Here is a 70,929-nt window from a genome sequence, read left to right as displayed (position 1 = left end):
CAGGCAGCATTAACAGTAAAATCCATTTTCTTACACAGCAGGTCTCAGGGAGCGAACATTGGTTGTGACATCATTTCTCCTTTAGGTGGTGTGATAAAAGACAATGCTGGTGGCATGATGTCACCACACACCAGCTTTTATGTCACTGCAACATTTCCCTTATTGAAACTACAATGGCTGTCAAGAATCAAAAGGGTACTTTATCTGACAAACTGTCACTGTTAGGTGACCTGAGGTTTGAATGTTACTATCACCCACTGTCTACAGTGTCAGTGATAGCCTCTTGTTAAAGTGCAATGAGGTATACTAAAGCCCCATAGTGTGCTGAAGCAAACATCCTGTTACCCATGTGTTTTGAAAGAGGATGAGAAGGGGGGGGGGGGGGGGGACTTTTGCAGTCATGTCTGAAAGTCACCTAAAGAAACAACAAAATAGTCAGAGTGGTCTTTTTACCAGCCAACAAGATTTTGCACAAAAGAATATCTAAATGTGACTGGTTATCTCCCACAACAGTTTGGTCCATATCAGGCATAACCTGAATTTACCATCTGACTCGAGCAAATGTCTGGTCCATTGTTATCAGCCACTTTCCAGTGGGATATTGCTCCGTCATTGTGCAAAACCATTTTAGCGTAAGTGGATGTTTCTGTTTGATTCATTTTTTAATGCCAGTTATTCCTGATAAATCAGCTTTCACACTTATAATGGCAAGCTAATCTGTCTGATTGTACTTACATCATCGTGAAACAGGCCCTCCCTTCCACTTGCTATTTGTCTGGCATTTTTGGAATATGTTACAAATAAATTCTTATTCCTTCCATTTCAAATTCTGTCAAGCCCTTTCGACCAATTTTTCATCATTGGAGAAAGTGTTTCATTTGAGAGCAAAAAATATTTGGTTATACTATCTCCTTCCAAAAACTTTAACCAACAGATTAGCCTCAAACACAGCAGCTACAGAAGAAAAGGCTGAGTGGAAAAATGTTAGGTAAATGGACAACCTCTCCTGGTAGCAAACTTTGCTGTGAAATCTCTGCTAGAGTTGATACACTTTTGTGTACTAGACACACACTGCAGCTGCAGTCGAACCACTCAACAGTCGCACAAAAAATAGGGTATTATCACTGCAATTTACTTTAAGTCAAAGAATCTTGTCACCATTAGTGATGAACTACTGGGGCACAAGTGTAAATTTGGGGTCTACTCCAGGATTTTTTTTTTGTTCCATTTATTCAGTATTTTCCTCAAATCAAGATCCTTTATCATTTTATTTACTCTGCTCCACAATTTGTGAAGGAATTTATCCTAATTGAGAAGATTTTAGAAGATTAACTACTCTCAATGGAGAAAACCCAACCCGTACACATGATTAATCTTCATCCATCTTTTTATATATACATATCAATTATTTGTGCCAAAATCCTTCAGTCCTTTAAAATGAAGATGTCTAACATGATGGACAAGTACTCAGACCAACCTGTGCCCTTGTATTTGTCAACAAAGCAGTACTTCAAGTCATAGTTGCCCAACAGCTCATGGACCTCCTGTAAATAAGAAAAGACAACGATTACATCCGGATATTTAAAATGATCAGACCTTATGTCCATTTAATCAAGAACCCATACATAAAATACCAGATATAAGTTGCAGATTTTTCTTATAAATTTGTGGATTGCTTAATTGCAGGTTTTGGTCATCACATAATTAACTCATTCATGTCCACTGGGAAACTAGTAACAAGTGCACCTGTCGGGGTGAGGGAGGTGAATAACTGACTCATTGTTGTGGGAGAAATTGTTCTGCGCTGTTTTTGCCCATTCACAAACGAATGGTGATGCTGTCTAGCATTTTCTGAAACGTTTTGTCTCCACGCCTTCCACCTTTTGTTATATTGCAACTCACATCTCGAACTCCCACCACCCCCACCCTCCACCCCCATGTGAACAATGGTACCGCCCGCAGGCCCACCGCTCCCCACGAGTCAGGCACGTTCCAAAAAAAATGTGGCATCATGACTAAAATCTGTGGCTGGTTGATGGAGCCAAACGCCAGCTTTAATAACAACAGATGGGCCGATGAAAAAGCTCCAGTGCACCTGTAAAACCCATGAAGAGAGTGAAATTACCAAAAGTTTGGCTTGGCAACTTGAATAGTGAAATTAAACCAAGGAAATTTAAGTTACCCAGTTGTTACCTACGAGGCCGGACTGGCAGGTCATGCAGGCCACAGATGACCATTATTGACAGTTATCTGACCACCTGGCACTTAACCTAAGCCGTTAGTTGACCTAACCCAAACAAATTAATCACGACCCTAACGGTGTTTCGCGGCTGCAAGTGACGGTGGGTTGGCTTTTTCAACTGTTGTAGAGTCAAAGCAAAACCCCGCATAACAAAAGTTAAAAGGTAGCTAACTAGTTAAATGGCTAGTAGGCTAACTTAGGTAGCATGGCAGGCATATTGAAGCTAGGCTAACGTTAGCCAAACGACCCCGTCAATCAATCAATCATCCAACAGTTTAAATCTCCATTTGGCTCGTAGTTTTTACTCATACCTGATTGCTAACGTCGGATGGCAGGTTTTTTATGATAATTTTTCTACGGTTGTAAAACTCCCGACGAGTTCTCTCCAAGCGGCTCTCAATCTCTTCGGGGCTCAGTGATGTCAGGTCCTCGTCGACCCTCCGCTGACATTCGCGACCCGGTGTCGATTCCTCTTCCCCGGGTTCCAGTTCGGGATGCAGGCAGTCTCCGGCCATCCAGTTTTCGTGATCCGCAGCGAGGTCGTAATGTTCACGAAGCGGACGAGAGGCGAAACCGAGTCCAGTGTCTGTGCTTTCATCCTTGGCAGCTGAGCTAACAGACACGGCGGCCGCCATCACTCAGTTTGGTGGAAGTTTTGTCGGTCTGGAAACTCTGTCTGATTTGAGCAGTTTAAACAATACACACATGGCACCAGCGACGCTTCTCATTGGACGAGAGGGGGACGCATTTCCATGACTACGACGTAACGGAGGCTGGGGGCGGAGCTACGGGGGTCCCCTGTAATAAATGCTGCAGATTTCTCAGTGGGGCCCTAGAGTGTCATAAAACTAATCTTAACGATTGCTCAGGCATTTCAATTAGACAGACTTCCCGGGTTTTCCTTTCTATCTCGACCCAATATTATGAGATCAGCTCAGATATTAAAATTTGGATTACAAAGGTGTTTAAAACATTCTTTAACAGAGTAATTAGAGTAATATGATTCATTGTATAACACATATGACTCATATGACACATTTATAAAGAACATATGATACATGCTATATTGCAACTCTGAATATAAAAAAATCACTATATTAATTATTCATCCAGCCAAATGTATACTTTTATTAGTCCTGTTTACATGCAGCTAACTGTTTTGATTTATAAGCTTAAGATATTGGTTTCTTTATTTAAATATGATATGAATATTTAATATGTGCTACTTTTGTGTTTCAGTTATATTATTAGTTTCATTATAATCTTCATAAAGGAGGATTTATTACAGGGCTGTTGTATTAGCTTTAGCTAGGTGTACCTAATAAAAAAGTGTATTTATTTATATATTTATTCTGTGTATCCAGAGCCTTGGATGTAGAAGAGATGATGTTGTGGTAGCTTGTGTCAGTTGATAGTACACTGTAGTCTGCACTGATATTGAAGGATAAAGAGACATTTGCGTTTGGCTACAGAAAATCTATGCTCCTCATGGGTTCACAGTTCAGATAGGGACTTCAGGGGCCAATATCATGTCCAGAAATCGGCTCTTGGTGGAGTGTAAGTTTCACTCCAAGATTATGAGTCAGATCTGAAGTGAGTTTGGGGGTTCAGAGGTGGATCTGTGTGACTGGCAAAACACCTTCCGGAAAAATACGTCCACAAATATTGCTCTCATCCTTATCCTCCAGACAGGAGACAGTTTTATGTTTCTAAAATGCACAACTGTAACATAGTATGCATTCAGTGACTCAACTGAAGGTGGCACCACCTTGTACTAGTCCTCATATTGTATTAGTCTTTGGCCCTTGCAGTATTTTCTTTCAAACACAGAGAGAGATCTTGCAGCCGCTCAGCTATGTGGTTGGAAAGCCTGTATCTAAACAGAGACCCTTCAGTGGTTGTTAATTTGCATTGCACAAGGTCCATTTTTATTTTATTGGCTCTTTCTCAAGGTGTATGCAGAACACCGATTCAAACACCTGTTGTTCAAACACCTACCAGAGCAGCAGTGTTGTTATTTTTATTTGTCCCTCTGCAGCAAGAATTGTAGGTGCATTGTTTCCAGCAACTGAAGTGGTGTGCTGCAGTCAGTGGTACAGCATGTTTTCATTTTCATGTGTGACACACTTTCTGTCCTACCTAAAGTAGTGCCATGTGCACAGGCACCTAAATGGTCAAGGCAACATAGGGTATTAGGAGATAGCGTTCCCTGAATGACCCGTTTGTTAAAACTGTTACTGTAGAAGTTGCTTTTATTGCAGTATATCCCTAAGCTAGTGATAAATATAGCTGTGCTTTGGTGCATATAGGACATCCTGTAATGCACAAAAGAATGGCACATTACGTAACACATTTTTATACACTTTTTGACACATGCATCAGTTTTGAAAGAAAAGGACATGTGAAAAAATGTTTTATTAGATTTTGAATTTGTTCTTTTGGTTTATACAAAATTAAATGCAAAGTGAACATTCACTCAAAAAATGTACAGAAACATATGAAAGCTAGTAATATCCCCACCTTACAGAAACTCTTAATACTTACTGTGATATATGCAAACCCATAATTTTTTAAAGATAAAAGCTGACACTGGGTAGCTGACTGCCCAAGCCATCAACTTCCCCCATGAAGTTCAACTTATCAGCCAGGAAATAAAGACACACCAATTGAGTTTAATATTTTGGCAATATCACATATGAGAGGATGCAGTGTGCCGTTATCAAAAAGAAGGCTATAAATACATAATATGTAAATGGAGGCAGTAGGCATTGCACAGCAGGAAACACATTACTGGCTACCCTGTAATATGATGGAGACACGTAGATCTTTGATGAACTGATCAGCAAATCTGAGCCAGGGAAAAGTTTATACCTTGCTGCCAGTCATATGTTCGGCGAATTGCCTCCAACTTTTCAATGATGGATTTGAATGATGGCCGTTGTGCGGGCTCTGCAGCCCAACACTGTTCCATCAACATTTTCACCTGTTGGTAAAAAATTATGTAATAATTATGAAAATATCAGGTTACTCATCATGCCAACAAATTGTCAATTTTGTTTAATGAGCACATAATGTTACCTCATGCGGGCATTCTTTCGGACAAGGCAATCGCAGCTGTTTCTCCAACAGTTTTATGAGTACCATCACAGTCATCTGTCCTTGGGTTGCTTCCATCATCTCAGAGAACTTCTACAAAAAACACAGAAGTGTGCACTGTGCATTTAATACAGGGAATCTGAAATGACTTGATTAGTCACAGGTAAAATAGATGCTGGTGTAAACTTGTTTGAAGAGATGACGTACTGTTGGCGGGCTTTGGCGGTGGTCGCAGCGGGTAAGGATCTCATACAATGTAACGCCGAAGGACCAAATGTCAGAGGAAAAGGAAAATTTGCTCTCCTTCAGGCACTCAATGGCATACCTACATAATGCAGAAATACAGCTCAGTGGCCGAAGTCATAGAACCAGTCACTGAAAAACACATTTAAGTGCTGCATGAACTCACCAGAACACTGGGCTGTCCCCATCCTCACGGACACGATAGTAGATTTCGCCTTCAGGGATGTATTTTGTCAGGCCAAAGTCTCCAATCTTCACCAAGCGGTCATTTTCCACTAAGACATTACGGGCAGCTAGGTCTCGATGGATGTATCGCTTCGAGTGCAAGTAATCCATCCCCTGTAAAACAGAAAGAAAAGACAGGCTAAAAAAGATGCTCATGTCTCAAACATGCGACAGACAGCATGCTGAGTGGTGGACATTTCTCTGGATAACCAACTTAAACAGAATGAATCAAAGACAATACAGAGAAACCTAGAGTGCTATAAATTAATTATATGACAGATTATCTACTTTGGGCAAATGTAGGCAGTGTATGGAAAATTCTTGTACAAAAATTAATGGAAAAACACAACTTCTTCTGAAGGAAGCAGAACACAACCTGACATCTGTGACGTCTGTTCAGTTTGCACACAGATTACAAGATTCTTATAATGCGCATAGCATTATAAGATTCAGAGGAAATGCATAAACTTACCTGACAGATCTGCTGAGCAAACATCAGGCACTGGGGAACACCCAGATTACGTTTGGGAAGGTAGTCTCGCAGACTCCCCAGAGGAAGGTACTCCATTATTAGCTGCACCACTTGTCCTCCTGTGAATGGACAATGCAACAGTGCTTTTATCCTCCTATTTCGTATTATTTTTCAAAGGCAAGAATGACCTGCTGACTATCCAGTTTTTGAAGGAGCTGTGGTGCACAGCTTGCTGTGTGTTGAAAGCTCATTTTATTGACATATATTGGAAAAAGTGGTGCACTTTGACAAGATTTTCAATATTTACAGATGAACAGAAGGAACCAAAAATCAATTCCCTGAATCATCCACTGAGCAGGGCAAGTTAAAAGAGAGCTACTGAGCAAGCACTCCTTTGCACATGCAGACACTATGTGTTGACATGTATTTCAATTATTAAGATATCTGAAGCAGACAGAAGACAGGCTGAGCACTCACCCAGTTCCGTACAACAGCCCTTGTACTTGACAATGTTGCTGTGATCAAGGGATTTCAGGATCTCAATCTCCTTCATCCAGCCATCAGGCGAATAACCATTCTCCTGTTTCAAAGCCTTCACTGCCACACGCTCTCCCGTCCCATCGTTGGCTGGGTCATACAGGTAGAGAGTCACCTTTCCAAAGTGACCCTGGGGACAGAACAAAAAAATGTGGGTTTTTCTCTTACACACACACAAACTAAAATTACTGGTTAGGTTACATCCCCGTATATCCAGAATCATATAAAATATTAACCATTTATGTTCTTGAGTTGTGGCTAAAAACGTGTTTTGTGTGGTCCCGGTGACTTTGACCTTTGACCACCAGAATCTAATCAGTTGATTCCGAGTGAATGTTTGTGCCAAATTTAAAGACATTCTCTCACGGTGTTACTGAGCTATCGCGCTCACAAAAATGGGACGGATGGACGGACAACACAAAAAACTCTGGTGCAGAAGCATAAAAGAGGAAACTACTGGTGTTGTGGTGCTAGGACCCACCTCTCCTAACTCCCGAATCTCTTTCAGATAGCGTTTATGAAACACGCTAGGGTCCATGTCAGGAAGAGTTTCACTGGGAGATATATCAGGATCTGTTAGCATGAAAAAAAAAACACTTGTTCATTACATGCACTGAGACAGGATGAAAGACACACAAAAAGTAGTGTGATGTGTTAAGAAAACCCCACCTTTGATCATGAGTTCTGTGAGATTTCTGAGCACAGTGCGGAACGAAGGCCTCTGCACAGGCTCGTAGGTCAAACACATGCTGATGAAGCTGGCCAGTTCCTGGGAGGATGGTTCAGCTAAGCGTCCCTTTTGCTGATAAAATCGCTCTTTCTGTTGGGGGGGGGGGGGTTACAATTAGAGGTCAGAGGTATAAAACAGGCAGGTGAAGCTTGTGGCTTTTGGAAGGGGAAAAAAGAGTATGGGTCAACCTTAGACAATGCACTGCCACTCATAGGAACATCGCCGTTGTTGCAGATTTCGAGCAGTGTGACACCAAAGCTCCACTGGTCAGCAGCACCGCCAATGGGTGCCCCGCTGTCCACACACTCAGGGGCGATCCACGGGATACGGTCCAGGCGCTCTGCAGTGCAGAAAAGCAAGAATAATAAATGACAGAAGTTATACGTATCATGAAAAGATGATCTCCACGTGACAAATGAACAAATGCTTACAAGAGCTACAGAAGAATTTTATGTTGGTCTAATTTTATATTAAAATGATCTTAAATCAATAAAACCGCTAAAAACATTTTATCTTAGAAAAGGACCTGCAGACTCTACAAAGTTGGTTTTCTATGTGCATTCAATGTCAGCAGCGGCAAAAAACTGGTACTTGACAATATTGCTCTACTTTGCTTCATTCTTCATACTTCTTCATGTTATATGGAATTATATACACTAACCAAGGGTGAGCTTGTTTGACAGTGATTATTTTATCTCGGACAGCATGAAATGACACATTGTGAGGTAAAGCTGCAAGACAACAGGAAATAGGTCACAGGAAATGGTCTGGTTGAAGGTTCCTGTTTACTGAATCTGATTAAAATAAGGCAGAACATTCAACAAGATACATAAAAAACCTGAAGTCGATCGAGTTGGGGGACTTTCCTGTAAAGTGAAGGCCATTTGTGTAAAGTGAGTTGCTGGTACTGACCTTCCCGTGAAAGTACACTCAGGGCAATTCCTGGGTCACTCAGCTTGATGAAAGGAGTAGTACCATGCTCCAGACCTCGCCTTGCCACCAGAATGTTCTTGGCACAGACATTTCCATGGACCAGCCGTTTGGTCTCCTACAATAATGAAAATGGTATTCACTATTTGGGATGCAGAGTGTCATTAAATTAGGTTTAACACAAAATATTATAGCTATCAGTCATTTGGGGAAAAAAATGGACTTCACTTGCAGCTCTTATCTTCAAGCTTGGTCTGATAGTAAAATGTTCATTTCCTGATCGCAGAACTCAAACTCAAAACGCAAAACTTGGTGTCCAGTTGACACTACCAGAAAAAACACAAAGTCGTGTTTGAACTCACAAGATAGCTGAGAGCACTGGCAAGTTGTTTTGCAACGATAAATTTCCAACGAGGAGTCACTGATGCCTTTTCTTTGCGAAGGAAAACATCCAAAGGCCCAAACTCCACAAATTCTTCCACCATGATGTCTGCAATGGTAGAAACATGTCATAGAGGTCAAGTCTTTGCTACAGCCACAAGCAAAATGTAAACAGGTGGCGTGTCTCTTTAAAACAGAGAAGGCTGAAAGTTGTTATGCATTTGCTTCATGGTTCACTTGGTGCCACAATATAAATTTGACTATAAACACTGGTCACAGTATGCAAGAAGAGGCAAACAAGGAAGTCACATATCTAAAAAGTGGAAGTGAGTTTGTGGAGGTGAGGAGTGTTATTGCACTTACTTTCAGATCCTTTCACAGACACACCATGCACAAACACCAGATGACTGTGGGACACCTGGCTCATGAGACTTGCGGTTTCAAAAAATGCCTAAGAAAGATAGAGGAAGGGATACTGAAATCAAATATGTGAGGATACTAGATTACACGAGTTAATATCTGTTTGGATTTGATAAACTATCACTGTTCATTCGTTCATCATCATTAGTGCAAAGATCACAAGACTCACCAGTGCAATATCTTTATGGCTTTGGTCTAGTATCTTGAGAACCACTCGGATCCCTTTGCGGTCCGAGTTGTTGTTGAACTTGTCGTCATCATCATCGCTGTTCCCCCGTCCCTGCACCAGAAGACGTCCTGAGTAGATGTTAGTTCTGGTCCCACGGCCGAGATGCTGTTCCTGTTTGTAAACACAACCCCCCCGACCCGGTCAGTACCTAAGCTTGTCAGGTGAAGCAGACTCTCACATTGAGGGTGGCGAGTGGATCTCATCACCTGAGTGATCTCTTTGTCCTTGATCTGGTGGAAGCGTAGCTGGCTCATGTTCAGGGACCAGGGGTCGTTGTGATCAGGGTGATCGGCACCTTGCCTCATCACCAGAAGGTTGGATGACTCTACATCACAAAAACAGACAAAGCGATGTCAAACATATCTAAATATCCCAGAACACAGCCACTGAGCCACGGGAAAACTTCAAGATACACGTGATGCCCAATAAATACAAACCTGCTTGTCTTGGAAAGCAGCATTTTTTGATAGTGAAGTTCTCTGATCCAGACTTGAGCACAAAGGTCTTGAGGCTGTCCGTGAGCTCCTTCACACTGGAGAATTCTCGGTCCCAGCCCTCCAGACAGAACACTGAACCCTTGTACTGAATCCGAAACTGCTTGTGGCTTTGCGTCGATTCGTTCTGTGAGCCGGTAAGTTCACATAAACACAGGTGTGCATGACAGTAACAGAAAATTTTCACCATGACTACACTGCTATCATTCCCAGAGAAGAGAGTGGGTTTTGACTTACCTTATTTGTGTTTAGCACAGCTAGGATGATGCGGTGATAGTCAAGAGCACTCCAACGTACAAGGAAAGCTCCCTCCTCTGCGGCCTCCTTTTTCAGCTTCAGCAGCACAAAATCATCACTGGAAACAAACCAGAGTTGTGATATAACGCCCTGCGTCTCTTTATAGCCTGTTTGTGTCTATATGTGCATGTGTAAGAGGGGAAAACTCACTGCATAGGCCCATGCAGTCCATTTGCTTCACCCAGCACTACCCTTGGGGGAGCCACTTCATGACAAAGATAGTGGTGGGCGTCTGCAGTCAGCCGATAGTATCCATCCAGGAGGGAGATGAAGGAACGGGCCTGCTGGCTGGAGTTCATCTGAACCTCCTACATACACATACAGAAACACCACTAGCTTACAATCAGAGCTCCCACCTACAGACGCATACAAATTCAAAACATAATATCATGCCTGAAGTGTACCAAAAGCCAAAGCACTTTTAGTCACACACATATAGAACTGGAGAATATAAGAGAATCTAGGCATCCATGCTTAATGTACAGTATATACAGATACTTTAAAGACTGAGCAAGCTCACAGACAGAATGACTAATATACAGTATATCAATTGGACTAGTACATCACAAGCACATTTACCAATCAAATTAATGTATCAAAGCTTTTACACAAAGGGGTAAACAAGTGCTCTCACCATGCAGCGGTTGTCCTGAGTGCTAATGCACACATTAGCTCCAGTGATGGCTATGTGAGTTATTTCAGGGAAATCACAGAAGGGGGTCAATTTGTTGGGAGTGTTCGCATTTGGCTGGCTGGACTGCAGTTTCGCTTTGCTCATGTAGTCATTCCTGAGGTAAGTGTTTGCCTGTGCCTAGGCAAAGAGATGGAATTCATTTTATAAAAAGTCGACACTAGCAGAATACAAAACAATTCACAGCGTCAGGAGCTTGACTGAAAATGCATTTTGACAAACCTTCTGACCGGACACCTTCCTCCACTGAATGCCGTTGATCCCAGACACCAGTATTTCATGTGTGGCGGGAGCCGTGTAGTTGTCTTTTGAGACACCCTGCGCATGGGTGGTGTTGGAGTAAGAGCTACTTCCATCCCCTTCCTCCCTCTGCTCCAGGTAGGGTACAGGGAAGGTCTCTGTACCAAAACGTGGTGCCAAGTGCTCGAGAGTAGAGATGTACTTGTACATGATCTCGTGGGCGCCCAGCCGCCCCTTGTCCACAGTGTGCTGCTGGAAGGTCCGCACAAAGTCTGCAAACACCCGGTGGATCCTGAACTTCGTCAGTAAGTTGTTTTTGGAAATGTGCTTGGAGAAAGACTTTGGGATGCAGCGGAGGAAGCTGAAATGAAAAAAGAGAAATGTTATTGTTACCTAGATCCAGTCATTCGATTAGATTAGAAGATGTACATGTATATATATCATCAAAACACAATAGACCATTTAACATCTTTGTTGACAAATTTACAGATTTTAGTGCAATTAGTCATTGTTACTATTTCACAACTTTAGTTATACAGGTGATTAAAAAGTACCACTTATAACAGCATATGACTTGGCTCTACTACAGCCCCTCCATCCAAGTAATTACCTGACTTTCTCTGCAACGTCTTGTAAGGTACAGCCTGTTTGCACTGCTTGGTGTGAGAGGTGAAGCACAGCCATTCCCAAGCTCTCATTTTTGAAGCGATTTAGCTCCTCCTCTGACTGAACGTCTTCCATCTGAACTACTTCGTTCACAAACTCATATTTAGCCTTTTGGAGACACAAGAGGCAAAGTGGTTAGGTAGTGCTAATATTTCGTGCGCCACAAATGCAGTCATGTGCGTTCAATAAATAAGCAGTAGACCAAAAACATTATGTTCAATACAGACCTGAGAGAATAAATACTCTAAGGCTGTGATTTCAAGCAGAGGGGAACTGCCCTGATCAGTCCCAGGTCTGAGACGATACCGGGATACAGCCGGCTCCCTCTCATTTAGACCGTGCCAATTCCGAAAGTAGAACCTATGGGACATAGAAAACAGAAAGCCTTTGTGAATATGCCCACTCTGTTCTATCTGCCCTCTTAACACAGTGTTATACAAACACAGGCTAACCTCATACAGTAGTGAAGTACCAGGCTGGAGTTCTCATCTGCACTGAAAATGTGGTTTGGACTGTACCAGCAGCGTGACAGTGGATTGTACAGAGCAAACAACACATGGCACACAGGTGTTATCCCTGTGGAATAAACATAGAGGATAAACACACACACAGTCCAAAAATACTACATGACAAAGAAAAAAAAGGAAACTCCTTTCACTTTGATCAGTGCGGTGCTGTGTATCTGGTCAAGGCTGTCCCACTCACCTACAGCCTCGGCAGCTGAGATGCACAGCTCCTCTGCTGTGACCTCTCCACTCGTGTGGGACAAATATCTCTCCCCATCCTTTGTCCAGAAGAGGAAAACATGAATGCCTCGACCCTGGAGAGGCTCACTCTTGCCTGGAATTGCCCCTGGCCTTGAACGCCTCGACCACCAATTTCCAGACATGGCAGTGAAAAAGCAATTCACTGAGAGACAAACACACACACACACACACACACACACACACACACACACACACACACACACACAAACACACACAAACACACAAACACACACAAACACACATCAATGTAAATCACAGTGTATCACTTTCAGGGTAATCAGCTGTTGTACTGGCTGGAATCACGTACGTATTAAGGCCTACGTAAACACAAGCCCAATTTTAAAGTGACACCTTCCGATTTTCCGAAATAACATATTCGGTATTTCGCATATGTACACGATGATTATTTAAAAAAAACAGAATTGCTAGATTAACAAATAAGAAATCTAGAATTAACTTTAAAAAATATGACGTTAGACAATCGGATCAATTTGCCAAAAGGCCTTCCGGGGATTACTGTCTAAATTATTGTTTACATTACATGCTGATATACCAACAACTCTATGATTTACAAATATAAAAACGCGAGGTAAATAACACAGACTGCGTCACCGAGTGGTTTAAAAACTTGAGTCCGCACATATTTTACAACGTATCGAATAATACTGACATTTGAAACATATAACTAAACATTATCATGGGCATATCCGTAAACTCAGAAACGTGTATGAAAAGCAAGTATCTTACCATTTAACGGCGAGCTTTTGAAGGTGTTATATTAAAGCCTGTGTCCGTAAGATAGACCGACGGCCAGTCTTCATAATCTTGTGAGCGTGTTTCCCCGCGTCGCCTACTCTCTCTGGTTCTCATGAATTGTGTGACAGTCGGCTTCTTCCCGAAACCAAACGAGGCCACGCCCTCCCGTCCGGCGAGCAGAGTGCTTACACGCCCGGCACGTACGACTGTATTGACTTTTCAAAATAAATGTCAAAATAAAAGGGACGAAATTTATAAATGTTATATATTTTTATATTTGTTACTTATTTGTTGTAAAGTTGTGTTTTTTATCAAATTAGTTCAATCATTCTGTAATTAACACACAGAAAACCTTGGGTAAGGTCATATTATTCCATCATAAGAGGTTACAACCATATTTTCATTATCAATATTTCTGACACCTTTTTTCTTTAATATTTGGATTGTTCAGAGTATAAAATATCAGAAAATAGTGACAACTACTCAGTTATTCCCTGAAGCCAAAGTCAACATCATCAAGTTGACATTCAAGTGTCTTTTGTTGTCTGCCCGACAGTCAAAAACTCAAAAATACAGAGTTTTCATGAAATACTGGCTTCATGCTTATGTTAAAGGTTGTGTTCCTTGGCTGTCCTTCTCAGTGTGAGAATGCAAGTCGAGTAGGGACACTTTGTGATCATTGGCATCATGACAGGGACAAAGTGGTGCCTTGTCTTTGCCCCTTTTGGATAAATGCATTGAATTTTCTGATGTGGAAACTGAATCAGGAACATTTACTATCAACAAATACCTCTGTAGATTGCATTATCTATACTTAACTGTCTCTAATGTATAAACAGCCACCGTTTCCAAACATGCATGGGACAGAATATTAGAAATACCTCTCCATATAAAACAATTCAATTGAACACTGTCAAAAAAAAAAAAGAAATATATTACCAAGTTTCTGCAAGGCTGCAGTTCTGGACTGAACTAGATTGTACTGTTGCACAACATGTGATGAAAAGAGTCCATTTCAGTGCAGATGATATAAGCAGGCCTGATGGGTCATGTGAAAGCTTGGAAAACACTGTGCCACCATAACTATATATTATCACATCCAATTATATAATTTTTAGTTTCCAAATCACAATTGAACACAATAATTAAAGCTTTGATCATAAGGTAACAGAACCCATCACCAACGTAAGATGAGAAGTCAGTCATTTAACCAGTCACATAGAAACACCTCCATTGAAATGCCTATAATAGACAGTTTCATCCAGTTTTCATGCTGTGCTGTTCATCACTAGATGTCATTATTTTAATTATTTCAACTGGTCATTTTTCTTCACAAGTGTTTGGTGTTTTGTGTCAGCTGTTATCTGCTATACCACTATTCAAATGCAATTCAGAGGCCCCATGTCCACCAAACTACAGTGGCTTTTTCAGGACATCTTCAGTGTCTTGACAAATTTCAATGGGATTTTGTTTGTTCTCCCCTTTTTCTGACTAAATGGAGGTCCAACCATGCTACATCATTTAGTTTATTTGCAGTGAAAGTTAGCTCACACTAACATCACACTTTCTTAACACGCAGTAATCTCTCACAGAAGCTACACTGTACACTGAGCAGTTCTATTTTGTGATTTACAAGATAGTCAAGTAATGCATTTGTAAAAACTGTTTTGCTTCATTTATTTTTAATCTCATCAGCTCTGATCAAATTTCAAACACTCTAACTTTCAAAATAAAAGCATTAGCAGTATTGAATCCAACCACACCTACTCAGCACTTTTATGTGTCACATAAGCAAACAGAGGGCCATGTGAACAATCATTCTGAGGACCTGCATGGTCCCTTTTATTTAATTCTAATTTGGCCAAGATGGGAACGAGTGGGGTCTATGTAAACCATCGGTCAACCCCAAGCCCTCCAAGGACGCACTTAGGTCTCTTGCCCATTTTGCGCCAATGGTTAGGCCATATTAAGCTACAGTTTGGGTGGAGCCAGCGTAAGCAATCACCCTCAGGCCTAAAACTGACTGTTTTTTGTACTTATATTGATTGTTGCCTTGCAATGTATAATGTCATGGCATATCCATCTCTTTACCCTCTGTAGCACTGTATCTCTATGTAGGGCAAACGTAATTTGTAAATGCCAAATGCTTCATTAGAAAACACATGCACACATGCATTCACTCCTTATTAAAAAGTAGTCGTTACCAACACTACAGGTCTCACAGATGGATCATTTTCTTGTGATTCTCATATGACTCACATTTATGATCTCCAACTTTATGCTTTGAAAAGCATGTCACACAAATCTGGAGTCTTCAGACATAACCACGACACCTCAGCCTTATGTAGCTGGATATAATTCAACCTTTACTTCAGCAAGTTTGTAAAAAAAAATGTCAAATAACTGTCTCAATTAATTGTTTACTCAAGCCCTGAAAGTCAGACACATCTTAAATTTGTAAATGAAATGAAAAACAAAACAATTATATGCAGGCATGTGTACACCTACATACCCACACAAATAAACAGGTGAATACAAAGAAATGTAAGAATACAACTTTTGTGATGTCCAAACAAATAAAAGACCTAAACACAACCAGCCGTTTATTTTCCAAGCAGGAGATACTGATGCAATCTAGTTGTGTAGTTCAGTGAACAGTAATCCCTTAAGTCTCAGCTAAAAATTTTCATCAAGTTATTTCATTGTTCCTTGATTGGCAAACTAGTCATACACATAGTGGAGTTGCAATACAGTGGGTAAGTACATTTGCACAAGCAACAACTGATAGGATCAACATTGGTCATTCCTTCTTAGTTTCTTCCTGCTCCTGTTTCACCTCCTCATAGGTAGCATCTTCCTCTTTTGTATCCCCATCGTCTGTCTTGGAGTTGGGGACCCAGAGCCCTGAGTCTATGCACCTCTTCATGTGAGCCTTCGCCTCCTAAATCATGTAAAATAATCACATTTATTGACTGACCAAAACTGGACATGTGTGAATCAGATAACTGTAGATTCATATGACTGAAATATGATTCCCGACAGACTTCATTGGTCAACAAAACAGTCTGCTGCTTATTAGAAAAAATAAAAATAAATAAACTGTAGTAATTAACAAAGGAACCTACTGTTGGGTCCATTTTGCTAATAACTTCTTGTAACATTTGGATGTCCTTCTCATCAAAGCATTTCTGCATCTCCTGTAATTATGAACATTATGCGTGAGGCATTTGAAGCTTACAAAAGAAAATGAAGACAGAGTCCTGAGGCCTATGGAAAACAGAAGAACTTACCAATGGCAGGGACTCGTACACTTCAACAGGATCTAGCCCTCCTGGTCCCATACGCTTTTGTCGTTCCTCTTCCTCATACTCCTTCATGGCCTTTTCTATGCGGATCTTCGCCCTGCTGCGAACCCGCTCCTTAAATGACTCCAGCTCATCATTGAAAGCTTCCTGGTATTGCTGATCTGCTGTCTATGAGGGGACACATGCACACAATCAGTATTTGCATTTATTAGGGTGTTTCTACCACTGGAACTCAGGAATTTCTAACATGCTTTTCAACCAGGGGAAGAACAAAATTTAACTCCTGTTAAAATGTTCCCATGTGTAAAGAAAAAGTCCCTGCTCCTCTGGTAGTACTTTCTGACAATTCAGAAACTTGTACTGGTGGCACAAGAAAGAGGGAGAGAGAGGGGAAGGAGAAGGGAAAGGCGGCCGAGAGAGCTCTTGAGTTAATGACAGAGAAAAAAAAGTGAAAGAAAAGAAGTAAATATCCATGGAGACGGGTGCTCTAGGGCTTCACTCTCACTCTCTCATTTTCTTTCATTCATTACATCCAACTAAAAACATTACAGTCACACAACAATAAACACAAAGAACAAGATGACTCTCTTGTTATTTCCTCATGTGTGAAAATTGAAAATTGCATTTCAAACACTGTTGTTGTTTTTAATCATTCGTTGAATTAATCTGCCTCATCTTCACCGGTCTTCAGATGTGGTACAAATGAAAAGAGTATTGTGGAACAGGAACTCAGTTCCTCTGGTTCCATTGCTCCCGGAACGTTTTGATTTATAAGGAGGCTGTAAATTATTTCGTTAGATTTTTCATTAGATTTTGTAGCATCCAAACAAAGTTAATCACCTTAATCTTGGCGAAAAATTGACGAAAGCACCCGCGTGGATCCACCTTGAGGCTTTTAGCCAACTCTAGAATAAACTGCATGACGATGGTCTGATGAGCCACTTGCTCCATCAATGCATGTTTCTAAAAAAGAAGGAAACATTTTTAGAATAGGGCTCATATTCTGACATACACAATGGCTGTATAAAAACACACAGGCTGTGCCAAATAAACAGGATCCCTGAGTTACAGTCCATAAAACTAACTTCTGTATATCTTAAAATACATACAATGTATGTGATGTAAGTGCTCTTAAAAGACAATTCTTTTTAGCATTTACCTCCTCGACTTCAAGGTCAATGCACATGATGACCAGGTAGTTGGCAGTCTCTTCACATACAAGATGAGGGTTGTCAGACAGGTACTTCTGGCTGTCATCCCAACGTCGCAGCATGCCTGCAGTAAAGAAAGCAGACAGACCATCATTACTTTCAAACACCAATTCCCCATTACACACAGTAAAGAACAATGGTTAACGAATGTCAATATTTCTTACCGAAATGTTTGATCTGCGTCTCATATTTCTCCACGAAGGTTTTATGCTTTTGTTCTTTCTCTTCTTCAGTCTCTTCATTAGATTCAGGTTTGACATTAACAACGCTCTATGGATGACGGACAGTGACAGAGAACAATCATTACAGACTGTTTCTGATAACTTTTAGAGAGAATGTCACAAGAGAAAACATGAAAATAGTCAGCGATATGTACTTTATGAAGCCACAGACTTGAACCAAATTCAGAGAAAAATGAATATGGCTGTCAGCAACTGATTTAACGTAGTCTGACTTAGACTTGATTGGTTCTTGTGTGTGTTAATATGTGATCCACTGTTAATTCCTCCAATCACATACCAATTTCAAATTAATCTACTTTTGAATAATAGAGAAAAGCCAGTTGGAAGACAAAACATGCAGTGGTACCGTAAAAACCACCAACCTCACTGCATAAGTAGCTTGATAGCAACTACAGGTACTTCCAAAGCAAACTGGTATGATCAGGCAGTAACTGAAGCTATAAAATGTTTAATGACAGGTGCCCATATAGTGTTGATCAAAGGTAAAAGATTTGTTGATACAGAGCCTGGTACCAGGATAAAAGAAAATTACTGCATATACATTGTCTTTGTATCATGGACTATGAATATAAATATTGATTTACTAATAATAATTTAATCATCTGAGATGTATTGTTTTGCTGCTATTGAGTACCTTGCAAGGCTTCACTTATGAAACTTCTTATGAAACTCATCAAGGTTCCCACCGAAGAAAACTTATGCCCACATTTCAACTTTAAAACACAAGGCTGGCCTCATATTTTAGTAACAATCAACAAATTCCATGACAAGACCCAAACCAACAGTCAATGCATCCAAAAAAAATACTGAATACTACAGTCTTCTATATCACATTGTCATTTTGTTGAAATAGGCAGATACAGGATATAGGGTGGTGTAAGTGTAAAATCTCATCATACAGTAGTATGTTATGTTTTCATTGGTATGTGTACCAATCGGACTTCTCTTTTTCTCCTGAACTAAAAACACACCAAGAGTGGCTCTGAGCTTGGGTCCAGAAACTAGTTTGCTGGCAGGCAGCCCCCTTTATCTGCCTCACCTTGCTGAAACCATCCTTGCTGAGCGTGTCCACGTTCCATGGCATCTTCTTCTCTTCTCGGTTGTGGTCATCCATCTTCTTCGCCCACTCACGTTCCTCTTTTTTCAGTTTCTTCTCCTCAGTCTGGGCTTTGCTGAGCTCTGCTTTGGCATCATCTGTTTCTGAAATGGTCAGCTCTTGTACTTTCTTTTGTGTCTCTGCTAGCTTACGCCGGCAGTCAGTGAGTGCCTTGTTAAATTCTTCACCTTTTTTCTCAAATTCTTCCATCCGCTCCACACGTGCCTGAAGTACAAATGTTATAAGATCAGTCACAACCACAGGGACAAAACTTTTATGTCCACCAGTCTTTTAACTATGGTGGACCTCCACCCTCTACCAGTTTGCTTTCTCAGATCTAAGGCCAATTACAAAAAGTATTTGTAATTTGTAGACTATTACCTCCTGCAATATAATAATTTTGCAATTACAAGTCATGCAGGGACCACCTAACAACAGCGCCAATTTTACTAAAAAGAAACCGCTTAAAAATCATGTTTCATAAAGCTGTACCTGGTGTCTCCATCTGAAGAGGCTGGGTGTGTCGATGTTTGGATGGGTGTCATCTTCATCGTCTGACACCTCAATGTGGTCCCACACGCTGTAGTCTATTCTGGACATAATGCCAGCAAGAACCTAACGTAAACAGCGTTAGCTTGGAATATGACTCGGCTAAGTTCGTGGGCTAAACGAAGCTCACCCGAATTTTGAATCCAAAAAGCATACAACAAAAGAAGGCTGCTCTTTTCGGAAATATGTAGTTCTGTTCAGTGCAGCGGCTGGCTGTGTATGGCCAACACTAACTCAGATAAAGCTAGCTAGCGTGGGCTAGCGACAGACTGCTACAGACTTCTAGAAAGATTGCTGCTGCATATTTCCGTCGACGTCAGCGCGTCACTCCGTCACACGGACGTACGTCACTCCGTATATTGCAGTACAGCACCACAAACTAGAGCCTCAAAAATGATCTTAGTCATACATCAACACCTCTTGAACACAGTTAAAACAAAAACTGAACACTATAACCTTTCAGGATTGTTGTAATGGACTTCATTAGTTCTAGCTAGGTGTAGATATTAAATTGCAACCTCCAGAGATTAAAAACATGAAATATCAATAAACAGTGTCCTGTGATTAATGCTCAGCTTACTTTTATTCTGCAACTACACACAGTAATTTTGGTTTTGTATTAACATGTTTATTTTATCTTACATATTTGATTTCAAACATGTATTTTTTTCATTTTCACAATTTCCAATATTTTTTTAATGATAAATCTTATTTTTGTTTGTGCCAAATACCACATCCATAAATGTAAATGAACAAAAAATAAAATCTGTGCTTATTGTTTGAACAACATACGCTTCTACATTCTTTGAATGTTGAATATTCCCTGGCTTTTCATTTATTTCTTTAATTTTTCTCTTTTAATGTAACTATTTGATACAGATATATTGTTTCGTATTTCTCTTGCTGTTTTGCCCTGGCTCTATATCATCTGACTTTGCCAAATGGAGTTGCTTTAAGAAAGGAAAAAAAAAATTTAATCAAAATAATTTAACAGCAGTAGACCTTAATTTTCTATCTTTGTAAATTATATCAAAATATACATATATAGACTACTTTTTAATATTATTTATTTATTTTTCTTTTCAAATTTTCCAAAACCTTCCTGACATATTTTCACGTTTTGCTTATGTAACAATGCAGTATTATGAATTTAATTGTGAATTGTGAATTATGAAAGTTCATAAATCATTGCTGTTTTTCCTTCATCTGGTAAGCTACTGTTTAAATTAATATTTTCAGTTTTTGGACTACTTTGTTGTTCACTAGATAGAGAAGAGGATAACATGAGAGTAACACCTGAGGGATGCACTTAAACCCTGTGGATACCCTGTCTGGACCATTGTGAAATCAGCCACAAGATTCAGGAAGAACACAGACACTGCGGGTGGTGAAGAAAAGAATAACATCATCAAAAACATCGTCATTCAATATGGGTTTGGAAAGTTTGATGGAGTGGATGAGTTGTGTACCAAATAATAGCAAATAAATAATTGAATGTGCAACACTTATCCACTCTACCAGACTTATTTTCAAAGTTAAATGAATAAACCCTTTTTAAAGTCACTACTCATATATCATACGGCTTTTTGGAGCACATACAATACAGGAAATCACCTCAAAATATATATATAAAAATGCCTTACTCCTCATCAAACCGGAGGGAAGAGACACTTTTATTTTGAAATATGGATACTGAAAAAAATTCTTCAATTAGAACGGACTGACAAACTAATTAAATGGACGATAAATATCTGGTTTAGACATCATCCCAGGGAACCAGTATTTCAATGATGACAAACTCAGTAGACAATGATACAAACCGCACCCAAAGGCAATTAAACTTAGAGAAACCATTGTACCAGAACATGATGATCCATGGTGCATTTCCTGCCCTGATAGATCAATTGTCTTATGAACATTAATATGTATATGTTTGCACTCTGCAAAGAAAAGCTGATATTGCTTGGTTATCTAATGACAAATTCAATGTATTATTAAAGTAATTTCTCAAGTTTAGCATAGCTTACTAGGGATTTTCTTGTACATTAGACAAGCTGATTGATGCCAAAATAGCCTTGGGCAAGACAAACAGCAATAACAATGAACAGATCAACTGGGATATCAAAAATCTTTTCCGACAACACACTATATTTCTTTTATTGAGAATTAAGTTATCATGTAATGCAAATAAACACTTGTATTAACATTTAATATTTAAATCTCACCTGTGTTTTCAGTTACTCTAGATTACTGGAGCTACAATGGGAGTTATGGGAGGTCTCGAGACTCAATGCAGTAAAAAGAATGATAACAGTGTAATTTGTCTGGCTTTAACTGGTGCAACAAAGCTGACAGGGGGATGAAGTACATCCGCACATGCCCCGACAGTCGTGAGAAGGGAATAATTACTTCATATCCAGTCTATGGGTCTAATCAGGCGAAAATAATTTAGATCTACTGTGTGGGTTTACAAATGGTGTGTAGGGCCTTAAGCTACATCTGCAATAGAACTGTGTAGCTCATCGCCCACATGCACAAACAAGTGTAACTCGTACTTGATGACAGGGTGTGACAAAATAACAGGGTACACTGTAGAAAGTAATTCAGTCGAACTTCCCTTTAATAAATACTACATTGAGCATCTTATAATACAATGTTCAGCTTTATGCTGAGACTGGGCCACATGGGTGTATGGCTTGTCAAACACAGATGTAATTATTAACATTAATAAAAGTTATACTCCATATACTGTGTGTTTACCGGCTCCAGTATACGTATGTGCCAAAATGTGGAAATTCATATTCTTCCACATGATGTAAGAAACATCTGTCTGTCTGCACTGTTGCAACAAACACAGCAGTTATTCGGTCAATACAACAATGACACAGTGTCACTTTCTGACATAATTACCATCAAAAGCATCCCACAGGGAGCTATGTTTTACTTTTCTTCTCCGCAGGTTTTGAGTCTTTGAACCCGGAGCAGCAGATGGAGTTTCCAGCCTGCATCTCACAGCACCGCCGCATCTCCCTGATCACATCCTCGCACATGCTCTCCACGTATTTATTAGCTGCGGGAGGAGGATAATGTCAGGTTTGCTCTGACAACATGTCATGGCATTCAAGTGTGCCCTTTTGTGTACCTTGTAAACACTTTTGAATTGCGCATGCTTGCTTTTGACACGGATCTTTCTGTGGCATGCCTGGAAGAGAGCACACAACGACAGTTTTCAGAAGTTGTCCACTAGTAGTAAGCAAATACACATCAGGCTCAAGACTCACTCCCACCTTTGTCGGTTCAGGGAAGTCGGCATAAGTTAGTAGTATTCAGATCTCGGATGAAAGGTCGTTAAGCTAATGTTAGCCGCTAATGCCACTTCCTCCTTCCGCTTCTTTTTTTTTCAGTTTTATTGGCTATTGGCTAACCAGCTTATAGGTGCATTAATGTCACTTCCTGCTGCGAGGCGATGTTTTAATCACGTGACATGTCGATAGCCAATAAAAAAGCATCTCTGACAAGGTGCAACAGCGACACCTGGTGGCTTTACACAGACAGTCACCTGACAAATTCCCCTATGAACAAAAAGAGTACATGGCATACATTTAAAAAGTGCTTTTAGCAGAAGGTACCTAGGTAGGTAGTTTTTAATCCAAAAGTATTAATGTGCATTTTTTAGCATTGCTGTGTTAATTAATATATCATTAAAAAAGTCTCTCTCAGCTGTAAGACACTACTTCTACAACTACTAGTAGAACAATTTCTAAAATAATTATATTATAATAAAAAATATATAAATAGCAATGTGAACAACAACGTTTTTAATTTAAATTTTATTCATAAAGATAAGCAAATTAAGAAACAGTTCATATTTACAGTAACGGCCTGCTTTTCTTTAACATTCAGCATTAAAGTTGCAGTACTAAATTTCCAGCATTAACAGTAACATTAACAATAATGCAGTCATCATTGCTATATTAAGTGTAGCTACACATCTGTAATGTTATAATATAATTTTATTAATAGGAAAATAAATCTAACAAAAATATAAATTAGATACAGAATATCACATGGGAAGCATAAAAAGTGAACTATATTCTAAACAACAATCTACCACAAGAATACATTCATGTTAAAATACTGACAAATTAAATGGCAGTTGCCAAGTGTAGTATATTCGGGTCTTTTTCTTTATGAGATCTAGTTCTGGATGATAGCAAGATCCTGATAAATATCTGTTGAGTTATGAATGCATTGTCATTTCCGTCTCCAAAGCAGCAACAGTAAAATCCCCTTGGCTGAATTCTCCTCGTATGTCCAATGTGGTCATCCAATCCCATCTCACGATCCTGTGTTTCAAACACCTAAGTGAAAGCAAAAGAAGATGCCGGTTAGGACATGTGTGGAGACAACTTGCACATGTGCTCTTCAGAGTTCCCTTCTACCTTTGGTCTTGGCCTTGACAATGAACTGCTTGCTCTTCTTCTCCAGTGTATTGGAGGCAGTGCAAGTGTAGGTCCCTGGGAGCAGTGAGGAAGAGGTAAGAACTGCTTCATCCTCCATCCTCTCCTGCGCAGGATGGGAGGATTGCCAGCTGTACACAGGTGTGGGATTCCCTGTAGCTGTACAGTTTAAGGAGATTTCAGTACCCACTGTGAGGTCCAACACTTCTGGTTCAGGACTGAGGAACATTGGGGGAACTAGAAAGAAGATCATAGGGATTAGAAGTACCACCACTCTTCAGTGTATTAAACATGTGAGAACTCTTTTTTTAAAAATTGGTTATAACTTCATGACTCACAATACACAGAGGCGTTAAGAGGCTCTGAGGTCACAGCAGGAGGTGGTTGTGGTCCTTCTGGTCCAAGCTCCAGCTCTGCTACACACCTGTACTGCACTCCATTCTCGGCTTTGGTTGGCGTGACGACGAGGATAGAGGACACTTGGACAGGTGAGGAAGATGTGAGGTCGGCGAAGGAGTGGTTATAAACCTCGGTCTGCCCTCTGTACCACCTCAGGGTGAGATACTGAACAGGAGCGATGTTTTGAACCTCACAGAGCAGCTGGTACTCTTTTCCTTCCACCATGGGGCCAGTGTGGTTCACAGGCCTGATGGAGACACTATCTGGGGTTTCTAAATGAATGATACGCAAGGGTTCAGGTCAGTCAAACAGGTTTATGCAATTCATCCATTTCTATACTGTGTATGAAAACAAGAGCTGACTCACTGTAGAGGACGAGATTGAGTTTCTCCTCACATTGTCTGGGAGCTGTGAAAAACACCCCATAACAGATGGGCTCCTCTATCCAATCAATGAGACTGTCTACCTTCCACTGGACGGACAGGTCCTGCTGAGTGTGTGCAGCACTGATGGCCGATTCCCAGCCCAGGACACGTACCGGGCGAGCCGCTTCGCAGGTGACTGACACCGGCTCCCCAAAGCCCACCACAACCCTGGAGGGCTTCAGGATTAGGGAGCAACCTTCACCTGACACTGAGACATACAGCAGCAAACACCATCACCATGGTGTTATTACCACCATCATCCACTTGTAATACTTTCATATTCACTGTATACAAGTAGGCTGCATGTACCTATTATGTAACTGTGTTACAACACTCAAGAAGTCAGCCTCATATTTCTTAAATACACCTGTGTATAATAGTGAATGTATAGCAATCTGGTTTCTTATTCATTTCTATGTTAAAACAACAAAATGTAGGCTATACTTTGTAGGCCTACTTACAGGATTTCACCCACAGTTTATTCAACCGACAACGAAGAGTGTAAAGTCCAACATGCACATGTGCATTGAGTATAGTTTTGTTGTTTTACAGTTAACTGACAGCCGGTAGCTCCTCATAATCTTATAGAAGAATATAGTGTAGCCACTTAAACACAGATCTGATGCTAATCACAGTGACCTAATAATGCGAGGACTGTCTGTCTACCTTAAAAATAAACATGCTTTAACTCGCTGTTGCACTGACGGTCGTTGTCACGTATTAACACCAACTAGAGGTCATTATTTGCCTTTTCGTTTATCACTATTTTCATAAAACAATTACTGCGCCGACCATCATCTGTAACAAGAGAGAAAGGGAAAAAACATCTTACCCGAATAAAACATGCAAAACGTCAGGATCCATCTCAGAAAGTTGTTCCCCATGTTATTTTCTGCACTGAGGCGTCGATTAAGGGGCGAGGGAAAGAAGATTCCAACTTGAACAAGCTTGGCAACTCTGCAGGGAACGATGTCGGAACAAAAGGGCCCCGTTCATCCCAGCTGACTTTGTGGGTGGGGGGTAAAAGGGAAAGAGGGAAATTTAACAGGTGGCAGGCCTCTAAAGAAACACAGCCTGATCTTTTGAACCGCAGTAATCTTAGATGCTTTTCAGCACGAAAGTAAAGATCTATGATAAATACCACAGCATGTGTATAGCCAATATAATATTAATACCCCTCTTATATATATATACTTTATATAATACATTTTCCATTTTCATATCTGATATATTACAGAGCAAAATTGTGGTATATTTATAATAAGCCGAATTGAGATGCTCTAAATTTGTAGCATGATCACATTGAAGTCATAAAACTGTCTCTTAAAGCCCAAACCTTGTTATCCTCCAACCTCTGACCCATGTAAATCTCATTGAATATGGTAAACCACATAAATCTGAGCTGTGCTTTCAATAGACTTAAGTTTGTTTTTGTTTTTTTTAAGTTTTTACATTCCAGCTTTAGGTGCAGCCACGGTATGCTTTGATAGCAATGATTTGATCTCTTGTGTTGTTGTTGGCTGTGAACATAAAGCCAGTTTTCAGATCTGTATGCATGCTAGTTTCGTCTTGCTCCAGGACTCCATGCTCTGTGAAATCCCAGCAGGCAGGAGTATTGGTGTTGTGCAGCATGTAGCTTGTAAGACTCACACTGTGACCAGAATGCTGCACAGACAGAACAGCTCTGACTGCAACTGCGGTGCAAGTGAGCGAGTAATCGGATGCTTTTTGGTGTATTTATGGCGAGCACAGCTGGGAATCTCAATGCACAGATTACAGTACATGCTTGTTTCACTTTAAAATTCACTGCTCCCTCTTCCAGGCATCAAGAGAAATATGTGTTTATGATAAAACTTTTTTTTTTTTTTAACTCCATGACAAATTGAGCAATATCCACTCTGCCAGGTTGCTATGGCAACACAGTCAGAGCATACACAAACAGTGCTTTCTGGCAAAACCTTCAGTGGGAATGACAGAAACTGAACATAAAGAACATGGTTTCAGAAAAAATGGGTTTATATTGGCAACCGTGGGCAGGATAACAAATGCTCTCCTTTACATTCACTTTGTTCAGTGCTAATTAGTATGGCAGTCTCAGCACTGTATAATGTAAGCCAGATTGAATGAGAGAGAGAGCGAGAGAGAGAGAGAGAGAGAGAGAGAGAGAGAGAGAAGGGGGGGGCTCAGGGGCAGACAAAAGGTGGCAGGGAAACAGTCATGAAAGACACTGGTTTGACTTTGCCTCAATCAGTATTCTGCCAAAGGATGTCACCGACGGAGCAGTTGGCTTTATTTAACATCTAATGTATATGCACAAGTTGCACATACAAACCTTGTAAACGACTAACTTCCCCTTTTTCAATTTATTCAGCTTTCATAATGAAAAGGTTTACAAATGAATATCAGCATTTTGCACTTTTCTGTACCGGTACATCAGACAAACGATAGGATCTAGAGGTCAATAATAAGGTCATTTCAATAAAGCAACATTTTGTCTTATCATATGAAATTGAAGGCACAATATTGAAAATGGCATGGTCAGTCTCTCCAGTGCAAAAATAGTTCAACATTCCAGAGCTGTACCACTGTACACACATATATATATAGAAAACACATGGTAAAACAATTTTCAAAACATGAAATGAGAATAGTGTGTGCTTAATTCATACACCAAAAATGAATAAAATAAGAATTAAAAAAAAAACCTCACTCGCAACATACCCCACTGCATTATTCCAAGCACCCTCAAGCAATTACTGTAGCTGCAGTGCAGGCTCTGATAAGTAATAGTGTAAAAGAAATATAAAAAAAAAAAATATATATATATATATATATATATATATATATATATATATACACAGCTGTGTTCAAAATAATAGCAGTCCCACATCACTAGCAAGATAAATCACTGTTTTTGTTAGAATTTCAACTTCTACACTGCAAGTAAGTTTCTAGAAGGTTTAGTAAAGGTATAGAAAACCAACAGACCCAACAGGCATGACGTGCATGCTGCTGATTCTGTGAAACTGAATCATTTACTGAAAGGGGCGTGTTCAAAAAAATAGCAGTGCTGAGTTCAATTAGTGAGGTCATTGATTATGTGAAAAAAAATAGGTGTTAAACAGGTGGCCCTTATTTAAGGATCAAGGCAACTGACGCTGCATATGCTGGCTGTGCATTTGTCCTTGAAAAACAGAGTAAAATGGGTCGTTCAAGACACTGTTCTTTGATGAGAACAGTGAAGAGCGTTGGAAGAAAAAGAAAAACGACTACTTGAATGGATCGGAGAATAACCAAAATGGCAAAGGCTCAGCCAATGATCAGCTCCAGGAGGGTCAAAGAAGATCTAAGATTGCCTGTGAGTACTGTAACAATCAGACGACGTCTATGTGAAGCCAAGCTACCAGCAAGAAGCCCCCGCAAAGTCCTGTTGTTAAAAAAAAATACATGTGCTGAAGCGGTTCCAATTTGCCAAAGAACACATTGACTGGCCTAAAAAGAAATGGCGTAATATTTTGTGGACTGATGAGAGTAAGATTGTTCTTTTTGGGTCTAAGGGCCACAGACAGTTTGTCAGACGTCCTGCAAACACTGAATTCAAGCCACAGTACACAGTGAAGACGGTGAAGCATGGTGGTGCAAGCATCATTATGGGGATGTTTCTCGTACTATGGTGTTGGTCCTATTTATCGCATACCAGGGATCATGGCTCGGTTTGAGTACATCAGAATACTGGAAGAAGTCATGTTGCCGTATGCTGAAGAGGAAATGCCCTTGAAATGGGTGTTTCAACAAGACAATGACCCCAAACACACCAGCAAGCGAGCAAAATCATGATTCCAGACAAATAGAATTCAAGTAATGGAGTGGCCAGCACAATCCCCGGACCTTAATCTCATGGAAAACTTGTGGGCTGACATAAAAAATGCTGTTCATGAGGCAAAACCAAGAAATGCAGAGGAATTGTGGAACGTAGTACAATTGTCCTGGGCTGCAATACCTGTTGACCGGTGCCAGAAGTTGGTCGACTCCATGTACCACAGATGTGAAGCAGAAACCGTGGTTATGCAACTAAATATTAGTTTATGATTCTCAGGAAAGTTGAATCTTCAAGCATTTCTTAGTTTGTACAGTACATTTTTGAGTTTGTAAAGAAAGATGTCAACACTGCTATTTTTTTGAACATTATATTTCTTGACTTTCTGTAAAATATGATCAAATTCAATTACTTTTTCCAAATTTCTTGCTTTGAAATAGAATGTGCAGTGTCCCCAATGCATTTGTGTTCATTAAAATACTATTTATTTGAAGAATTTTGAGGTTTACTCACCTTTATAAACACACTGCTATTATTATGAACATAACTGTGTATATATATATATATATATATATATATATAAACCTGAGTAGATTAAAACATGAGGATCCACTCCATCAGTAGCCTGATCTCATGTGAAAGATATTTACTTTTTGATCATTTGGTGGCAGATCAGGAAAGTAGGTAGGTAATATAGGTCCAATGTTTCCAATATATATCGTTCTTTCAGCTGTTTTAGTCTGCACCATTTTCTCTCCTGTCGGAAAGGTAGCATAAAGTGAGTTTATCAGAGCTTTTTTTGTTGGAAACAACTTCCTGCTGCTGGTGGATACAAGGGTGATCAGAGCGTTTTAGACTGAAAAATACAGTAAATGTGCAGGCCATAAAGCCAAAACAATGAGCTAAAGGAAGCTAAAAAGCTCAGTAGAGCCACTGTGTTTGGTGTTCATGTTGATGCGTGCAACAGGAATTTTATGCAGTCGGTGTGTTTACATGCGCCTAAGTAAACAGGTTACAGTCAGCTTTTTACACGTGCACATATGCAGGACAAAGATTTTAGACAGGGAAAGTATTGCTGGGACAGCAGAGTGGCAGGGTAAAGGGGTCGATAACTACAATGACTGATGATGCATACTCAAACATTTCCATCCAAAGTCAGACTAAAAGTGAAACTAACACAAAGTAGCCTTTGGCAATCTGAATGAGTTGGTTTCCACTGAACATTGGTCTCTTTGCAAAACTCAGACACATTATCATGCTGTGAGGCAAGGCTGTACCCGAATGAAAAAACAAACTCAGGAAGTAACATCACCACAGCATTTAAAACAAGTGGATCATGCTGCCAAAATAAACTCTGGGGAAGGGAAAAATCAGATCACCGACCTGTTGCATGTAAACAATAACCAGGTCACTACAGTGCACTCGTCAATGACCTGTGTACCCTGATTCCTATAAGTAACCTGGTTTCTTAAGTGCATGTAACCATACTGTTTGTTTAAACAACAATATTGATTAGTGGAGCTTTGAAGACAGCTGATGGGATTATGCAGTCTTAAAGGCGCAGCAGAGTCCATCAACTGAGCATTCAGAAAAACCCATGCCCCAAGACATTAAGAGACATTTAACTGATAGGTTCACAAAAGAACATTTAAAAGTTACGTTTTCATTGCAAAGCCATGCAAAATTTAATAAAATTAAAAATTAAAAAATTAAAAAAAGTCAGCCTCATTCATACAGGTCCTGATGAGGTAGGTTGTCCTCTGAGATAGCTGCCTTTGTTGAGAGAAAACATGCCATCAGATGTCACAAAAATGAGACCGGCAACGATGAGCAGGGCGGCCAGGAAGGTAAATCCTCCAACTATGGCTGCAAAGGTTGTTCGGTCCCCTGTGGGAGATGGGAGTTTTTGTTATATTCTCTCTCTCAGCTTATCTGTTTAGACTGTCTGGTCTGCAACAGAAGAGTTTCTCTGCTTGTGATAAACCACACATCCCAAAATGAAAATTAAAACAAAGAAAACAGCCATTAAAATCCCAGCCGTGGTTCCGGGGTGACTACCTGATGGAGAACAACAGCAGGAGGGAATTATAGAATGATGTCTTCACTGTAAGACAAAAACGGAGTAAAACAACGTGAGGAACATAATGACTTGGAGTAATGATCTTACTTGGAGCTTGGATAAGAGTGAAATATTTGGTCTGGCTGCCCCTCTCATTAGACGCTGTGCAGGTGTATGTCCCTGGAAACTGAAGGTACTGGGGCAAGATGAGCTGATTCCCATTGTGATTCTTGATCTTCTCTTGTATGGCTTCAGGTAGTTTCCAGCTGTATACTGCCATTGGGTTTCCTTTAGCAGTGCAATTTAAAATCATTTCAATACCAGCTGGAATTTCCTGCGTCTCATTTGATGGCGTGTGGAACTTTGGTGGGTCTGAGGACGTACATGAAATTAAATGGCAGACAGAAAAAGAGAAACAAAGAGGAATTAAAATGCATTCAGAGAAAGACAAAACTTGCTAAACATGCTATTGCAAATCCGAATGTTTGGTGGTTATATGATGAGGGTGTTAAGAACTCACACAGTACGATCAATTCATGTGACTCTGACTGCATCATGGGAAGCTTTGGTCCTGTTGGCCAAAAGTTCAGCCTTGCTTCACACCAGATCTGAGTTCCATTATCGTCTCCCTGGGCGATCCAATCAAAGGTAGATGACTTATTGACTGGAGACAGGCTGGGCTCGTTAAATGTTTGAGTATTGATTATCTTATTTCCTTTGTGCCAGTATACAGAGAGGATTTTTGCTGGTGCAACATTAGCAATATCACATCGCAACTGATACACTGTGCCCTCCACCATGGGGCCCAGTGGACTTGGCTCATGCATATACACACTGTCCGGCATTTCTGTAGAAAAAAAGTGCCAAAATGTTTCACAAAACTCTGACAAGTCCTGACATCAGTGGTATTAAATGATTGAAAATTACAAATGGCATGCTTGGCAATTTCAGATAAAGTTAAGGACTACTTACTGTAAACGGTGACTGGCAGTTTTTCTGAGCACTGAGTACCGTTATGGAGATTGAAGAAGCACATTGGAGCTATCGTCCAGTCTGTTACAGAGTCTGTTTCTAAGGTAAGAAAGGAGATCCCAGCTGTAAGTGCTATGCCACCCTGTGAAGACTCCCAGCCCATTCCCTCTGTCAGTTCGGGTGATGAGCTGCAGTTGACTGAGAAGGTGTCTCGATATTTCACCACAACTTGAGGAGGGCTCAGCTCAGCTTGACAGTTGGCACTCACAGGCTTTCCTGGAAGCACACAGTATGGATTACAGGCTACATTGCAAGCAGTCGTGTACAAACCAGTGTATTAAACAGCACTATAGCACAAATAAGTTTTGGCCAAGTTATGATTTTGTTCTCCAGATCCCCATTGGCCACTGTATTGTAAGAGTCACTACTCTTCCTGGGGTCCTCACAACTTTTTAAACAATACTTAAATGACAGAATATACACATCAGTATCATTCATACTCACAATAACACTCACAATACATAACACAACCACCACGACAAATCTATCCAACACATACAATAGCTCTATAAAATAATTACTTTTCTTAAATAACCAAGAAAAGAATTCTCTTCACAACTCAAGTCACAAATAAAAGTGGAATAAATAACTCCCTGCATCCACATCACATCTTCAAGAGCGGAACACAAACAAGAAAAATCATATAAACAAGAAAGTCATCTAGCACTCTACACTGTTTCACACTAAACAAATACAACCTTAACTTAAAAAACAAAAAAACAAACACCTTGTTGTCTGATGTCAAACTACTTGGTATGCTGCTTCAATTCCATGCCACCATTGTATTGTTAATTAACAGTTCTCTGTATTAAACTAGTTCTACATGGAGACAAAGCGGAATAATGATGTCTATCTGAAAAAAAAGGATTGGTCTCTATAAAATATTTGTGGGATTTTAGTTATGACAATACCTGTTTTTTTTTGGTTTTTTGGGGGGGGTTTTTTACACATAACCTACAGCCAAAAGGTTATTCGTTGTACTAATACTTACTGCTTTATTCTGCACTACCTGTAACCTGTTCAGATTACTTTCTGTTGTATTGGACAGAATCACAGAACAATAATCTAACCGTGTTCACACTAATGCTTGCACTGGTCGTTTGGTTAAATAGCTAGGCCTGAATATTCTCATGTTTTATAGCAACCACGCCTCTGCTCATTCTCACCACCATCTGACCAATTTGACTGTTCCAAGAAATTTTCCTATCAAATGATCCCTAAAAACTTTGTGTCTGTTACTTGGTCAAAAGCTCTCATATAGCTAAGTGTAAGACAGGTATGACTTTAAATGAATATTTTGAACCAAGTACCATACTTTTTGAGTTATACATTGTTTTATTAACTTTAATTCCTCATATAAAAACACACTAAGCTCTCCTGATGTGTGTGCTGATGCATATATGGTGGAGTTGTCGGCAAACATAACAGTGGTGGCATAATTCAGAAATAGAGGTAAATCAAAAAACAAAACAAAAACAATGACGGTCCTAAACAACTTCCCTGAGGCACTCAGAGTTGCTTTTACCTCAGAATAACTACCATTAAAATATAAAGTATATATCCTCTTGGTGAGATAACTTTAGATCCATGCAACAGCAGATGCTTCAAAGTCATAACAGTTTAACTTATTCAATAACAACTTATTATCAGGCATCAAATGCTGCAATGAAATCCAACAATACAGCATAAACAACTTTTTTTCTTATCAATTCTTTCATCCAGTTTCAGTTAACACCGTAGTTGTGGAGCGCCCCTTTCTATATGCATGTTAAGAAAAATACACTATTGGATTCATGGGACACTTTGTATGGGTTACAGGAGTCACCACTTTAAGGAGTAGTCCTATCTGAGTTTAGTTGATACGATCTCAGACAGGATGATAAAAACAGACGCTGGGCACACTGTAAATGCATGTTTTCACAGTAGAACTGCACTGACAACATGTAGATCCCCTGTAGTTTCTGTTCGAAAAGCTTTCCGAGTGCCTGCGGTGATAACAGTCATTAAAATTAAATTTCACATTCATTTGATATTATAAAGAGAGAAAAAAAAATTTCCTGTTGACTACAAACTTTTCCAAAAAGGACTTGGGATACAAATTTTCAAAAGTTTACACACAAATTAAATTTAGGTAGGTAATGGAAGTTGCTCTAAAACTATTAAATGATCGACGCAAACACCCACCGGTTACAATTTGAGGCAAAGAAGCCAACAAATGTAATAATCATGTTTCAGATTAAACAATGGGCGTAGGCCAGGCTGAAGAGTCAACGTCGTAACTTTGACTATGTTGACACCATAACTTGTATCGTTAATAACCCTGAATAAAAAGATAACGAACACGGCAGAAAACGGGTTTACCTGCACACGCTATCAAGCCACTGAGTATGAAAAGCCACTTCATGATTTCGCCTGTGTACTAACCAGCAGCACTGTTACGACTAAAGAAATATATCAAAGACTCAGTCGAACGAAGTTACTTCCAAATCCGTGTCACTCCTATTGTGGCATACGTCCTGTTTCCTTCACCTGTCGGACCACGTTCATACAAAGTCTCGAAAGTAAAACTGTGATGCATTAAACTGCTCCTCGTAAACTGCTGTTACTCGCTGGACTACATTGGCCAGAGGTTGAAAAGTCAATTTTTTGCGTGGTCGAGGCGGGGACGTGACTTGGGATGGCTTGAAGAAATAGATAAGTAAAATGAGATGATCCATACAAAGTCATTTTAGCTTTGCACACAGACCGGAAATAGGCGGGCCAGTTGTCAGCAACGAGCGAAAACTGAATGTTAATATTCTTATTTTCTCATTCTTTGAACATTTTCACAGTCAGCTTTACAGAAGAGGATGCGTGTTACACATACGATGCTCATACAATTCCCATAATCCCAAAAAGTCCAAGCTGGAAACCCCAAAACATTTGAGTCATAACTTTAATTGCAATATTTCCTACAGGACAGGAAGGCAGCATTACTTAGCCGGAAAAACCTGCTGGCTCCAGTTCACGGCGCCCCGCAGAGGAGTAGGTTTATCAAAACACCGAGGATTTGGGCGCCTTTTGTCTTGCGTGGAGCTAAAGTTCCCAGGACTTCCACAGCTTTGTTCCTAATTGATCAGAGCTGTCTGCTGGATAGTGGCATACAGGGCAGAGTCCGAGTGTCCGAGCTTGTGCTCCCCTCAAGGGTCAGCAGCACAGTAAAATGAGGTCTGTTCCTTGTTGTGTAAAACACAAGCCCAGTAAAAGTTTGTATAATAATTACTAGGTTGATATTATATGTTTAGATCCCTTGTTATCCTTTGTCAAAGGTCAGTGCTCTGATGTGGATTTACCTAGACTAAGACTAAGAATAATATAAATTTAAACATGTCAAATACAAGCCTACAAGTTTGGCTGCTTTCTCACCTTGATTTCAGCTGTGCAACTTAGAAGTATTTGTAAACGAGTGGGGTGCATATTCAGTAACAAAGAAATTTGTTTAAAAAGCCACATTTTAATAATAAAATACTGTTTTACACCAGTCAAAAATATATACAGCAGTATTCACAAACATTACAAACCTACATTACAATGTAGGTTTTCACAGGTAGGCCTTCAACTCCACCAACTATTCCATCTTGCACAAGGTTTACATGCCCATCTGCTCTCAATACTAATTTGTTCCATCTTTACTGTTTCTCATAAATAAATATATATAAGGTTTTGCATTAAAAAAACATCCTGAATATACAGTTCTAATAGGCATTAGGCCATAATGGCCACAGTAATTCATACAAAAGCATACAACTGTGGAACAAGACAATTTGTTCCATAAGGCTGGAGCCTGGTACGGTATGGCACAACAAAGGGCCAGGCACGGAGAAGGCCACAAACAGAGAGAAGTGCAGAGTGGCGTACAAAGAACAGTGAAGGGACAATGATCGGTAAGCACACAGTGTCTGCACACTGAGCAAAGCGAGTGATATTCACACCATCATTGACACCTTCGGAGGGGCGAGCGGGCAATGGAAATAAGTACAACAGCACACTTCCTGTTATTGTACTTTTAAAACGGCCGCAGTCTCAGGGCCAACACCTCTTCAAACACATTCTATAAATAATTGTAAAAATAATCACATACATAGTGATCTGAGTTTAAGTCAATATTAAGGGGGCAGAATAAAAAAAAAAAGGTCAACAAAAACATTCATAATCATATTAGACTAGTTTGTGCTCATGAGTAAATATCCAGTTTCTGCCAAATATTTGAGTCCTTGCTCCCCCTGTTCTTTCTGTCCAGTGAAAACAGGTACAATCCAGTAGTTAATATAGAAATTTACAACACAAGGTTGCTGATTTTGATAATAAGATTATTCCATGAAGTGTAAGATACTCCTAAATGTAAGAAAATACATGTGAGGATAACAGAGCGTGTGAAGTTTGGAGGTATTAAAAAGATTTCCAAACAGTCCAGTGTGAGCCTGCTGTCTGAAATGTGATTCAGGCTTTCAAACACTGTAGATTGTGGTGGCAGAGAGATGCAGCTCATTCAGAGTGGTCAGCTATCCATTCTGGGGTATTAGCAGCTAAGACAGTTTGGTCATAGGAAACTGCATGTCCCAGCCGTTGTGAGCTACGTTACCATTGTGGGTGCTGAGTTTGGGGTTTTTAAGGCTGTAGCGGCGCATCTTGGTGTTCGTGTAGTAGATTGAGTAAATGAAGACGAAGACGATGGAGATAGCAACTACTGTGACGGCCACAAATCCAGCTATGAGGGGCAGGTAGTCCTCTGTAATGAAATCAATCAAAAAAGCAACATATTAATATGTAAAAATTCAAAAATAATCAGCTTTAAATACAAGTGTCACGATTTCTGACATGCAACAATTCGTATGTGAACTTTTTATTCCTACATTTTCAGTTTTTCTCCTATAAGTTCAACAAACATGCTCTACACTGTCTGCATGCATGTTCACAAATGAAAATTATGAAAGGGCAGCTAATTATCTACTTACAATTTAAATATATACTTTAACCTATGGTCAGACAAGAAGACAGGCTAACTGATTTGTATTATTATTGTGACACATGGAAGCCATTTTGATTTACAACTTGATTATTGAAAACAAGTCAATATTTCAACAAAAACTTACCAAAACCTCCAACCATTCCACTGGCCTTCTGCCTTTTTGTGTCTTTCTTTGTACGCAAACCGCTCAGAAAAATCAAACTCCGCCATTTAGAAATAAATTTAAATAGCTGAATAGAATCCCCTTTGACAGGCTTTCGATCTGCTACTTAAAGTTGATTTTTACTTTGCAGAATTTGCTGACCTTTTTCTGTTGACTAATTATGTGCTAGTGCTCTTTAGCACTGTCCTCTTTAATAAAGTTTATAGTTAGGGCTGGCTCAGATGAGCTTTAAACCAGCCCTTTGTTATGATGTTATAGGCCTGGACTGCTGGGGGACTCCCTTGATTCACTGAACACTCTCTCTCTCTCTCTCTCTCTCTAACTAAACTTGTATTTTCTCTCTCCCCTAGTTTGTGCTTCTCCTCTGTCTCTCCCTCTCTCTGTCCTCATTCTGCAGGTGTCTCTGACTCTGGAGCTGCAGGATCCAGATTTGCCAATACAAAACATATTATTATTATTATATTATTATTATTATTATTGATAATGCCATTACCTATGTTGATATAGTGCAAATACCCATATCAACAGTATATGCAACTGTTCATGGTCACTCTCTCTGATCTGTTTGAGTAGGACGAGTCAGACGCCCTCCCTGAGTCCAGTCACCAAGTGCTGCTCATCATGGGAACTGTTTGGTTTCCCTCCATAATATTGTTAGGTCTTGACCTACTTTGTAAAGTGCTTTGAGATAATGTTTGTTATGATTTGGCACTATACAAATAAAATTGAACTTAATTGAATTGCTCCCTCTAAAGTTTTTATTACATTTGGTCTGAGTGACAGTTTATTGATTATAGTCACACTGAGAACTTGTGGGGAGAAATACATTTGAAATGTAAAGTAAAAAAGTTTTGAGTGACAGAAACCCATGAAAATTCTTACATAATTTGTGTAGAGGGGAGAAGTCAAATATTTATTTATTGGCTTCAAACCCTCTGCCACAAATCCACTTTCCCTACTGGGACACTTTGTAGATTTGGGAATAAAATCTATGATAGATTTTTAGAGGTGCATGTTTAAACAACAAAGTTTTGATTGTTACCTTTTAAAATCACTTTGACCACATAGAAGACAGAATCAACTTCATTGGTGGCAGTGCAGTTGTAGAGGCCTGCTTCAGACACGATGAGTGTGTCTCCAGTCACATGGGGAACTTTGTCTGGGCTGTAGTGCCACTCGATCTTTGGAGGTGGGTGACCATCGGCTTCACAGATGAGCTCCTCAGGATAACCTCTGAACACTGGGATTGTCTGTGGAAGCTTTGTGGCGTTAATGATGGGCTTATCTGTTGAGACATAGAGGCAAATAGAGCACTATGAGGTCAAATAATATTCAACCTGTGATGACCCAAAAGGAATTATGGTACATTTAGTGAAACTACACTCGTGCCGTTATGTTATTTAGGTGTGGTGTCCCCAATTAAAAATGTTACACACTGTCCTTTTTTAACAAGGTCTTTGTGTATTTTTGAATTGAAAGTCTCATAAGATTCCTGTTATCCCACTGGAATGATGTGATGACATGCTCATCATCACTTCATCGTACAGTATTATCTTAATCGTGACTGCTGAGCTGCAAATGTAAATGTGATCTCACAGCGGACAGTGATGTTGAGAGGACTGGACATGTTCTTTGGAGGAGGCTGTGGTCCCTCGGGTCCCAGGTCCATCTGAGCCTCGCATCTGAACTCTGCCCCGTTGTGCTTTCTGTCCAGAGTGATGGTGATAGTGGACAACACATTTTTTGGAGATCTGACCACACTGATGTCACAGTCTCTGCTGTTCTCAGGCAGACAGTCATTCACTTGCAACGAGCCTGACGGACAAATAAACATTATGAGGAAAATTAGTAAGTAAGTAATTAAGTAAAAAAAAAAAGAAAAGATATAGACAATGTTTCATTCAAACTACCTGTAATTTCAGAATTTGTTTCCATTTTAACAATCAGTCTTAAAGATGATGACAGTGAAGCATGACTCTTTTGGGATGCAGGTGAAACATGTTTCACTCACTGTCAACATGAACTGATGTCTTGATGTGACATTTACATACACACTGTTGAACTGTGGGAAAATAAACATTACTTTTACTCTTTTGGCAGATGCTTTTATCAAAGGCAACTTACAAGTGAGGAACAACGCTAAAGCTTAAGTGCAGTAGGAGACCTTGGTGTAAGTGTCAACAAAACACCTTGTTAAAGGAACATCTGCCTTTTGTGCAACACACTATAAATCAAGACGCAGTGCATTTCTCGTGCTTGTTGCTGAGCACAGAAACGTACAAGTGTATCTTGTAAGTGTCAACATTAGTAAACGTAATTTGAGGAATATCTGATCAATAAGGCAAATTAAGAATTACATTATTAAGATAACTGATGAAAGTTAACTACAAATGTTCACATTTCAGTTGGACATTTTAACTAATCTAAAATCAGCAGTCATTACGTCTGTGAATATATGTTCCAGCTTGTCTTTCATAAGTTTTCTTTTCTTTTTGCATGTTGGCTGATTATTTCATGCCAGCACGTCTCTTTTGAACTGCAAGTTTGGCTAGCACTGTTAGATTTGCTTGACCTCACAGAAAAGGCAGAACATAAATAAATATACCCCACCTTTGATATGTGGTTCAAAGGTGTCGTTCCCTTTATACCAGCGCACGACGAGGTTCTGTGCAGGAGCAACGTGGATAATGTGACACTGCAGCTGAAGCTCTTCGCCCACTACCAATGAGCTCAAGTTTTGGACAGGACTGATGAAGACACTATCTGGCATTTCTATAGAGGTGATTTGTAGAGGAGTGGGAAAAAAATCAGAGTAAATCATGATTCTAAATTGATGTCAATGAAAGTACAAAAAAAAAAAAAAAAAAGAATATCAATACATACTGTAGAGAGTGAGGTTTAAAGGTTTATGGCATGCTCCTAATCCCACAAACGTCCCAGCACAAACAGGCCTCGAGTCCCAGTCTTTACGGGTGTTAACATACCAACTTTCATTGTAAATTTTGTTGTTCTCGACCTGCCAGTATCTTTCTATTAAATTACTGTTGCTGGATGTCAGTTTGCACGTTGCAGCCTGGATTGCTCCTTGGTACTGTACCACCATCCTGTCTGGAGTTATTTCAATGGGACATTCTTGACTGGCATCTGTGGAACGAAGAGTGAGGGTAGGAAATGTTATTTAAGTCCAAGTCAACACACATCCATTATCTTAACACAACATTTCCACATCCAGTGCTGCGGTGAAATCATGTCTAATAGCCACAGGACTGTAGAACAAAAGCTGTATCTCAGGAGGCAAAGTGGAAAAAACTCAGGAAGGATATACCCCTCCCTAAGGAAACTGCACTTGCTGCCACCCATTCTTTAAGCTGGACTTGCTATAACATTCATATCTCAGTACAATGCGTTATATTTTACCCAGCCCTTTTCCTTATTTTAAAAAAATATAAATACTGCTTAAAGAACTTTTATATACACAGGATGTAAGAGGAGGCTTAAATGATTAGATTCCCTACACTTACTAATCAAACACACTTCAACTTACCAAAGAAATGTTACTTCCACTAGCGTTGACACACCAATCATTATCATTTGTTCCTATTCAAAGCACATACAACATGTAACATGAATGTGACTCATTAAACTCAGACTTTCCAGCTTCCTCTAAGCTTTTTTTAAACACCACTGTGTTGCCTAAAGTTAGCTCCTAATCACTCAGGCCATATGAACAGCCCAAAACAATCCCACTTTCAGTCATTTACAAGTCTATTAGCTAAATCGAGCCATTTCAATCTCGACAGAAAAGAAAACATGAGGTCTGTAACTTGCTCCCAAGAGGCACAACTTACTCGACTCTGTCCCGTTACAAAGCGACAGCAGCTCAAATGTCAAAAGGACCGAAAGGAGACGAAAATAATTTAAATCCTCCATTGGAATAAAGTCTCGAGAAGTGTTTCCCAAACACTGTCGACTGTTAACAACGACTCCTGCTCCTCCTCAGCTGCATACGGGACCAGACAGCGGCGACTTGTTGATTTTTCGGGCAAAAGGCTAAGCTAAGTTATGGCTGCATGGACTCAGTGCACAGTCAGCTCCCACAGCCCTGCATCACCGGAGAGGAAACTGGGAAACAGCCCTCCCCCCAACACTGGGCACGCACGCGCGCACACACACAGATACGCGCGCACGGCAAGCCCACATACCCACTGTGTCTATAAATGTTGTACAAATAGGCTACAAGTTAAAGTGCCAAGGCACCAGGCTTGGTTGTAACATTTTGATTAATTGGTAGCCTAGATGGATAGATAGATAGATAGATAGATAGATAGATAGATAGATAGATAGATAGATAGATAGATAGATAGATAGATAGATAGATAGATTATTTGAAAATAGGCACAATAGTACTAAATGAGCTAAATGCTAACATCAGTGATGTTAGGTCAAACCACTAACTACTTTTCAAACCACTGTCCATGATGAGACATTTCACTCAAAGGCACAAATGTGAACCTCTTGGTGGTACTAGTGGAAAAATCAAGTCAATAGGAGTTATCCTCTGTACGAGTTGGATGTCTGTACAACTTGTGTCAAATGCTATGTTGACCTTACTTTTCACAGTGACTCTGGCTGTTTTAGAGACTTCTCCTATCTCATTCAAGGTGCGACATGTGTAGGAGCCGGAGTTGTATGCAGTGGCATTGATGATGAGCAGACGGGACACTCCATCTTCATTTTCCTCCATCACATTGTCTGTCCGGTAATAATTCCAGATATATTGAGGTCGTGGGTTGCTCATGGAGGAGCATTTCAGTGACACATTAGAACCAACTTCAACTTCAGCGTCTTCAAGCTCAACTATCTGTGATGGTGGGTCTGCAGACAACAATGTAAACAATATAAGTGAGAGAAGAAGCAAATGTGCCAGTGTAATATACTGAATCACTCATGCTGAGCAAAGTATTCAAAGTTTTCATCAGTATGACTTACATTTGACAGTAATGTCCGCCGTGAAGTTGACAATTGACACACTGTTTGAAGCTGTGATCAGGTACTTCCCTGCGTCACGTCTTGTTAGGATCTCTGGAAGCTCCACCTCCTCACCATCTCTGTACCATGTGATCTCAGGTTTTGGATAACCCTCAACGATGCAGGTGAAGTTGTGATGAACGTACTCTAGTGTAGTGTAAGGGCTTGGACACTTCAACTCTGGTCCATCTGAAAGCAAAAACACAGAAACATTTTCTACATTAGACTTACAGTGGAGTAACTATACATTACATGGACAGTGATGGAATATAACATTGTACAGTTACTTAGAGATACTTGCACTTTACAGGTTCCTTTTGCAGATTTTGCATAGAAAGCATGTATATATATTCACACACACACACACACACACACATATATATATATATATATATATACATAAATGTATCAAATTGCCCAACGGTGTATAAATTTGTTAAAATTAACCTCAACCAACTAAAACAAGTTTAAGTAAGAGTAATCCAAAGTATGATATATATACTATATATTAATATAACACATTGAGTTGTGTGCATAATGAGTAAGTATATTTTGCTGACAATACTTCTGTAGGCCTACTTAAAAGTACCCTGTGATGATTATGATCTCTAGTTGCCCTAGGGAAGTGCACATGTGCATGAAGTCCTGCCAATGGTTTTATACTGGTCCACTGATCTACACATGGAGGAAACAACCCAAAAACATAACAACGTGCTAGGAAAGACAGGGAAGAAGAAGACTGCAAGCTGGTAAACATGGATGTAAACAAGGAAGGATTTTAAATACTTACAAAACCTCCAGGATGCACAGAAAATGTTTTTGGTAAGTAACACTCTTTTGTTTGTTTACAAGAGAACTCCATGACAGCTTATAACCAGAGCTTTAAGTTGTAATAGAATCATTTTATTTTGTAGTATTTGTAGTAATTCTAATTTTGTAGTATCCTTTTTTCTAGTTAACTATATGACCTGAGCATCTGAGTGCAAACATTCTAAAAAATAAATATTATCAAAAATAGAAAATACCATAGAAGAATGAGAAAAGTGGAAGTGAATTTAACTTTTCGTAGTTCTGTTGTAAACTGAATGCAACACTCACACAACACAAAAACCTGGACTTCAACTCTGATGGAGGAAGCGCCCTCAGCTTCAAGAATGTACACCCCTGCATTCTTCCTGCTCAGAGGGATGTCCGGGTCTGTTGGATTTCCATTTTTTATCCATCTTACGTAGGGGGCCGGATTTCCTTCCACAGGACATCGACTGGTCAGAGTTGCCCCTTCTTGTAAGTGCAAGTTGTTGATGGGACATTTGACATCTGGTCCAACTAAACAAAAGCGAAAACAACGAATATTTATTATTTTACCTTTACTTAACAGATGAAAAGCAGCTAAGACAAATGTGGCATGAGATCTGACCGATGTATTGGTGTGTTAGAAATGGTCTTATTAGGCTGAAAAACTATAGTCAAGTGAAATTTAAGGCTGCAGCTAAAAATCGTTTCTAATGAATCTAACAGTTAGCTTTTTTAATTAATCGATTAATCTTTTGGCCTATAAAACATAAAAAAACACTGTGAAAAATGCCTACATGACATACTTACAGTGAACTGTAATGTTATACCCTTGTGATGATAAATCAAATTGCGGCCCTTCTGGCCCCAAGTCCATGTGTGCCTCACATCGGAGTGTGACTCCATTGTCCTGTCTTTTCGCTGTAAAGCTGTACACAGATGACTGATCCACTGGTTTCTTACTGGTATTGTTAAAAGTGTCTGTACGGATGAGCGTATCTTCTTTGTACCATCTGACAGTGAGATTTTGCACAGGTGCTACATGTTGGATGTGACATGTGAAGTTATATTCCTCCTCCTCTCTCATCAAACCACTGCTGGAGCTGATGCTGACCTGTTCTGGGAATGCTGGAGAAAAAGAAGAAATTATTAGATAAAGTCATCGCATCAGCCTGTTATGTGCTGAATAAGCAAGACTTACTATAAAGTACAATTTTTGCTTCCTTGGTGCACTGTTCAAATGTGCTTTCTGGTGATGGGTTTAAGAAGCACTGCGGAGAGATGTCCCAATTTTTTAGGTTCTTCACAGACCAGGTCAAATGGTTGACCTTCTTTGGACTTATGCCTCCCTCTGTAACCTCCCAGCCCATTCCGTCGAACATGGTCTCCGATGTGCTGCAGTTGACTGAGACGGCGTCTCCATATCTCACCACAACACTGGGGGGGTTCAGCTCAATGGGACAGGAGCCGTGCACACCTACAGCATGGCAGGAACATATCTTATATTTGCATACTTGCTACAAGAGAAACATTTTTTTGCAGCGTTTGCCTTTTCTGTATTGTCACTAAGGTCGTTTAAAAAGAGGGTTAATTCAACAACTGCATCCCACAAGCTGTAGTTCTTTAATAAAAAGGGTGAGATATTCTGGCTTAGTCAAGGAAGCAGAAGTCTAGTCATTATATACCATACAATCTTTTCTATTCACAGGAAATATTTATGTTATTAAAAAAAAGTTTAAAAAAAAGATGTTATCCCTGTGTCAAAGATAACACAATAGCCAAAAATGCAAGTGGTCTATGGTCATATTGCCAATAATCTTCCTTTCACTTTTTATTATGCAATCCTGTGCAAAAGAAGGTCAGCTAGGAGCAAACAATGACTGCTGAAAAAAGGCCCAATGTAGCACAGAGAACTGTGTGATACAGAGTATTGATGTGCAAAGGTCAACTGAAATAATGGTGATCATTTTAAAGCTATTAAAAGGCTGGAATTACTCATTAAATTGCAGGGGAGTAGCAGTAATAAAAAACAATGGATAGTTTAACAATAGTAAGAGCTTTAACAAAAACAAACAAAGTGAAAGTTTTTTGGATCCCTACTTGCTTTGAAAGAAACCCCACGATGAGATAACTACACCAAAATACCCTAAAATGGAAGCAGATTAAAAATGAATGTGTCATTTACCCAACAAGGTGACCATATTCACCAGAGCTCAAAGAATGGGGGGTTTTACATCGATGGTAGGAGATGCAAAAATCTTTTCAAGAGCCCACTAGTTAAAAAGTTGATAGATAAATGTTGCTTTTTCTTCAGCTTTCTTTCACGATGTTGAGCTAAAGCCATTTCTACTACAGTGTTAGACAAACATCTCGACTAGAATAAATGACAATTTAACACTTTACTTTGAAAGAATAAAGTTGGTAATATACTGAGTAATTGTAAAAAATAAATAAATGAATAAATAAATAAATAAAAAATTGCTTTTCTCAAATTCAAATGCGTATTTGTTTGGTGATGGAAAACTTTTTTAAGTCACCACTTTGCTTTGGGTGGTAATGATCTGAGTCTTTCTCCTGTCATATGAAACCGCTCCCTCCTGGGTAAAACAAAGTTCTGCATATAACAATTCATCTGTCACATTGTTAATGCTGACGACCATACGTCTCTTCTTTGCTTAAGAAGCTATTTTTATATTTAGAACCCAGATTATCATTAACATATGACCGCTGCATGTGAAAAATACATGGCAATTAAGAGAAAAATACACATCAGGGTTTATACATTTATAACGACCATAAATTCAGCCTACCTGTCGCAATGAGAATGAACCCCGCGAAAAGTCGAAGAAATGATGTTGTTCTACTCATTTGATTCTAACAATGTCTCCTCTGTGCTTTACTGCAGCTCTGCTCAGCTGCTCTTCTCGGGTAGCGCTGCCCCGGTCCAGAATGAGGTGCATTGAGAGGAGAGGGACAGAGTCCATGCTCTCTCTCTCTCTCTCTCTCTCTCTCTACACACACACACACACACACACACACACACACACACACACACACACACACACACGAACACACCCTCTGTACAGTGGATCGCGGTTTGTGTGTGGGATATATTTATGAGTCAGGCGAAGTTACATAGCCTGGCAGTTATGATGTATTTTTAGCACATTTAAACAGATTCTTGTAAACATGAAACATAGCCTATTATATCTTGTCAAAGTGTGAACTCAATTTATTAGAGACTGTTTGTTATTATGGGCGATTATGCACACTGTAGATTGAGTGTTTTAAGATTTAGACCACTGAAGTCTTTGTTCATGTTGAGCCCCTTTACATTTCCTCAATAACAGCTCAGAAAATCAGTTTGTTAATAGTTTGTATATTCTGTGATGACTGCTAAATTTGCATTTTGAAGTTTGTCTTTTTGTCATTTTTATGGTTTTCAACTGATTGTAATTGAAAATGTATTATATATCTGTTTCATGCCTGCATGTGTTTACATATATTACTGGTGTAATGTTTCTCATTAACAAACTCAGAGAAACAAACGATAATATAAAAATCATATTGCAAATTGGACCAATATATATATACATAACAGTTTAAAAGTAGATAAGATAGCTACAACATTAAAATGCCTCTCTTTGATGCATCGTGCAATTGTTTGTGACATGGGTCAACTGATGGATAATGTGTAAGTTATTTATATGTAACATCATTATAACTAATATTAAGTATATTTCACTGCATATATATATATATATATATATATATATATATATATATATATATACTATATACACATATATTCTTCATGTACACATCTTTATTCCATCATGTGATGAAACAGATGTTTACATAAATCCCTGCTTAAGCATTTCTTTGCTTCAAGAAATACATTTTTAAAAAACTGTCTAAGTAAGGAACAAACATGATAAACTGTCAAAAATGTTTTGTATGCATGGTAGAAGGCTTTATTATGCCCACACTTCTTAAGGTCACCAGCGCATAGATTTACACCCACACACCCACATTTCGAGACAGATTGAGTGTTTTCAGCTCTACCAGCACCATGTTTGCGTATTTTAGACAGGATGTTATTAGAAGAGAAACAACATCTTTATCACTTCCAGATTATTTCTTCTGTTACTTAACAGTGAGTAGGACATGAGAAATGGTCCACATGCTCTTATCTAGATCCACTAATAGGGCTTTGTGATAAAAATAGACATGTTTTATTATTTCCCAAGAAAATTCCTTTCACTTTCAGGGTGGAGCAAGTTTTGATTTTCACATAACTCATCATGCAGTCACATCCTGCTTTTAGTTGCTTCATATTTCAGCAGTGCAGGATATGCAGGTGAATTCCTTGAAACTGGAGTAAACTTGCGCAGACACACTGATGGAATGGATGCAGGAATATTAATGATGAGTCACCTCAGGGAGATGAATTCGAGAGAGACGTACAGTACCTCTAGCAATAAATAACAAATCTGGAGGCTGGCACACTGATTTTGCAGCAAGGCACAGATACTTTACTGTCGCCCATAAAGTTGGAATAATTTTGTTTTCAGACACAATCCTCTGTTTATTCCTATTTAAATGCATCAGTAATCACTTTTGACCAGGTGCAATGATTACATTATGTGTCCCAATTACCCAGGTGAAATGAAATAAATCACATTGTCACAATCATTTCATGGAAAAAGGAAAAAAATATTTTATTCCAACTTTATGAGCAACAGTGTATAATGACATCCTCCCTGCACTCGTGTGACCCAAAGAAATGCTGAAAGGAAACCAGTATAAGGGTTTTTTAGTCAAAACAAGGAAAGTGAGACTGCTGAGAACAAACAGCTGTACAAAGCAAGTTGTCTTTAATCCAGCTTGTGTCAAAGGTCATTTTAAACAGTCCATCAGATGGGAGAAGAAGGGAATAGTAGAAGAAGATATGCAACAAAGGAGGAAAGACAAACGGGGGGCTTAGGCTAAGAAAACAAGCATTGAGATTCCAATCATGTTCTTGAAACACTCCCCTATTCACAAAGAATAAAAAACAGGCATTACACACACTAGTCTCCTCTCTCCACTGTCTGTCCAGGAGGTCTTTACACAATGGCATATCAGACTCAGTTTAACAGCAACAAATTCAGAAGAAATTAAAACTGAACAAACCGCAAAAGAAACAAAACTGAAAGTTTAAATTCTCAAGTTCTCCCAAATGTCACATATCACAGGTATGTCCTGTTCATGTTGCAACCTCAGAGAGCCACGCCAGCTGCCTCCAAAGCATTTCCCAATCATTAGGATTAAGTTTGCTCAGATGTTTACAAGAATGAGTCACCTAACAGTTAGTGGTGTGAAAATGGCAGCTTGAGTGCAGGATTTTTATCCCACGATAGAGTTTCTTGTATGTGGTGATAATGTAACAATGTTGATCTTTCTTTAGCAGTGTAGTAATTTTAGGTTTACCAACATAAAGAAATATTAAAGACAACATACAGCACTCCAGTCACCTTTTATTAACATTTCTCCGTCCTCCATAATGAAGTCTCATTAATCTTGCCACAGACAATAGTTATTGTTTGTGTGAATGTCCCAAGTGTGTCCTACTGCTGTAAAACTAGACTGGGAAGTTGCATAATAATGGAAATTCTCTTCCACTTGAACAAGATAGTTTGGAAGTGATGATGTAAAAGGTAAAGTATTTAACTATGTGGAAATAAACCACACAATTCTAATGAAAACCTCACAAAATTCAGTTTATCTCATTCTTAGACCAACAGTGCTGGCTGGTCATGAACATGCTCTTTATGGACATGCCAGAGTACAAGAATAGTGAGTGGGGGGGTGTGAAAGGAATGAGTTGCCTTGGCAATTAAACTGCTGAAAGGATCTAAGGGACTCTTGTGGGAAATGTTAGGTCTTTCCTAAACATTTTCCTATCACAAAGGGGAAATGGCTGTCATAATATTACAATTGCAAAAACAAGGGAAAACACTTGACAACATGTAAAGGAAGGAGGGCAGACCAAACCAGAGATTATCACCTGTGACGATGACTGTACGACCTTGAGTTTCTAGAGAAAAGCTTTGGCAACCAAATGTCACTTCTCACCCTCTCTGTATCAGAGATTATTCATTTACCGTAATGTGATCATGGAAAATGCATGAGTCAAACAGAGATCCCTCTGTGCCCACAGATTCCTTGAATCTGTGCCGGCATTTGAAGCCATTTTCTTTATTTTGTGCGAGAGAAGCAATCCCAGTGCCATGGTGGCTGCACAGGCTCTGTAAACAGGATTTCCTAATAAGGCTTTTGGTGTGTAGTAGTAGTAGTAGTAGTAGTAGTAGTAGTAGATCATAGATATTACTCTGTCTTTATTTTTAACTGCTTGGAAAATTGCATGAAACATCAGACCGCTCAGGTTCCACTGATTCATCTTGTTTAGAAAAAGGGGTGTCTTACTTATCGGTTTAAGATAATTCACTCCCAACTTTGGCAGAAGCTCATGCGAATTTCAGAGTAAAACTACAACTTGTATTCAATACCCAACACGTTGTTATGCAAGAGAAGCCATTTGTCTTCAAATTCAGTTTATAATTTCAATTAACTTTCCTTCATTTCTATGGAGACCTCACACTGCACAAACTCCCCACTGCGAGTTAACACTGGCTACATACCACAGTGTTGAGAGAGATGAATTCCTTGGCCAAGGACTGCATTCTTCCCTTGATCATTAATCTGAGCACAGTTCATATCTGGAAATCATGTTTGCTCTCAAGGAGGATACTGTAAATGTGTACAGTATCACTACAAAACTTTGGAACATCTCCCAGAAATGATCAGCCATTTCCGCCGTCAAACCTTTGGCGAGAGAACATTGTAATGACTTTTACTGCACGCACACATCATCATCCAGGTGAACTCAATCAGTTAAATGAGGGGTGGAAGGCGAAAGAGCCAATCAGTGATAAGAAAAGGAAGCAAGGTAGGTGAAGAAAGGAAGAACAAGGCTGTGTCCGAAATCATTCACTACTCTCTATATAGTCTAATACATAGGGAGTTTGCCATTTTGTAGTGCTGTCCGAATGTATAGTGTAAGTTATTATACCCTATATAGTGGATTCATAGTATCCCACAATGCATCGTGAAAAGTACTGTACAATGGTCACAAATCAAGCAATATATACTGTCATGCATTGCACTTGCGTTGAAGACAGAAAAACAGTGCAGAGAAAATGACCTGAGTAGTGTCCGAAAGTCTTTACTGATGAGCTCGTGATAAAGTCCTCTATATTGAACTCCCTGGATAGTGAGTAAGGAGGAGTGAATGAGTGAGTGATTTTAGACACAACAGGAAATGAAAGAAAATAGAGATCCCTGCTATGCAAAATGATTACAGTTCATCCTGAATATCTGTAACAAACTTAATGGCAATCCATCCAGTAGTTGTTGAGAGTTTCGCTCCACCAATGTGAACTTTGTTGTTTCTTTTCATGGCCTTTATTTCATCAACAAAAATAAGTGACCACATTCTGTTGATTTAGGTTGATATGTCCTCAGGTTGATGATTGCATAGTCAGCAATGGAAATCCTTCAGCACCTTAGCAGGGTGACTGTATTGTATGCAGGAACCAGATAACGAACAGGAAATATTAAATTTACTTTGGACAATAGCAAGGAATCCCCAAATGACAGGAAAAGTGTTTGAAATCAGAGGGGTTGCATCATGCCAAAGATTGCCACAGACAGAAAGACTCTTACCTTGATCTTATTTCTCATCAGATGACCTCCTGTTCTGTTTATTGGAAACCACATGCAGTGGATCTCCCTCATCATTAATATCCCTGTCGTCTCTGACTGTTACTTTCTGATAGTATCTTATCAGTTTACTTTAAATAATGTCACTGTGAGCCTGTTTCACTATTTTGACCTCTCTCCTTCACCCTTTTCTTATTAACAAAGACATCACATCCTGAGCTGTATCTCTGCTTGCCATTGTGAAATTAGCACACAGTCACTTGCCTAAATCCCTCTCTTGTCTTAAGTTTGTGTTTTAATTCACCTCACTTTTTCCTTTCCACTGTTATACTGGCCCCCATCCTCTTTTAAATTCAGCAGCTCTCTTCAGTTGGAAATGAAGTCCTGATGGCTCTTGGGAGTCTCAGCTGAGACTGGAGGCCTCCTTTCACGGTGATTGCATTGTTTTGTCATATTGTTTTCATTAAGGGAGGCTCACTCCTGTAGAGCTGAGTCATGGGAAAAGATCTCTCCCTGCCCCCTCCTGACTGCCCCTTTTGTCACCTGTCTTCCAACAACAATAATATTCAGCCAGAAACTCCCAGTTGGCGGGAGGAACGATGAGTCCGAGGATCAGCAGGATAGCCTCCAGATTACAAAGGTAGAAGTCTGGAGAACACATGGCACATTTTAGATTCCAGGGAAAGCTATGAATCACTTGACTCATAGTTTTTATCCGGAAATCTATGTTTTTCCGTCTCCTTTTCCTCTCCATTGCAGCAATTTCAGAGAAACTTAAAAAGGCCACTTCAGCATTACAGATATTTGCTGACCGCTGGTTTCAGGTCCTCCGGTTGAAGGAGTGTCTAACTTCCATATCTGAGCCTGATGGTCCCAAGAGTGGATAATTGCTCTGCAACATACAGCTTGACATCATAGTCATATGGGAGTGTTTAGGGGCTGCGTGATGGGGGACAGGCAAAGAACCCAGTCAGAAGCAGACTGTATCTTTTCCTCTTTACTTAAAGAGGAAAACAGGGTTTAGAAGGGGCGTGCGTTTTGTTAGGAGGTTGTGAAACATGATGTCATGCATATTGGGAGTAATAAACTGTAAATATTTTTCCACTTGAATGCAAAGACACTCTTACATCATCTGGGTCAGATTGCTATGGGGAGAAGTCTCCCCAAAACCCTTTGCATGAAATCCTCCAAACCCATCAATGACAGCTGCTCATGAGGCTAGCATCGTCCGCAGGGAGAAAAAGAAACATGTGTGAATGCTTTATCTTCTGGCCCTTTGTCGAGGATTTGTCCGAGGGTTTACTTTAGCAGAAGCCGCTGCATGGAAGTCGCTGATCTATAGCTCCCCCACGTGTTGAATTCAACAAAGTAATGCATAGTAAATAACGATACTCCATCTTAAATGTATTCACTTCAACTCATGTAAGATTCAATGCAGGCATTTCCAAATTATGCCTAAAACTATTTCATGTGACAAGATTGTCCTTTCTTTTACGGTAATTTTTCAAGGACTCAACACTAAAGCTGCACCTGATTATCGTCAGTCACCACTAGATGGCAGCATTGTGTCAAACCACACACCACACCTCAAACACAAACTTGTGCAGACATGATCTTCCTCTGGCTGAGCAGAGATTTGTGGGGCAGACAAGGCTTTTGTGAAAGGTGGGAGGAAAGGTGCTGCAAACAGTTGGATATCATGTGGATATGTGAAACTTCAGCAGTGGCAACCACAGCGACCACATACACGCACTCTGAGGCCATAACAAAGTGCCTGGGAAAACCCAGCAGGGTTCCTGTTAACTCAGATTTAATTTGAATTAATCATTAATGGTGACGGGAAAGAGAGAACCTCACGTCAGCTCACCAGCCGCCATGCTCTTTTTTTTTTTTTTTTATCGTAATCATATTTGTCTTAGTCATCAAAAACTGGTGAACTATAAACTCCAAATGTTGCAAGTCAACCATCTGACATGCATTTAGCTGGAAATATGATTCAAAGGCTGATTTCATGTCACATCACACACTGCAGCTCTGTGAACTCAGGTCACACGCTTTGGTTTGACCTTTATGGTTTTGTTTTATCTCCTATCTCTCTATCTAACATTAATATAGCTGATTCCCTTTTGTACAAATTACCTGTAAATTACAGCAGTGGGTGAATGTCACCTTTAAAAATGATGTCATGTATTAGAGTTTCAAAAGTGGTTTAATAATTGTGAAAGGTGACCCAGACACAACCCACACAACTTTCCGGTTGAGGCACCTGCAGAGAATTTCCGAACACTTTCTCTTGCATACTACCTTCCTTCAATATTTGGCAACCAGCTGCGCCTCAGCCAGCGGTGTAGCTGCTGCACAGATTATTGGTTGTATTGTGGGGGGATTAACCACAAAACTGACAATTTCTCGGACCTTTGAAATGGTAACACGGTAATCCTCTGTAAGAACTTTAAACACGGAGATTGGCTGTCTTTCTGTGGTTTAATTTTAACTTGTTTGTTTTGGGCCGTCTCCAATGTGTGCTGCAGATGGACACTTTCTCACAGAGCTCCTCAGCCTGGAGCTTTTTCCTACTCACTCCAGCTCACTCTCTCTTTCTTTTTGGGTTTGAGTCTGAGGCTCAGTCGTGGCCTCGGCGGATCCGCTGGCCAGCCAAAATGTTGTTGTTGTATCGTCTCACTTCATGTCCCTTTGCCCCAGCGATGCTAGTGTATGTCAGATGTGTCTGCCCATGCTATGCTGCAAGTTGCCAGAATAACAGAAACACACCAAACACCCTCTTTGTAAACAGTCCTGTGTCAGTGACAGTTGCATTTCGTCATTTAACCACCATAAAACTCCATAATGATTAAGCATGAATAAATAAAGAGGCTAACAGTTTCTACAGAAGCCAGATGAGCTCCTAGCGCTGTTTTTAAAGAGGAGATTAGCATTTTAAAAAACAAGGCCCGAGGGACTGCGGCTGGCAACCACGTCCCAGGGCGTTTTACTGTCCACACTGAGAAACAGATAGGGCCCTAATGATTGGCCTTTAACAGATTAATAGAGAACAGCTTGGAACATTGTAAGGAACATAAATCTGAGAGTATGACACAAGATCATTTAGCCAGGGTCACAGGGAGGGGACGGAGACGGTAACACTAGCTAGCTCTCGAGAGTAGCCATTGATTTTTTTGTATGCTAGAAAAAGTCACTAGAAGGGAAAGGGGAAGAAGCAAACAGGCAGGACTGTAATGAGCAGATGAGGAGCAGCTGACACAGGATACCCAAAGGCCCAACCCAAGGATGCAGACAAATGAAACCTAATAGTATTTACCACCACTACCCATCTGGATGGAGAACAGCTGCAGAGGACTTTGTTATCCTGTTTGTAAGCAAAGCCTCTTTTCTCAGATGTTACCAGGATGTCTTTTTAAACCACACCCATGTTACTCATGCCGCTTTTCATTTGAAACCCTGCTGATTACTGCAAAGAGAAGACAGCTCGGTGATTACCCCGTGAAAGGGAAAGGATGCCGAAGTGCTTTTTGTAGGCTCAGTAGGAGCTCGAAAGGTCTTGTGACCCCCACCCCCTCTCAGAGGCCTCCTGATCACCATTAACACCATGAGAGAGAGAGAGAGAGAGAACTAACTTCCAAGGTTTAGTTGAGCTGGAAGAGTACAGCATCTCAACATCTGGAAGGCATTATGCTGTTGCTGCCCAAGGGTGAAACACGGGGAGACGATGACGGGGGAGTGAGTGTTAGTGTGTTTTGACCAAGCTGTGTGTGTTTTATGGAGAATGACTTAATTGCATTGTTGTGTGAGAGTTCAGGGTACGAAGGCGTGACCTCTTGAGAAATACTTGGGATTTGAATGAGGGTGGCATTGGGGAGTCAAATCAGAGATCAAGGGAGATAGTGAAATACAGTGTGCTCTTTCTGTGTGTGTTGGGAGGGTGGTGTATGGGTGCTCATGCACACTGCTGTAAGGCTCTTTGTTCATGCAACTTGTTTGAAGACTGGGCCTTTGGCTGGGCGGCAGGATGTAGCGCTGTGGACCCTTGGCAACAGAGTAGCTCCATCTGAGCCTGGCCTAAAACAAGATGGCTTTGTGCGTGCGATCACCATCCTGCCCCTCCCTTCCTTCCCCCCTAACCCCTTACCTACAGTATGGGGCTGCTGCCTCAGGCACCATGCACCAGGTGCTCCCCCTTCACTAACCTCACAGCAGCTCAGGTCCTGCTGCTTAGAGGGAACAGAAGTTACCTCAGAGCAACGTGACCTTCACTGGGACCAAAGGCAGCCCGCTCTTTAATCAAGAGCGCTCTGACATCAGCCGGGAGCCAGAGAGAGGCAGGCCAGCTGACGGGGAGCAGCATGTGATACCGCAAGTTAGATATTCCTGACACTGTATATGAGACTCTTCCTTTTCTGCGCTAAAGTGCTGTATTGTTACAGTATGACAGTTGTAAAAGCCCAACAGACAATCATTTGGCTTGTTGAAGGCCTTGTTTTGTTGGTCATAAATGAGGCCAGCCTCAGGGCGAAGCAGAGCAGTCTGGCATATGGAGTCCTGATCCGTATCTGAACCCACAGATTAATGCATATAAAGTGAGACTTTAGGTCTCTGCACGGCCTTGCACAGCAATTACTAACTGACACATTAATGAAAAACAGAAAATTTTGTCAGACAGGAACATTCTCTGCCATGTTGTGAGATTTTCCTGGCCGTGTAGCTTTCACACCCCCACCCTCTTTGACTAAATTTTTTAAGAGAGAGCTGAGTCCATAACATGAACACATGCTGTGCTCCGCCAACTGCCTCAGGCTCACAAGAGACACTGCACTGGACCTTCCCCCACCACCTCCTCCTCCTCCTCCTCCACAACCTGTCATCCACCCCACTGCCCCTGCTACATGTCCCACTCCTCCTTTTTCGTCCCTCCTCCCTCTCCCGGCGTGGCCTGCCGTCAGTCGGCTGTAATTGAGCAGGCATTTCACAGACACTCCCACTGAGACCAGTGACCTCATCAGTGGGCAGGAAGTCAGAGGGTTCAAGTTCCTCCTGTGAGAGTAATCCCACACATCTCTGCGTATTTGATTCAGGAGAGGGGAGAGCGCTGAGGGGCCACGGGGGTGTGGAGTCCCCACGCTCACTAGTTTCTCACTATCAGCCCATGCCACATCATCATTGTCGTCACATGACCCTAGAGTTTGGCCTGTAAGCTTTACCCTGGAAGGAGAACAATCTCAGTGGAAAACTAGCTAGATCCAGGTGTCTCTACTTCCCCAGCTCCAAACGGTTGCAACGTGGCAGTGGAACAATGTGGAGGAAGAGATCAGTTTAGCAAAGAAAGGAGAGAAGAGGAAGGAGCTTTTAACAAATGACAAAAGATGTTGTGTATATTTAACCATTAATGGACAAAATGTTGTGTGTGTGACTGTTAACAGACAAAGACCCTCTGTTCCCCTGTCTGTAGTCCTACATCAGGGAATAATCATTAATTTGTGACATCAGGGACACGCAGAGTGATTGGTGGCTTTCTCCCTGAAGTGGGTCAATGACCTTGACTGTTTGTCAGTCCCTTCCTGCCAAAGTTCTGTTGCCTCAACATATGACATCAGTGGGAATATAAACCAACGCTGATTCAACTCCAGCCTTGGACACACCCACTTGGGCTTATCATGGATAACATACTATGTGTTATTCTTTTGTGGTTATGTTGCAAAATTGAAGTATTTTTTATTGAGATTGTAAAATCAAGGCAAAGTCCTCGCTGTCATCACATCGCTGGATTTATTGTGTGCTGCAGCATTGATCCATTTCTGTTTAATCCATCAAACTGTTGCATGTGAGGTCATGTTTACAGCAGATCAATGGAGCACCGATCCAATGTATCCTGGAGCCATATCATGCAAACACACATGCACGCTACCAAACACACATGCAGATGACATGAACCCTACATCAGCCCAAACATCCAACATCACAGAGCATTCAAAGTTGTAAACAAAGTCTCAGACTCATTTCTTTCACACACACAAACACACACACACCTTCCACTCCTAGCCAGGAGTGAGAAGGTTGCAACACGTTTGTTACCGGCAGGTCTTGCCTTGCGCTGACTCTGCAGAAAAGCAGCTCAGTTCCAGAGGGTTGCGTCTGGGCTTGGCCACTCCCGGCTCGCACGGCACAAAGAAATACAGAAAAATACAGAGAGCCCTAGAGGAGCTCACAAGACCAGGCAAAAATCTAATAGAGGGTGTGTGGTATGGTGTGTGTGTGTGTGTGTGTGTGTGTGTGTGTGTGTGTGTGTGTGAGGGGGGTGGGGTGGGGTGGGGGTTGGGGGGGGGTACATTGTGTGAAATGACTGTGAGCTGGGCAGTAACTCAGCTCGGCTCATCACAGAGACAGATCTCTGCCGACGGGAACATTGATGGGTTTGTGCCCAGATGTGTGGGAGGGAGGCAGAGCCGAACAGTCATATCCAGTGTGTCTGTGAATTTGTTCCAACTCCTCAGACACGGTCCATTCTCCTCAATAAATCTGCCACACTTCCGCAATCACTAATTCTAGCACGCACACACAGTGAGTTCCTCTGGCCTTGGAGAAAGTGTCACCAGATACACAGCAGGAGACTTTACAGTAAAAAGAAGAGTGAAATAAGGAAGTTTTTAACGTTTATTTTTATCTCAAACGTTTCGCTCCGGGAAAAAGAATGCAGTGATAATGTGATTCGATTTAAACAGCACCACATGTCCGCGAAGCCCTGGCCGTCACCAGGCCGTATCACAATCAGCCCTCTCTGTGTCGGACGTGCAGTCAATGTGGTGGCCCAGTGTGTTTTAAGAGCCTTTTCTCCCCTCTGTCTGACTCTGAGCCAATATTCATACTTTAGTGAAACAGAACATTCAGATAAAGACTGCAGCGAGACTGGGAGGACATTCACTGATAAACTCTGAACCCTCACAATGAGAACATTCAGACTTTGTAGCAGGGATGAGCTGCCCTCCCTCAGCACCCAGCAGGTCCCCACAGTGCCTCCAGTCTCAAAGCACAGATTAGGGATGCTTTCGTCATTCGGAGGGGATCTAATTATGTAGTTACTTGAATGGAAAATGTACCTTACTGTCATGTGACAGTGAGTTCAAAGTAGCATTTCTGAACAGAGCATGTCGAAGAGGTAGAGGAGTATAAGGCCGTCAGTATTGATATGAGTCAATGGAAAGCTTTGTGTGTAGATATGCAGGTGGAAGGAAAGAGAATGGGAGAGAGGAATGATAGAGAAAGCATGTGAAAGTGAGAGAAAGTGTGTCTGTGAAGATAAGGGCGTGTCACTGGAGTCTGGCTGCTCCGGGGTCAAAAAGGTCAGCGCTGATGTAGAAAGGCGGGACGTCATGAACTGTTGTTGTGTGGGAAAACTTTGGAAAGGAACAGGGAATATTTTCAGGTCTGTTTGGGATAATTGAAGTGCGTCCTTCAGCTGGAGTGCGTGTCGGCTTGGTCATACAGAGAGTGGGGTGGGGGTTGGGGTGGGGTGGGGGGGTGGGGGGGGGGGGGGTGGGGGTGGGGGGGGGAGAGAAGGGATTTGGTCCTTGAGCAGGTCTGGTTCCCATTAGACCAGAGGCCCTGGGTCGGTTTGTTTGTACAGGCAGAACGTCCCATAGGAGAACAGAGGCAGTCCGATGTTGCTCCTCCCAACCGGGTCGCCATAGAGGGACTATCAGCTGCAGTGCTTCGCTCTCTCACCCCTCCGGTCCCCGTCCCCTTTCTGCATCCCTCCTTCCCACCCACCCCTCTGGAACAAAGTCCAAACGGGTCTTCTAAACTGTTTACGGATGTTCTCTGTTTATGTGTTATTCATGAGAGCCGTGCCGAGAGTTCCTGTCAGAGCCCTTGGACCTACTGTCCCAGAAACGGAGCCATGTGATGCATGTCATTCATATGTGAACCTAACCCTGTGTATTAATCAGCTCGCCTGTGTCTGATGGGCATGCAGAGACAGGTCTATCACTCACATGGGTTGGGCTACAGTGCTGCAGTCACACGCTCTGTGTAGGCCTCAGCACAGACCAATCAATAAAAAGCCTTTCCACTAGCACTGTGAAACAATGCTTGTGTAACTTTTTTTTCATCAGCCTGTGTTGTGTCATGGAACATTTTCTCAACATGAATTTTGCAGCTTTGTCGTTTGTCAGTTATTTGTATAGTTTTTGCAACATGAGCTTCCCTACAGAGATCCCCCTGCAGGAGAGTTTGGTCAGGGTTTTTTCTTATTGTTGTTGTGCTCACTATAAAAGCACTATTACGGAGATAGAAGTCAGTCAGACTTGACTGGCACCGTTGTTGTGGATTGCGGGCAATAAAAGTCTAACGACATCATGACCACATGCAGAAAAACCAACAGGTAAAAAAAGGCAGGGAGACTGATTGAAGCAGCATGACTTTGACGCCACTGTGGTGTGACAGACGGGGTCGTAAAGATCTTAGCGCTCAGTGAGTGACTCAAAGTGAAACAGAGACCTGTTGAGGTTGTGGTAAAATGGTGAGGAAGTTCTCATTTGCTACCCTGCGCTGGCATTAAAACAGTCAGGGGAGGAGGGGTGAAGCTGGAGGGGCTCGGGTAAAGGGAAGGGGATGATGTTTCTCCCTCAGTGCTCTGCAGGGAGCGGCTGGGGAGTCCAACTGTGATTTATGGAAGCCAGAACTTTGCTGCAACTTTTCCTGGAATTCGTGGCTGTTCTGGGGGGGTGGGATTGGGAGGGGGAGGGGGTGGGGGCAGCTGAGGAAGGGGTTAGGGGGCAAGAGTGATCTGAGGCCAGGATAAGAGCAATATTTTACTGAGGCCATTAAATCAATTTACCTCCAGAAGGAGGCGAGCTTGAAAGCTAGAATCCTGTCTGTCCCTTTTGCATGTCTCTTCGACTTAAAGCCCGTCCAGGTCCCTGGAGGTTAAAGGGCTGTTTCTCTTAGATGGAGACTCAGAGTTTAGCCGTGTTATTGGAACTGGTTGAGGTCAGCCGTGTGAATCATTTGGTGACTATGGCATTCACCTGAAGCACAAAGCTGAAGAACTGAGGGAGTCTGTCAAAACAGTAATAAAAGTTAAAAGTCCCACAGTTAGTACAAGGGGACCCTCCTGCTCCTTTCCACTGGGAGCAGTGTGAATTTATTTGAGCAGAGTCGGTGAAAAATGAGATAATCATCATTTAAAAAGTGGCACCTTGACTGGCTCTCTCTTGAGGACCACAAAATGAAAACACATTAGTATTTTTAGGATCATAAATAACTCAAAGTCTTGGTTTACAAAATCGTACGCTTGTGGATTGAATTAATTCAAATTTAGTAAAAAAAAAAAAAAAAAAACTAGTGGTCCTGTTGCTGCTAAGCCATAAGAAAGAATGTCTAATTCAATCTGTTTTAGGTTAGTGAGACTATTGCTAGTCATAGAAGAAATCGTGTGAGTTGCTAATTAAAGCCACATTTCTTTTTTGTTATCCAGCAGCGATATTCGTCAGTTTTATGGAGAGATCTCTGTGGCAGCTGCAGTGTTGCCAGATTCTGCATTTTAGGGTTGAATTCTTGAACTCGGACACACAGTCACACACACATGCACATATACAAGCCCACCTCTGGCTTTACCTTTCCCATCATCTCCCTGAAGGGGGTGACTGTTTATATGTTTTTTCTCAGCAGATGTTACCTCCTTCAAAACCTGCTGTCTGATTAGATAATGATGCAGCAGTGTCTTTATTCCACTGTGCAGACTTGAAGCTCATGACTCACAAATCTCAAAGCAGAACCAGCCCGGCTGGCAAGCAGCAGCATGAGCTAACAATCATCATCATGTGAAAACCTCACTCACAGATGTGCGTATCCAGGGCCGACAGATCCAATGACGTGAGGGCTGCTCGAAATTTATTCAGTGAGGAATCTAATGGAGGGTGGCGCACTTTGGTTGTTATGGCTCATCGTGGACTTCACCGTTGGGGGGGTGGGGTGGGGGTGACAGCTAGATGTCATAAACAAACGTAGAGATTATTTAGTGATATGATATTGTAAGTGGGATGGGTTGCCAGATCTCGAGCAAGTCTGTGGAATCTGGAGCTGTAGTTAATTATCTTGTTAAGTATTGTTTATATTGTGCTTCTACAGTGGTGCGTTTAATGTGTATGAATGGTTTAACTTGCAATTAGGTTCTTTCTCTGTGGTATCTGGTAACTTTCCTTTAATTGCCGAGGTTATTACAGATTTGGCTGTGGGTGATAAGTAATTTTGACCTTGATTGGATGTGGCCGGTGAGGTCATCATGCAGTTAGAGTACAGCTGTATCAATATCACAAAACTCTTTTGTAATGTAATTTTCCTTCCATGATCCTACCGACTCAGTGTTGGGAAAGTTACTGCACTTTTGAAACTAATTCATGCCTTTTCCTTGTTACTTTCTCTAATTGTGGATGAACACTGTTTGATATCGGGGCGGGCCCAAAATATTCCAATATTACTAAGTGAAAGAACTGTGCCGATATCTTTTGGTTTTGGCACCATAATGATGGCTATACATTCGGTATGAGAGAGGTTGTCAGAAAGAGTCAGCGTCAGAATTATAGGATGACCATCTAACAATGTGCCTGCTGCTACAACTTTCATCTACTAACCAACCACAGGAATCAAGCATGAAATGATGACTACATACATTTCAGTAAGCTAAAGACATCTCACAGTCTGCAGGCGCCTTAAGAAGCACTTGCACATCACCTATCCACTCAGTTTAAACAACTGTTTTTCAAAATCAATATGACATATCAACACATCAAAAAAAAGATTAATAAAATAAACTTCTATTTGGAAACAAAAACTCCTGAAGCTTTTATAGCGATGTTCAAACCTTGACTGTGTGTAGGACTTTTAATTTGTCAGTGCAGCTCTGTAACAAATGGCGCACACAAAAAAGAAGTTCAGGGCTTGAAACATGGAGGAGATGTGAGATGATTCAGACAAAGTGACGATGCAGAGGCGCTTCCCTGTCAACAAGCACAAGCATTGTGTTGCTGAGTAATCAAAGTGACTGGTCAACCATTTTTGTATTCTTCACACAGAACCTGTTATATTGAATGGTTCAATGACTGCAGTTCTTCTTTTGTTTGTGTGTTTCTGTCTTTCTTTCTTTCTTTCTTTCTTTCTTCTTGCACTGTAGTCAATAAATTTCGATGTTATGCAAGTCTATGAACCGCAGCGATTTTTGATTCATCATTCTAACAGAGAAGTAATGCCACTCACTTTCACACTGTTATTTCTCCCACACAGGGGTCAGAGGTCATGGAAAACGGAACAGAGTGCCGCTCAAGAACAACTTGACAAAATGTTATTTAACAGAGACAAAAGGGGAAGAAATCATCTTCAATGCTAAAGTCAAACAGAGGTGGGCCAGCTTTGTGGAGTGGGATTTTGTCAGCACGACCTTGGTGGAGTGGGGTCTGAGCAACTGGAGGTGTTCCAGCTGCAGCTGATAATAAACACTGAGGGGTGGGGGGTTGGGGGTGGGAGGGGGGTTGGTAAGTGAAATGATGATGGGAAGTGTGCTGATCAAAGCATCACTTTCTCGGGTGGCGTGTGGAGCTTGACCACAGAGAAGTAAACCTTGGTGGTGGTGGTCGTTGTGGTGGTGGTGGTGGGGGGGCGGGGGGGGGGGGGGGGGTTCTCTCTGCAACACAATAAAAAAAAACACCATAAAACACAAGAAAATATTATTGCTAATGACTTTTCTTCATTCTTATTACAGTAACCTTTATCTACCTGATCTCATAAAGCATGACTGTAACAATGAGTCGAAAAAGTTGTTGGAAAATGAAAGTAAATCAGAAACAAATATGCATATATGTCATGCTCTCTGCTGAAACGCTCAGTGTGTGTGTGTGTGTGGTGTGTGTGTGTGTGTGTGTGTGCGTGTGCGTGTGTGTGTGCGTGTGTGCGTGTGTGTGTGTGTGCGTGTGTGCGTGTGTGTGCGTGTGTGTGTGTGTGTGATTAGCTTTGAAGACAGAAGCGCTTCAGGCTGTATCAGGAAAGTGTGAAAGTGTTTAAACACCTGCTTCCTTCCTGCCATCTCTCCTCACACTCTTTGTCTTTTTTTTTATTATTATTATCAGAAATTTTACCACCTTGACATAATAAGTTGGTTCTGTGAACAGTCACCTCTAACTGAGGGCACGGAGAGGAGTACAGGTCATGAGAGAGAGGCTGGACCAAACAGCTGGATTAGAGTAATGGCCTGACCCTGATCCTTCTTATCTGATGACCCCCAACATTGACCCCGGCAGCCAAGTGCCAGCTTCCCTTTGGGAAACAGCAGATAAGTTCTGCTCGAGGAGAGAAATGTGCACCTTTTGACGCATGTGTTAGCACAAACACTCCTTTGTAAACACACTTCTACAAACAAATACTGACGCTCTGCCTCTGGCAAAAATACACAGAGATCAGCTCACTGAGTCCGGCCTTTCTGTCTCAAGCTTCTGCAGGCAAGATTCCAATAGGTGCACGCTTGACCTGCTTGCTGAAGGCTTATTTTACCCTCTACTGGCCGTCTTCACTTCACTTCCTCCACTCTGCTCACAAACATCCATCCTGTTTCTATTTCCTCCTTCGACCCCTTCACCACTCCGCTCCGCTGGCTCCTTCGTTCCTTCTTACTCTTCAAACCTTCATGAACTTTCTACATGAACAGACATAAAAAAAAGAGCAGGTCTGTTTTTTTTCTCTGCTGTGCAGTGATTGCTGTGCAACATCTGTGCACTTCATTCTCACTCTTGCCACGGCAAGCACGTAGCGCCCTGAAACTCTGCCTCAACCACACTGAGGTCAAAGAGTAAGAGCAGAGGTTATATGTCTATCACAGATGTGACAGAGTAGCAAACAAAATCTCATGGTTATCTTATACGCTCTGAATACAGAACTGCACCAGCTGTTCTCTGCGCTTGTAACCAATGACTGATTTTTAGCAAGGAGAACACATATGCTCATGCAAACCTATGACTAACCATTTGAGTCTTCTTTCTGGCCAGTGAAGTGGGGACACTGCTGAATATTAAATCACAGGAGTCTTATCTGTGGCTCTGCTGAACGGTAAACTGAGGTCTTTGTGCTGTTTCTGCTGCTCACACAAGACACTTCTGCAACCTCCAAATGACTGTTTGACCACAGAGCTGACAGTAGTTGCATCACTTCTCTTTTGAATGCTCCGTCCACACATTATGAGTTATAACGTATATAGAAAAGACTCTGATAATGAACGTGTGGATTTGGAAGTGTTTTGCTACGGGTACTTCAGCAAGGCTCAATAAACACGGCCCTAATCTGCAGGAAGCCGCAAAAGTCATGATTCCCTCCTCCCCAACCATGTGGGCCCCCCTCTGCCTTTACTATCCACTAACACTCTTTCCCTCTGTGGAGCAGAGGACAGTGAACACAGCAGACACCCAATACTTATACTCAAGCATGGTAACCAGAACACAGACCGGTGCAGAAGTGGACCATGGGAACAGTCTTTTCAGGCCTGACTGTAAAAATAAAGGTAACTCTATCCTTCTGTGAGAGACGTGTCAGTAGAGGGGTGGAGCGATGAAATATTGTGAAAGCATAATAAAGACAACTCTGTGAGAACAAATATATTAATATATAGGCCTGTGTAAAAATGCAACAGGAAGTTAAACCACAAATTACATTCTCAAATGATCACACGCTTAGATTTCATCAGTGACGTACGTGGCCTAATGTTTCCTTTGTGTACGAGTAGGTGAATGACCAGAAAACAGACAGCGGTTCCCGCTTTATTCCTGCACATTGAGGAGATCAAATGCAAAAAGAATTTGAGTTCTTTTGTGCCTGAAAAAAAAAAAGAAAAAACTGCAAGATGGTCTAGAGATAAGCAGTAAGATAACACTGCAGGTCTCGGGGGAGTGAATGCAGGATGGACGGATTTCTTCTAAACCTGTGAACAGCAGAGACATGTGGCACAGGCAGCACTTAAGCCCAGTGTTTTGAGTGCAGAGAGAGATAAGCCGGCCTGTCTCCAGGCAGCACTTGTGCTGCTCGGTGTTGAGAGAGGCAACCAAATCTCTGCCGCCACAAACATTGTCTGCAGCTATCAATTAACTGCAGGCACAGAGCCCCAGATTATAGCTTTAAATGATTTTAACAAAGCAGTAGATAGTATTTGGGGTTTATTAACATTTATCATAGCAGGTCTTGTTTATGAACTTATCACATTTTTCATTGTATGACATCCTCCTTTCATGCATGCTGATTTAAGTGCAAATACAGCACAGTCATTATAGTCTAAGCATACAGAGGATGTCACAAGTATACACCTTGTCAAAATTCACGGAGATAAAAATACACAACAGACTTTGGTCGGAGCATCTGAAAAGGAGAACGGTTTTCACAGAAGAGGCCTTCTTATTTCGAGGAGGAAGTGACGAGAGAACTTTCCTTAAACTCACGTTGTTATGTTTCTGAGGAGACCTCAGTTTGGAATCAAAACAGTTTGTCATCATGTCTCCTGTCTGGATGAATTAGTAACATAAAAAATATAATAATGGCTCATTACATAAAAACATTTAATAGCACCCATTATTTTATACATTACACATTGACAGCTGCATCTGTGGTTCAGTTTTACAGGCCTACACTATAGATTTGTAGACAAACAAGGGATGGGAAGTCCCCGCATGAGCCTGAGAACAGTTAGAGTTTACTGTTAATGACTTCCCCAGTGTAATCCTGTGTCTAAAAGTAGGAACGTAGAATATTTAGCTCCTCTTCGAAGCTTTGCCTTTTTTGGATCTTAAGCTCTCTGATGAAAGATCTTCTGAGATGAGCACCACAAGCGATGATTGAATGATTATCTTTGTTGGTGTGAAATGCTGCCTACGTTACTTTCTGTTGCCACTCTCATCTCAAAGTCTGACTTTTAGCCGTTTCACTGTCCCACTTCTGGTAAGTTCAAGACTAGGTCAGGTGACCACAGCCTGCTTTAATGCTCCTTGTAACTGTGTCAGTTTTGCAGCCTGTCAGGTATAAAGGTAAAAAAGATCATAAAGCCTCTGAAGAATGCTTTGACATTTTGCTAGATATGCGAGGTATAATCCAGCGAAATATAACAAGCTAATTGGTGGTGGAGTTGCTGGTAGGCAGCGTTTGTTACTATTGGACAGAGCATTGCTAGCTGTTTCCCCCTATCTTCAGTCTCTGTGCTAAGCTAAGCTAACAGTTTCCTGACTGTATCTATGTACAGCACTGTGCACAAAGTTTTAGGCATTAAAAGTAATATCAAAAATGATGTCATGATTAGTCTTTATTCATCAATTGCCTTCATGCAAAGTGCAGCAAACAGAAAAAACCTAAATAAAATCCATACCTGTTGTGACCGCCCTTTGCATCAGTTCTACTTGCTCATCGTTTTTCAAGGTACTTGGCAGGAAGCTTGTTCCAAGCATCTCAGAGAACTTGATGTTCTTCTTCTTCTGTGGATTTAGTCTGTCTCTGTGGCTGCAGAATGAATTTGTGTTGATCCGATGCCTCCCTGATAGTACAGTGTGAAGGATACGAATCTAAGTGCCTAAAACCTTTGCACAGTGCTGTATTTAACAGACAGACATGGAAAGTGGTATTGATCATCTTGCTGCAAGAAAGCTCTTAAGCATATCTCACAAAATGTCTAATTATTGCTGTATCATTACTTCTTGTTACTCTAGAAAACAAATTTCCGAAATGCCATGTCCTATCCAGTCAGGAAGATAAAATGCAAATCACTGAAAACAATGATACAAGCAAAATTCACTCCGTTGAAGTTTTGGCAACACAGCAGAGTTTATTCTTAGGTGCGTTTTGGGCCACACATCCACCAGCACATGATGTGCAAGGGGGGTGGGGGTGGTGGTGGTGGGGGGGGGGTTGCGCAGGAGGTTGCTAATAACAGCTGCCAGATGTGCAGAGTCCCCGGAGTCCATGCACATTCTCACAGACAATGGAATGCTTGTGAGGAGCCCCAACAGGAAGTGAGGTCAGGGCTCTTGACCCCTCCCCTAAAAGCTCAGTGAGAGACACAGCAGAGGGGCAGCTTTACTGGGGCAGCTCCTGAGAAGTGTCCCATCATAAACCTGCTGACAGTGAAGAGTGAGTCCATAAAGCCTGTCTGCCACACATCCATTAAAAACTGCTCATCCAACCTGCCAGCATTTTACAGAAAGTGTGAAGTTATCTCCTGAGACGGCAGGTTGAAAGATTTTGGCATTTCCAACAGAAGTATTGCAAATTCGAGGAGTTGTTCTTCTTTTTCAGTGAGTAATTTCTACATAGCAGTCGCTGCGGGGGCGGCAGGGATGAGTGTGGTTAGAGTGGAATTGCACAATCTCGATCCTTGCTCCCCCCAGTAAACCATCAGCAGACACGACATGAGTCAAAGTTGCTGAAATTGTTTGGTAGAGACCAGACAAACACAAGACTGATTTCATGTTCAGCAGTGAGGTGCCCTCCCTGCGTAGACTAAATGCTCTGATGTCATTCACACAGGTAGGATTCACATCAAAAGCTTTGATGTCTGAGTCTGGAGTAACTTCCTCTTTCTAAAATGTTTACTGTAGAAATTTGAAGTGAAAAAAACACCTAAACGCTGATCTCTGAATCATCAACGAAATGTTCTCATTTCCCTTAACCAAGTTCTTTCATTTTCCATTTTTATTTGCATCATTTCATAATCTCAGGCAGTCAGGTTTTTGAAAAGACAAAACCTGGGCTTGGTACATTTCAGAAATCTTAATGCTACACCCACAGTTTCTGATTCGATCCCAAATTTCTTTAACAGAAGCCGAGGAGGCTCCAGATGTTTTGTATGATAACTCATTTAACAACACAACACAGCGCCTTCTTCTTATCACAGACACATGACATCATAGCCACTTGGGATGACTTTGGCTTTCAGAGTAATGACTGTGGAGAGATTATTACCTCCTCTTGGGTTGGACAGAGGCTCTTTCACTGCAGCCAGCACCTGCCCCTCTGTATGTTTATGCGCAGCAGTGGTGACTAATAAGCCCTGACTTACCTTCACCTCATCTTTATGACACCTGTACTCACGCAGACCTGGGGGATACACATGAAGATGACAACAATAACTCATAAGAAACAACAAATATAAAAAAAATAATGTCAAAAACAGATCAAGCAGATCAAACACCAGTGATTATTTGCCATGCTCCTTTAACACTAGCCTATATATATTGCATTGCCATTGTAATAGAGCTACATTCATTTGCAGCCACTGATCCCAAGGGAGAATGAGCCAGGGTGAGTTGAAAAGTGTGGACTCTGGTTCATGCTGGGATTCGTTAGGAAAGAGGAAGTGAGGAGGTGGAACATCTGGACTTCATTTGTGTGCTCCGGAGTGGGGGAAAAGCTCCAGAAATAGGCCTAACAACTATTTTCCATATTAATTGCTGTCCGAATCATACTAATAAGTCCACACACTCCTTTAAGAGCATATCACTTTTCACACCGCCTGTCTCTCTGTCTCGCTCTCCCTCTCTCTCTCTTGCGCGCGCGTGCCTGTGTGTGTGTGTGTGTGTAAGTGTGTGTGCATGTGTGTGTGTGTGTTTGTGTGTGTGTGTATGTGTGTGTGTCAGACCGCGTATTGTGTCAGTACGCGTATTGTGCTCCCACTGCTGTGTGCTCCCAGAGAGCAGAGGGACGATCAGACGGACTGGTGGATTAGAGCGACAAAGGGGAAAGTGTGGTCTCTGCTCTCATTCATTTTTCGTCATATACATTTTTGTTTTGGGGGGGGGGGGGGTCGCCTCGCGCTCGGTGATCTTTGGACGGCTTCAGTTGAAGCGCACAGACCGGGTATGGATTTACCACTGACTAGACAAGACACGCCGCCGCCGCCGCCGCCGCCGCCAAGCCCTGTACGAAAGTTTTGATTGTCATCGTCGCTTCTCGACCCGGGAGCAGCAGAGGAGAGGAGAGAGCTGAACTTTTGACGCCAGCTTTTGTGGAGACTGGTGACCACATGTGAGGACGTTTGGAGACAAATATTTTCTGTCGGAGCGTCTTTTCGCTGCTCTCTACTACTACTACTGCTGCTGCTACTACTACTACTGTATCTCTCATGGGGTGAGTAGCCGTCTTAAAGTGTGGTTAGTGTGACAGTCTGCGCTGCACCAGCCTAACAAAAGGACCTGATGTGTCTCTCGCGCTGCAGAGTTCAGTCTCAACAGTAAATGGGAGTTGGGTATATTTCGAGAGAGAATCTTTACTGGCATACTATACGAGGTTCCCCCTCCTGACCATCAGCATCATCGACGACCAGATAAGCGTGTTGGAAAAGATATGAAAGTTGGGACTGACGCACAAAGTCTCGAAATGTGTCTTTGACTCACTCAACACGTTTTGACAGCAGCAGCGTGGCCAGTACAGGATGAAGCAACACGCCACTGCACTTTTACTAACCACCGAGCAGAGACACCGCTGCTGCACCCACCGAGAGGGTTTGGATGTTCCGTGTGACAGCTGCGTTTGTTAAACACTGCGTGGGTGTGTGTGTTTTAATGAATAATATTGTGTGGTGTTAAATATTAACACGTGGGCTCCACGGCTGTCGATCATACAGTGAGGGTGAATTATAGTCTGTGTAGCTATTATTGTTGTTGTTGTTGATGTTTGGGTCTGAGGTGAGTAGCTTGTGCTCCAGGCGCGTCCTCGCTCACGCACGCACGCGCGCACACACACAGGTCCTTGGAGCCGTTGCGCAGCCTGCTGTGCCCCCCCCCCCTTCCCTCTTCGCGCTGTGACCCCTACGATGTTGTTGAGGCTTGTTCATCCGTCACTCTAAAGAAGGCATTGTATTGAAAGGATGTATTAATAAGACAAAAGCCCCCATTATCCCCAATGTACCGGAGTTAAGCTCATGTGGTTGGAGATGTGCTCTCTATAGGAAGGCAGCACAGAGCTTCAGCAACGACTTAACACAGTGTATTGTTGTCAGGGATTTAAAAAAGTAAAAGATAACAATATACATTTGAATAAACTGTCACAGTGACATACATTATTATTACAGGCTGGTGGATTTTAGTTGTGGCTACGTTGGTGAACAATTCCAAGTTGTTTTAAACATTTGCAGACTTGTGTCTGTGCCATCTCTTGGAAACCTAGTAGTTACATTTCCTTATCAGCACTCTAAGGCCATGCTATCTAAACAGCAGATTGATTGTGTCCAGTAGAGTGAACCCTGCAGAGAGGGATGCATAAGTGTCAGCAGCCCAGTCATGAGGCATCCTGTTGCAAGAGAATCCTCAAATCACAGTGAGATAAGATGATAAGGTGGAGGAACTAATGTTTATTGCCCAGATAAAAGCTCCCATCCATCATCCTCTCTCCTGTGGTGGGTCATGCTCAGTCTGCACGGTGTGTTGCTCATTAGCTTGCACCACACCGTGGCAAGCTATGGCTTGCGAAGGGGAAGTGCAAAGGTTTGGTGACATTATCTCAAGGCCCAGTTGAGGTTACCAAGCAGAAACAACTCTCAAACGCACATGGGTGCAAGCTTGTTGAATTAAGACTGGTAAACATCTTACTGTGATAACATCAGCAGTGGAGGGTGAAGAGGAAGCACGGTCAGTAGTTTTAAGACTATCGAGTGTCGAAGGCTCTGTCAGCAGGTTCATTGATGCTAGGTTTGTGTTAGAGCAGCTTGGTTTGTTTGGGGCATGCAAAGTCCCTCACGCACTCAGGTGCTTCTCCCAGCATGCCTTGAACTGGGCAGGAGACAGGGCATGATACTGCCTGCCAGCCGTCTGCGTTTACCACATGTGACCACATGGCTCATTACACCAGAACAACACTCACAACCCCACCAGGCCCAACCACTGCCAGGCTTCTTCACACAAGCATTCACACATTCATGATCCTTGGCTTTGGCGAGTGTAACTTCAGGATGCTGTGAACAGCGACAGCTTATTGGCCAGACACTCCGCAGATCAAGGCACACGCAGCCTTTCACAGACAAGGAGCACACATGGTGTTAGTCCTACCAGTCTATATAGAGGAACTTTATAATCTTTTATGGTAGAGAGCAGGGAGACTGGCTCAGTCCAGCAGCCCATGACATCATGAGCTGAGGATCTGTGT

The 70,929-nt window shown here is 41.2% G+C and overlaps 6 protein-coding genes across 7 annotated transcripts in view; 1 reads left to right on the top strand and 5 right to left on the bottom strand.

Moving 5' to 3' along the window:
• Window positions 1-2,896, bottom strand: part of raver1 (ribonucleoprotein, PTB-binding 1) — a 10,090-nt gene extending 7,194 nt beyond the window's left edge. For both annotated transcript variants that reach the window (XM_056400532.1, XM_056400531.1), the window contains exons 1-2: window positions 2,554-2,896; window positions 1,478-1,544 (exon numbers count right to left, since the gene is read on the bottom strand). In XM_056400532.1, the coding sequence (XP_056256507.1) occupies window positions 1,478-1,544; window positions 2,554-2,877 (391 nt within the window). In that variant the 5' untranslated portion in view covers window positions 2,878-2,896. The remainder of the gene's footprint in view (window positions 1-1,477; window positions 1,545-2,553) is intronic.
• Window positions 2,897-4,638: 1,742 nt separating this feature from the next.
• tyk2 (tyrosine kinase 2) lies at window positions 4,639-13,551 on the bottom strand. Its single transcript, XM_056402071.1, has 24 exons — window positions 13,408-13,551; window positions 12,599-12,802; window positions 12,346-12,469; window positions 12,121-12,253; window positions 11,838-12,001; window positions 11,210-11,588; window positions 10,931-11,107; window positions 10,447-10,604; window positions 10,237-10,354; window positions 9,943-10,126; window positions 9,712-9,830; window positions 9,446-9,616; window positions 9,220-9,307; window positions 8,838-8,965; window positions 8,458-8,593; window positions 7,734-7,885; window positions 7,485-7,635; window positions 7,297-7,388; window positions 6,756-6,945; window positions 6,279-6,397; window positions 5,748-5,920; window positions 5,546-5,663; window positions 5,321-5,431; window positions 4,639-5,225 (listed from the first exon to the last, which is right to left on the bottom strand). The coding sequence occupies exons 2-24, from the start codon at window positions 12,780-12,782 to the stop codon at window positions 5,082-5,084; spliced, it is 3,513 nt and encodes a 1,170-aa protein (XP_056258046.1). The 5' UTR covers window positions 12,783-12,802; window positions 13,408-13,551; the 3' UTR covers window positions 4,639-5,081.
• A 2,271-nt stretch (window positions 13,552-15,822) lies between these two features.
• Window positions 15,823-20,128, bottom strand: LOC130185553 (hsp90 co-chaperone Cdc37). The gene is made up of 8 exons (XM_056402074.1): window positions 19,763-20,128; window positions 19,214-19,495; window positions 18,097-18,202; window positions 17,881-17,996; window positions 17,562-17,684; window positions 16,707-16,889; window positions 16,542-16,613; window positions 15,823-16,357 (listed from the first exon to the last, which is right to left on the bottom strand). The coding sequence occupies exons 1-8, from the start codon at window positions 19,868-19,870 to the stop codon at window positions 16,217-16,219; spliced, it is 1,131 nt and encodes a 376-aa protein (XP_056258049.1). The 5' UTR covers window positions 19,871-20,128; the 3' UTR covers window positions 15,823-16,216.
• Window positions 20,129-22,421: 2,293 nt separating this feature from the next.
• On the bottom strand, window positions 22,422-23,246 carry cmc4 (C-x(9)-C motif containing 4 homolog (S. cerevisiae)). Its single transcript, XM_056402075.1, has 3 exons — window positions 23,107-23,246; window positions 22,962-23,021; window positions 22,422-22,889 (listed from the first exon to the last, which is right to left on the bottom strand). The coding sequence occupies exons 2-3, from the start codon at window positions 23,017-23,019 to the stop codon at window positions 22,753-22,755; spliced, it is 195 nt and encodes a 64-aa protein (XP_056258050.1). The 5' UTR covers window positions 23,020-23,021; window positions 23,107-23,246; the 3' UTR covers window positions 22,422-22,752.
• A 385-nt stretch (window positions 23,247-23,631) lies between these two features.
• On the bottom strand, window positions 23,632-45,967 carry icam3 (intercellular adhesion molecule 3). Its single transcript, XM_056400757.1, has 22 exons — window positions 45,813-45,967; window positions 44,204-44,479; window positions 43,813-44,130; window positions 43,309-43,536; window positions 42,172-42,399; window positions 41,794-42,057; window positions 40,066-40,326; window positions 39,793-39,954; window positions 38,779-38,997; window positions 38,225-38,467; window positions 36,578-36,779; window positions 34,373-34,392; window positions 31,952-32,227; window positions 31,500-31,826; window positions 31,088-31,351; window positions 30,656-30,807; window positions 26,022-26,108; window positions 25,892-25,901; window positions 25,045-25,311; window positions 24,618-24,950; window positions 24,262-24,516; window positions 23,632-24,180 (listed from the first exon to the last, which is right to left on the bottom strand). The coding sequence occupies exons 1-22, from the start codon at window positions 45,868-45,870 to the stop codon at window positions 24,173-24,175; spliced, it is 4,458 nt and encodes a 1,485-aa protein (XP_056256732.1). The 5' UTR covers window positions 45,871-45,967; the 3' UTR covers window positions 23,632-24,172.
• Window positions 45,968-68,280: 22,313 nt separating this feature from the next.
• The window catches only part of s1pr2 (sphingosine-1-phosphate receptor 2), a 16,596-nt gene continuing 13,947 nt past the window's right edge, over window positions 68,281-70,929 (top strand). Inside the window, exon 1 of the mRNA XM_056400592.1 lies at window positions 68,281-68,916. The gene's annotated coding sequence lies outside the window, so the exon portion shown is untranslated. The remainder of the gene's footprint in view (window positions 68,917-70,929) is intronic.

This window comes from Seriola aureovittata, chromosome 17 (genome assembly GCF_021018895.1).
Source record: "Seriola aureovittata isolate HTS-2021-v1 ecotype China chromosome 17, ASM2101889v1, whole genome shotgun sequence".
Classification (NCBI taxonomy): Eukaryota; Metazoa; Chordata; class Actinopteri; order Carangiformes; family Carangidae; genus Seriola; species Seriola aureovittata.
This window is presented reverse-complemented; position numbering and strand designations above follow the sequence as displayed.

Coding starts and splice junctions, on each gene's coding strand:
- cmc4 (XM_056402075.1), bottom strand. CDS start 23,019: ATGCCACAGAAAGATCCGTGTCAAAAGCAAGCATGCGCAATTCAAAAG. Junction 22,890..22,961: donor AATTCAAAAGTGTTTACAAG/GTACACAAAAGG, acceptor CTCCTCCCGCAG/CTAATAAATACGTGGAGAGC.
- LOC130185553 (XM_056402074.1), bottom strand. CDS start 19,870: ATGTCCAGAATAGACTACAGCGTGTGGGACCACATTGAGGTGTCAGAC. Junction 18,203..19,213: donor GCAAGGATGGTTTCAGCAAG/GTGAGGCAGATA, acceptor CGTCATCCATAG/AGCGTTGTTAATGTCAAACC. Junction 17,997..18,096: donor GACGCAGATCAAACATTTCG/GTAAGAAATATT, acceptor TCTTTACTGCAG/GCATGCTGCGACGTTGGGAT.
- icam3 (XM_056400757.1), bottom strand. CDS start 45,870: ATGAGTAGAACAACATCATTTCTTCGACTTTTCGCGGGGTTCATTCTC. Junction 32,228..34,372: donor TGGCTTGATAGCGTGTGCAG/GTAAACCCGTTT, acceptor GTGTGCTTCCAG/GAAAGCCTGTGAGTGCCAAC. Junction 31,827..31,951: donor ACTGCCAGTCACCGTTTACA/GTAAGTAGTCCT, acceptor TTTTTTCTACAG/AAATGCCGGACAGTGTGTAT.
- tyk2 (XM_056402071.1), bottom strand. CDS start 12,782: ATGTCTGGAAATTGGTGGTCGAGGCGTTCAAGGCCAGGGGCAATTCCA. Junction 9,617..9,711: donor AGGACAAAGAGATCACTCAG/GTGATGAGATCC, acceptor GTTTACAAACAG/GAACAGCATCTCGGCCGTGG. Junction 5,226..5,320: donor CGAAAGAATGCCCGCATGAG/GTAACATTATGT, acceptor TTTTACCAACAG/GTGAAAATGTTGATGGAACA.